Genomic DNA, 72,089 nt, shown 5'->3' with positions numbered 1-72,089 from the left:
TGCTTGCCCCACTATGCACCCTGGTGCGGGACTACATTCTCCTGAAGGAAGAGGGTGGCTTTAACATTTGCATTCACCACTCCAGGCACCATGGGGATGTATCAGCTCAGAGCAATGTTTTGATTTTTTTTTTTAAATTCATACGGGGGCAGCACAGGCCATCGGCATCCGGCATGACATTCCTGTGACTTTCACCAGGCAGAACTTTAAAACTCCATGTGGCAGATGAAGCGATTGAAGCCTGGAGATCTTAACTGACTTGGCCAAGGTCGACCAGTTCGGGATACGGCAGGGATCTGGCCTTGCATCTCTTCCGTCCAGTTCCCTGAACTTGCACCTAAGCTCTTCTCTCTGGGTCGAGCATAGGCAAACATAGCTCCTGCCTTCCTGACTTCTCTTTAAACCCAGGCTCCATCGTAATTCTACTCAGATTTTGCTCTTTGGTGATTCTTAGAGGCGGAGTGAGAGAAAAGTCTGAAATGCTTAACAACGAGCATGCTCATCCTCCGTGGCCCTGGGGATGTAGCAAGAGCCCCTCCTCTCACCTGCAGTGAACCTTTTCTGTTTCGTTTTCCTTCTTCTATGCTGGGGGCCTACACTACCTGCAAAACTGCCTGCTGGGGTTTACCAGGTCCTTGCTGTGGGGTGGGGACCAAAGGGCATCCGGGTAAATTGCCTGTTCCAGGAGTGGTGAGGATCAGCTCCTGGCCGCTCCCATGCCAACCACCCTGTGCTTTCCCCAGCCCAGCTGAGCCACCTCTGAGACCTCATGCTCAGGTCCCTCACTCTGCAGCCCTGGCCTGCAGCCTCTGAGACCAGCAGCCCCTCATTCTCTGTCACAGAACCAGGGCCCCATCCTCTGTGGGGACAGTCTGGTGGACCTCCCAGCCCCAGCATCCAGCAACGTTATCTTCCCACAAAGGCACACATCTGCCAAGGGCAGCCTCTCTTTATCCCTTCACAATCTTCTCTAGCACTGACCCTCTGCATTTTTTTAGTTTGAAGATAATCTGGCTTTGTAAAATTCTTTTAACATTAATTATGAATGGTAGCGGTAGGTGGCCTCCCAGAGGAGACAGGACTCTGGTTGTGTCATTTATCAGTTGTTCCTCTCATCCCATTTGGGTTGCACAGCCAGGAGCTGGGATTTGGAGGGCAAAGGGGCCCCACCATATCCCTGGAGGGGCCTAGAAGGTAGGATCTGAGGGTAGAGGTGCACTGGGCCTCCCAGCCAGGTCAGCAGGGCCAGATGTCGGAGCTCATTAGTGCATGGCTGAGACCTCAGTTCTGTCCTTCTTCCACGCAGGGCAGGGAGGCCAGAGGAATGTGCCGGACTCACGTCTTTCCTGTGCTCTCCAAATCCAGCCACCTCACAGGGAGAACATCATGGTGGCCACTTCTCAAGGCTCTGATGTCCACCGCCAAGACTGGGGGTTGCTGCTCTGGGTGTAGACACCACATTTTACCCTGGGAAGCAGATGGTGATGAAATAGGAGAACAAAGGTCAGGCCCCCAGGAGGTGTCATAGGTACCAGGCACCAGCTGCCAAAATCCTAAGACAGATCTAGTGTAGAGGTGACAGGCAATGGGACAGAGTTGCTGCTCAGCAGTCACTGAGCTGAAATCTGTGTTTGATCTTTTTTTTTTTTTTGCTAGCAATAATCTTGTTTTGAAAGTCCTAACCTCAGCTTCTTGTGAAGGCAAATGTGAGCAGGCACTTTGCCTACAAAAGCCATCCCCACATCAGTGGTCATTTCCTCACCACTGTCCCCATCCTCAGGAGAGCCTTCCTCCACATTTGTCACTTGAGCATCCTGAGATGCAGGAAAAGAGAGGGAGTTAGGGAGGTGGTAATTAAATGTCTTGCCCAATATCCCAGGAACACGGCTGGTCCCTCAGAAGGCCAGTGGCTCTAAGAGGAGATTCATTTCGTTGTCTCCTTCCCTACCTGGGAGCCATGGAAATAATCCTGAGTTAGGAGTGATCGATCTTCTGAGTCCCTCCTCTGCTGCTGTCCTTACCTTCCTGGGCCTCAGTTTCCTCAGCTGTTAAATAAGGGGTTGGATTCATAATCCCCATGCCCTCATCCTCTGGCTTTCTGTGAGATTCACCCAGTGTTTTCTGACCATCTGGCTTCCAGGTCACAGTGGTCTTGGTGGTTCCAACTCCCCTCAGCATGGACCACTCTGAGACCACTGCAAAGAGATGACCTCTGTCCTAACCAGGTTACTACTAGGGAGTAAAGAAAGCTAGGGAAATCTAGGGTCCTCAAGGGGTGGTGGCTCACACCCCCAGCTTCACCCCACAGGGCTGAGCCCTTCCAGTCCAATCATAGTTACATTCCAGCCCTTGTCCACTGGCTCCTCTGAGCTCACACCAGCTCCTCAGCTTCACCAATGCCACGCCGTGACCCTTCTCTCACGCCCCTCCCTTGGCTGGTCCAGTCCCCAGACCCCTCGCTGGTTTTCTCCAATGGCTTTTTAAAACTGCCACCACTCTTTCCCCAAGCTTCACTTCTGTTCACTCTAAGAGATGACTTGCTGTGTACTTCACAGAGAAAATGAGATTAAGATGCTACTTGTCAACTGTCCCCACTCTGATCCAAAACTCCCTCACATTTGCTTCTATTCTTACCTGAGAGAGAACTCACACACCAGTGAGAGCTGTGTATCTTCCCTCTTCAGGGGAATCCTTCCATACCACTTGGGGTCCTATCTTCTCCCACCCCTCTGGGCACCTTAGTTCCATGAACTATCTTTTATCTGTAGCTTCAACCTTTTCAGAGCCTTTTAAACACAAAACAAAATCATCCAACAAAAGAAACAAAAAATCTAGTAACCCTAATTATCCTAGAGCCACCATGTTATTTTGCTCCTTCCTGTAATAGTCCCTCTCTCCTGTGTCTTCTGCAAGTTTTCTCATTACCAATGCACTTACTGAGGTTTTATTTGCCTGCCTTTTGGGTGTTTAGGAATTTAACATGCAGGTCCTTGCTGTTCTCCACACACTCAGAAACTCAGTAGGGTCTTCAAGGATTCTTTCCCAGTCACAGAGGTAACCCTATAACCCTATGGCTATCTTATTGTTTGTTTCTTTTCTTTTCTTTTCTGTCTCAGAAATTGGCCATTTCTGCACTGTTTCTACCATGTGGCTGCCTCCATGGGCTTCATTGCCTGCCCAATCGCCTATTCTATCATTTCAGTCCTACTCCAAGGAAATTTTTTCTAGGTCTCTGTGGAGTGGGGGAGGGGTATCTGTCATGGATTTTCTTTCAGGTTCTGAAAACAAGTTAGTGTCCATAAGTGTCACCTTCTAGATGAGCTTCCAGGACACTGTCATGATCCTTCTCAGGAGAGTTTAAAGTATGCTGCCCCTTGGGCAGCTCACAAAGGAACTGGGCAGGGTCTCACTGCCTGGCATTTTGGGGCCTCAGTGGTCCCTCCCAGGACTCCAGCCAGGCAAAGAAGCTTTTCCCTCTCCTCTCATTGGTGCCTCAAGGCTCACAGAGGGGCAATCTCTGAGGGTAAGGGCAGAGATGCAAAACGGAGGGAGCAAGAGAGAGAAGCAGACTGCCCTGCACGAGGACCCCCGGAATCTACCAGAGGAATAAAATCAAATGCCTAGGAGTCTGGGGAGTTTGTGGGGGAGGGGAGGGAGAGAGGGGGAAGGAGGAAGAGGAGGGGAGAGAGAGAGAGGAAGAGAGAGAGACGATGTAGGTTGTGTGTATGTAAGAAAATACGGTTATGTGGAACTTGAAGGTTGCTGGGGGCCCAGAGAGTGAACAAATTTGTATAAGGAGCTCAGGAGCATTTTGAAAGGAGGACTAAAACCCATATCCCTTCTTGATGGACTTGAAAAATCAGGTTACTAGGGGCAACTTGACCAAGGTCCAGTAAAGCTTCTAGCATATAATGTAGGAGAATAAGCCCATGATTTTCCGGTAGGGAAAGATTTCTCTAACGGGATGCAAGAATACAAGCCATACAGAAGAGATCAATACATTTGACTCCATTAAAATTAAGAGTTTCTTTTTTATCAAAAGACACTATTAAGAGGATTGCAAAGTAAGCCACGGAGTAGGAGAAAACACAACCAATGAACAAAAGAAAATGGGCAAGAGACTCCAAATGACAATGAAACAGGATTTTCTGTCCTGGCCGGTGTGGCTCAGTGGTTGGAGCCTTCGATTCCCTGTCAGCAGCTGTGCCTGGGCCGCAGGCTCCACCCTGGCCCCGCGGGCTGAGTGTGGAAGGCAGCCAATCAGTGTATTTCTCTTCCATCGCTGTTTCTCTCTCTCTGCCCCCGTCTCCCTCCCTCCCTTCCACTCTCTCTAAAAATCAATGGGAAAATATCCTTGGGTGAAGATTAACAACACAGAAAATAAATAAATGAATAAATAAAACAGGATTTCCGAATGGCCCATAAACCTATAAAAAGGTCTCAGCCACATTAGTCATCAGGGAAATTCAAATTTAAAAACACAGTGAGGTACACCAGAAAGTTAGAAAAGGCCTGGCAATATCTCGTGTTGGGGAAGACGTGGAGCGACAGGAGAGCAAAGCAGCGGCTCTGCTTCCAGATACATAAGCGACAGAAATGCTTGTCCTGTTTCACTTCATTTGTAACAGACCTAAACCGAAACAACCCAATGTCCATCAACAGTAGAATGCATAAATAAATGGTCTTTTAGTCATATGGTGGCATACTCTACAGAGGGAAAGGGGGAAAATGAACACGACTGTCCTGAGCATGGAGTGAAGGCAACGGAATATTGGGTGAAATTAGCCAGTCACAAAACAGTACACGTTCCACGATTCCATTATGTGAGGCTGAAAGAAACGATGCCAAATGAAACCAAAGTGTTTACGGATACACTGAGTGGTTAAGGGGTAGAAATATAAAGAGGAGTGAGGCAGTGATTGCTATAGTGGTCAGAATATTGAGGGAGAGGTAGTGGAGAGAGGGGTTCATGGTGTTTGGGGGAGATGAAAGGGCTTTTGGGGTGCTGGCAATGTCTGTTTACTGGCCTGGGAGGGGGTTGTATGGATATTTATCTTTAAGATAACCATTGTGCTTGCTGCACATTTTTGTTTTGGGCTCTTCTTATAAATGTGCTCTACTTCACAATTTAAAAGTTAAAAAATTTCCTTTAGCCCTGGCTGGGTAGTTCAGTTGTTTAGAGCATTGTCCCAATATGCTAAGGTTGCAGGTTAGATCTCCGGCCAGGGCACATACAAGAAGCAACATGAATGCATAAATAGGTGGAACAACAATCGATGTTCCTCTCTCTCTCACACACATATCAATAAATAAATAAAATTTTTTTAAAAATCTACTTTACCTTCATTGTAAAGAAGATACTGGTATCTGGAGTGAACCTGCTTGCAAAACTCTGGTAGTTGTAGTTTGTGTGTGTGTGTGTGTGTGTGTGTGTGTACTGTTGGGACAAAAGGGTGCCACTTTGTTCCCTATTCCCTGGTATTGCAGTTGGAGCCACTTTTCTCTCCACTTTTCTGTTGAGGCTTTTTAGCACCCATTTGGCAGCTGAGCTGGGAAACCTGGCTATGAAAGAGAATTCAAGGACCTGGTTATCCATCTAAGGAAAATCATCAAGTCTGGTCAAGTTTGGAGTACATATCAAGGATTCAGGTTCTCTAGACGTTGCATTATGATCTGTAAATGCTGCTCCAAAGAGTCTGTAAAGAAATCAAAGCCGTCATTCCAGAGCCCAAGAACAGTGGTGTGTGGACATGGAAACGTGTTTGCTACCACATAGCTGCAAATGTTGATGCAGTTGGTACAGATCGGATCTCGGATGCAGTGCTCTGAGACAATAGACGCTGGAATCAAAACTGCTAAAGATGAAGATGCTAAGCCATTCTTAAAAGTTGCATGGTCTAAGATTCTTGAAAGGAAGAGCTATCTTTCATGTTTGCCCTGCATGATGAATTATAAAAACTAGACATAGAAAGAGAATGACTCCATTGGGTTTAATAATACTTAACATACATCATTAGAAAACATTGACCAAAAAGAAATTCCCTTTATTCCAGTCATATCATGTTTACACAGTGTTTAGGAGAAACTCCATAAAAGACGACTGTGATCAATTGTTTATACAGTTTAACTAATGGCCCAAAATACTTCTTGTATTTCAGTTTGGGAGAAAGTGATAAATAATAACTGTGAGTCCAGGAGGGACAGATTAACTCAAGCAAGTTTATAAGCCATCACATTTATGAGCTATTTTACAAAACCCTAAGACATACTTATGGATTATTTTGAAACAAAATATCCCATTTTGTTTATACCTAAGCAGTATATACAATTTTGTATGGTTCAACTTTTAACAGTTCTGTTCTCTTAGGGCTTTTATTATAAATGTTGAAGCAAGAACAGGTTAGAAATAGGTGTGGCATGGGGTGGCTGTCACCAGTGCTGATATTGCTCCCATGGACTTCTGCTCATCTTGTTCCTTTGTCCTTGATCTCCCTAGGGCCATCCTTTCCTATTAGAAGGAGGCATACATATGCCTCAAAAAACCGATGTCTTGTTAAAATAAATATTGTAATTGGTCAGTACACACCTAACTCACCACCTCTATCACTGTCTGTTTTCATATTTACTGAGCTGTATGTTTCAATCCATCAGTCGCATCTGTGTTTCTATTTATGTATCTGTCTAGATAACTAGTAACTTCGTATTGTTCAATAAATATCTATTCCTTCACCCACCCTGCTAGCTGTTCAGGTAAGGACTTCTTCCTCTTACACCCATCTGCTCCAAGCAGTCATCTCCTAGCCTCCTAAACGGGGCTGTGGAAGGTGGATGGTGAAGGCCCATCTGAGTTTGAGCTCCAGGGCCGTTCCTCCTGCCTGGCTTATACCTCATCCTGCCAACATGTGTTTAGCACTCAGGGTGACAAGTGTTCCACCAGAAGTGCCCAGAACAGCAGGGAAAGATTCACAGGCTGGATGGCTCTTGAAAGAAGTGAAGGCATATGTGAAAGGAAAAGCGGTAGGTGGGGTTGTCTCCAAACTTCAATTCCCTTCCTCAGTGGCTTACCCTCTGGTCCCTGGTTCTTATCAGAGGCTCCCTCTGCTTCCTTCTCTTCTGTTGTTGACTATGCCTGGCAGCAAGCAGTCATATCCCCAACAGCAGCCAACTAAACCAACAGGAGCCACCATCTCTCCCTCCCAGAATAGCCCTGGTTATCCTAACCTGACCGGGACTCCCAGCAGATGAGCACTAAACATGTTGTGGTTTGAGGGTGGGGATACATTGGTCTCAAAGCTTCCTCTTTTTCTTCTTGCTAGAAGTGAGGTCAATGTTTGCATTATGACTTTGGGTCAGAGGCAAAAGACTAGCCCAATTTGTGCAAAATTGGCTAAAATGCATAGCTAGTTCAGAAGCTCAAATTTAAGGAAGGCGTTTTTGTCGTCTTTACTAGTACAACTTTAACAATTGCAGCTGAATTTTATATGTAATCAAATGGAGAGAAAGACTTTAAAATTTGTTAGGTGCTGTAACATTTCTAAATTTTTTCATTAGGGATGAATTTTTAAAATGTGTCTTTCAACAATAAAGATAAATTAAGAGAGAGAAAAAGATTTTAGGTCAGGTGCTTGGTTAAACACAAGGCTGCTTATCACCAACTTAACATACCATTCGAGGTTGGACCCGGATATTTAACAACAAATCACATTTTCTTAAACAAAAAAGAAACATATGATTTGAAAAATATGTGCTTATTTGTGGGGAAAATGGAACAAACACCTGAAAGTGGAACTTTTCTGGGAAATTTGGGTCACACAGTTTGTATTTCTTAGAAGATCCATGTGCTGTCAGCAGAACCCAAATTGTTTGAGAATTGAGCTTTTTCACTTTGCTCTGTGCTAGGCAACCCCGGGTGCCTCTGCTGCTCTGGGCTAAGGTACAAATGATGATGGCTTGGCTTCAGAGGCAAAAGAATTGCTCTTTGCTACTGACTAGAAATGTAAATCTGAGTTATGTTATATATTATATATATATTATATATCATTTTTAGTTGGTAGTGTTTTTAAGTCAAATATCCATAAAAAAATTCTTCAACAAATGTAGCTGTTGTTGCACTCATTAGGTTTGGATTCTTATTAATTCACTGATTCATTCACCAGTTTCTGTTGCAAAACACATAAGTGCTAAGTACTGCCAAAGGGTTTGGGGATTTGGAATACAGACTGGCCCCTGACTTCAGGGTGCACCCATTCTAGTAGGTAAACAGACATATTGACATGTCAGAGTGTGAGAAGTGCTAGAACAGGAATGAGCTGTGTCTGTGGCCATATGGTGGATAAGCACACAGGAGGACACTGCCTCGTACTCTAGGTAGGACAAGAAGAGTTCAAGGCTAAAATGCACAGGAGTTAAGCCAAAGAAACAAGAAAGAGAATGGCATTCTTGACAGGGCAACAGCAGTGTGAAATAAGGATGCATTTAGGAAACTTGGTTTGGTATACCTGGGGCTCAGACACAAAGAAGGAGGAGCTGTAGGAAATGAGGATAGAGATATGAGCAGAAGCCAGAGCAAGAAATCCCTCAACATCAAGTCAAGGATGTTGGACCCCGTCTTGAGGACAATGGAAAGCCAATGGAGGGAGTTTTTCTTAACCTTGCTTTATGAATGAGACAACCCTTTGTAGTTCCAAGCTTTATGCAAGCTCAGGCTTGAAGCATGATCTACTCTTCCATATAGTTGTTAAAACACCAGCTTCTACATTTCGAGGCTCTCCATTCATTCATGAATATCTACTCTGTGCTTGTGTTATGCTGGGTAATGTTGATACAAGATTGAATACAAAAAGTGAATTGATTAATGTAGCATTCTGCTGTAACAGATAAACTCCAAAATTGTAGTGGCTTAATACAGGGGTCAGCAAACTACCACCCAGAAGCCAAACCAGCTTGCTGTCTTTTTTTGTAAATAAAGTTTTACTGGAACACAGCCATTGTCACTCATTTGTGGATGGCTGTTTTCACAATGGCAGAGTTGAGTAATTGAGAGAGACCATATAGCCTGCAAAACCTAAATTTTTACTGTGTGACCTTTTACAGAAAGTTTGCTGACCCTTGACTTAATATGATAGAAGTTCATTTCTTTTTTATGTAAAGTCCAGTTGAAGACAGAGAGTAGCTCTATTCCACGAAATATCAGAGACTCAAGCTGATGGATGCTCTGCCATCTTCAAAAACTGACCTCTAAGCTAACCCTGGCACCAACATCTGGAAAGCCAAGAGGGGAGAGGGTGTGGAAGATCATGTGTGAAGGATTTGTGGGTCAGGCCTAAAAGTGTCAATCAACACTTCTGCTTACATCCCATTGGCCAGAACTCAGTCACATGGTTTTATCTAGACACAAAGTAGTCTAAGGAATGTTGGTCTTGGCTAAAAAGCAGCTGTCCAGGTAACTATAGTATGGAAGGGGAATCTGAGTCTTTGGTGGAAAGCCATCATCTGTCACAGTTTACTCCCTGCTTGGGAAGCTTGTGCTTCCACTAAGATGACCACATGTGCACAAACAATCAGAGCACAATTCTTTTAAAAGGCTTAAATCATGATGACTTCATCAGTAGCTCAGTAAATTACTGAACTTGACAGGATACATCATAATAAAATACGTGACTGAAGTACAAATATGAGGCATAGTGTCTGTTCTTATTACTGTCGAACAGAGAGGAAACATCAGATAGACACCTTGTGAAAATAAATACAAATATCTATGGAGCATCTGTCATATGCTGTACTGAACCTTTTGAATATAAGATCTTTATAAACATGTGCCACAGCCAGAGGAAGCCAACATCAGATTCATCTGTGCTGGCTATGTGCTTTCCCCCCTCTGTCTCTCTCTCTCCTGCTCACTGTAATTACGGAGGAGCAGAGGCAGCTTAGACAGGGAGAGGAGAAGCCCTTGTTGTGGAAAGAGAAGAGGACCACTCCTCCTCCCCTGATAAGTGCTTCCCGTGAAGCCAACTTAAACTGGAAAGGGAAGAAGCTTTCACAGATATTTATTATTATATTGGACTGGACCAATTAATTACTAAAATGAGGCTATTCTTGGGACTGAAGAGGACTGGAGGGCTTTTATTGTCTAGGAGGAATTTCATCCAGCATCAGTGCTGTGCCATCCTTGAGACCACCACAGCCTCTGGAAGTCAGTTGTCTCGGCAACTACAGTATCGGCAAAACAAGGAACATATGCAGTGCCTATTTCATTTACTTCTGAATGGAAGTCTTGCATGGGGCCCTCTGGTTGGTGGAGCCAATGCCTGTGTCCTGTGCAGAAGAGGCAGGGAAGGTTGTTTTGTAGCTAGAAAGACTGCAGTGGGGCCTCGTTAGTCAGAAATTCTCCAAACATTAAAATAGTCTTCAAAAGGTGCCAGGTAGCCAGAAGACATTCAATTGTTCAAGTTTTAACATGAATTTAAAAAATAAATGAAAATGTATGTGGGATATGTTAGAGAGAGTTGGGATAGCACAAAGATCAGTGGTTCTAAACTCAAGTAGTGATCTTGGTCTAGGATCTAGATCTAGAGCTCACCCTGAATCCATGAGTGGACATCCAAGTCACAATCAACTCTCCCAGGGAATCTCTTGAAAATGACGAGGATAGTCTTCCCTGATGAACCTCTTCCTCTCCCCAGCAGTGCTGTCATAAGCCATGGCCTGGCTCATATCTTCATTTGCCATGTTTTTTGCACACTTTACTTCACACACACGCACACACAGCTGAATTTCCAGAGTCTTTTTTGGATGGTCTTCTCATGCCAAGAACTTACCCACCATTATCTTCTAATTATATCTGACGTATTTGGCAGGTTACATGAAGAATTCCTCAAAGACTCTAGAGAAGTGAGCTCTGCGACAGATTCCACCTGCTCTACAATTAGCCACACTTGTTCACCACCTTCAACAAAGGGGAACCTGTACATTTTCCATTCAGTTTGGAAAATGGACAAAATGGTCCAGCTGCCCACGCCATTCCTGATTCAGTCAAACAGATCTCACTGGTATTCATTAAAATAAGGCCTCCCTGTTTGACAATGATCATTCTGTGTGGTTTCTATATGTTAAAAAATCTGTTCACCCTGTCTCCTCTTACTCTTAATTACAATAATCAGAATTGAAAGTGAATTTAAAAAGTAAGAAAATAATTAGAGAGAAATTAAATTTGGAGATCTAATTTCCAAATAAAAGGGGGTTCCAAAGGTGAAAAAAACAAACAAAAGGATCAAAATCAACACTCAAAGAAAACAAGAGAAAATATATTCTACTTGAAAAACATTGCAGAGAGTGCATCCAAAGTCCCAGGCAAATCAATAATAAAAGGAACACCATGACATAGTTTCATAAAAATGTAAAACTATAAGGAGACAAAAGAATTCTGCAAGTTTCCAAGCAGAAAAAAAGTAGGTCATTTTCAAAGAGCAAACTAGCTTTGGCTTTTTCCACTGCAATGAGCAATGCCAGATGACAATGTGATGACATCTTCTATGGAAGGGATAGGCTGCAACTTAAGAATAATGGACCACATCAAGCCATTTGTATAGGGTGGCAACAGAGGGACATTCTCAGACATGTCCAATCTCAAAAAAAAATGTGGCAGCCAGGGGCCTCTTTTGAAAAGATTGCCCAGCCCGGCCGGGCGTGGCTCAGCGGTTGAGCGTCGACCTAGGATCCAGGCGATCAGGGTTCGATTCCCGGTCAGGGCACATGCCCGGGATGCGGGCTGCAGCCGATCAATGACTCTCTCATCATTGATGTTTCTCTCTCTCTCTCCCTCTCCTTTCCTCTCTCTGAAATCAATAAAGATATATTTAAAAAAAAAAAAGAATTTAAAAGCAATAAAAATTTAAAAAAAGAAAAAAAAAAGAAAAGATCGCCCAAAGCTACAATATATAGTATGCAAGGCTAAAATTAGAGAAAAGAATCTTAATAGATAATGGCTAAAAAACGGACCTGTGATCATTGTTGAAGAAGTAAGGATAACAGTAAAATGATTGTTTCTGATGCCAGTATAATTATTTGAAGAAAAGCAAGACACAGAAAGCGTAAAAGAAACATAAAAGAGAAAAAAGCGAGAAATATTAAATTTAATTATGAATGGAAATTAGCATAGACAAGAAGAGTAGAATCCTTTGTCTCTCATAAAGGGGAGTAGAGCATACTTTTGATTACAGAAAGAGGGAGCAAGAATGCTTATAGAGTGTTTGAAGCTATTCACCTGTGGCTTTAAAATAGTTATTTTTTTGGTCTTTCAAAACATTTTAAAAGATAAAGCCAAAAAGACAAATAAAGATGTCTACTATGCATTGAAAGGATTAAGAACAAATGTACCAAATACTAGATTTAATATAAATAACCTAAACCCACCATTAAAAGCCTGTTTCTGCCTAAATCAATAAGCAAAATTAATATTCCAAAAGGTTAAAGTTAGAAAGGTTGCTCTAAGATAGGTCATTTAAAAGCAGTAAGAAAAAAAACAAAGAAAAAAGTTTATAAAAATTAATATCAGATAATAGAGTTGGAAACAAAATTGATTAATCATGATATATAGTTTCAATAACAAAAACTACCAATAACTGTTTAAATGAAGCTTTAAAGCAATGAGCATTAGAAATATAAAAAAGTTTTCATTGCTATATTCTCTTTCATCTTACAGAGATGAAAGCACAACAAAATATTATTTTTTATTCCCATTGATCTTTCATAGACCTCTTTTGCGAGTCTGTGGGCAGAACCTGATTATATAACACAATTTGGCTGTTAGTATTTCTACAAACTTCTATGCTGACTTAATAATATTGGTAGGGTTTGGAGCAGATATATATAAGGCCTACAACTAGGTAACATTGACCAGAGATGATTAATCTTCATATAAATTATTAAAACATCATTGGACTATGTTTACCAGGCCTTTGGTGAGCTTGATAAGTATTTCCATTAATTCTAGTTTAGTTTAGTGTAATGATGAATGTGAATATTAAGACTGAAAATAGATCTTTCTTATGCATCATCATTAGGTACTAATTTTCTTATTTGGATCAGTATTGAGGGAACTGGAAAAACAATATCATTCATAGCATTTTTTTTTTACAGGAGAATAATATATCCTCATAGGAACTACCCAATCCAATTTACAGAGCTTACCAGAGAACAGAGATTCTGCAAAAGAATTTGACTCTATTTCTCAAATAAGGCACTAGACTTACCAAGGTGATCACTTTGCAAGTTATATAAATGTCTACTCACTATGTTATACACCTAAAACTACTATAATATTCCATGTCAACTGTAATGAAAAAATGGAAAAATAAATAAATAAATAAAAGCTTTAATTTGAAGGAGTAGATGGCCCTGAAACCCATCATTTATCAAGCCCTGAGGCATGTTCTGTCCAGGGCTCTGCATAACAAAGGACCAGGTCTGACCTAGGAAGGGTTGAGGAGCTGATGTTACAATCAGGAAAATGTTTGTGCTTATAAATATTAATTTAGCCTCTAAAGTCTCTGAGCCTCAATGTTTGTCTTTGGGAGATATGTGTATTTATGGGTGTGTGATCAAAAATTACCCGTTAGATGACTGGGATTAATGAGAAGACTTACAGTTCTCAGAATGGCAGGAGCATTCAGGAGGACAGGACTTGGAGGTGAATGCTCACCCCAACATTTCTACTAGCTTTCCTGCTGAAGTCCTATGATTAGATGGAAGAACCCAGACTCTGGAAAGTGGCTGTGGGGTTATCACTGTATCTTACTGATATAGGAAGAAAAGAAGTTAGAGCCTAGAGCCAGCTTCCTAACTAAGATTCAAACTCCAGAGGTAGTAAAAGAAATCAATAAAACAAACCAGGGGTCCTAGGAGAAATGGTTGATTGCAGGACCCGGGCAGGGAAAATATAAAATGAGCCTGGCATGTTTTGTGAGGATAGTAAGTAAGAAAGTGGTAAAAACAAAAAAAAGAAGGAGTTGGGAGTATATCAGTCTATTGAAAGGACATAGAAGCCCACCTGACGGAGCTCCCAGTGGCTAAAAGTGGAATAATTTGAGCAAAACCATAAATAATGATAGTATTAAAATATAACCCATAGAATAAATCTCCATGAGTCCACAATTATATAAATGATTGAATAAATAAATGATTTAGGAGAAACAAAAGATGCAATTAGTAAATGTAGGAGGAGTGAGGAAAACAGAAAGTTATCATTAGGCAGTAATAATTGTGGCAGGCAAGAGCTATTTATCGATGCTAAAATTAGTGAGCAAAAGTTTGAAGAGGAGCAGGATACCTGAAAAATATTTTTCATCACTGTGGAGAAATCTGGAAAACACCATCTTAACCAAGTGATTAAGGTTAATGTCATCAGTAATAAGACACATTGACATCATGTACTCCCTACTAAGATGCACTGGGAAAGACACATCATTTATGCATCTTGCTAAAATGCATAATCTCAATTTAATCATGAGAAAGCGTCAAACAAACCCAAACCGGTAAGCTTTCTACAAAATCTGAGGTACCCTTCAAAAGTATCAAGGTCATGAAAGACCAAGAAATACTGAGGAATTATTACAGATTGGAGGACACTAAGGAGACAGATCAACAAAATGCAATATGGGATCCTGGATTGGATCTTGGGCCAGAAAAATCTGGTGCAATTTGAATAAGCTATTTAGTTTAGTTAGTACTATTGCATCAGTGTCAATGTCTTGGTCTTAATCATTGTATTATGGCTCTGTAAGATGTTAACATTAGGGAAAGCTAGGTGTAGGACACATTAAACTGTACTATTTTGGCAATTTTTGTGAAAATTTGAAATAATTTCAAAATAAAAAGTTAAAAAGAATATAAAAGAATAAACTCCTCTTCTAGTTGACTTTTAAAGACAATATTAATATAGTAAGCACTTGTAAATGGGAAGAACAAGAAATTCAGAGATTTCTAAAAAAAATTTTCTACTTCTTATACTTTAAATATGTAATTCTTTTAAAAAATGTTTCTTGGCGAAGTTGTATCAAAAAAAGGAACTTAACTGTGAATTTAATTCATAGTGTTGGTTACTATGCTTTAAGAAGTAGATATCATGTGGCCCGGCCGGGCGTGGCTCAGCGGTTGAGCGTCGACCTAGGATCCAGGCAATCGGGGTTCGATTCCCGGTCAGGGCACATGCCCGGGTTGCGGGTTACAGCCGATCAATGACTCCCATCATTAGTGTTTCTGTCTTCTGTCTCTCCCTCTCCTTTCCTCTCTCTGAAATCAATAAAGATATATTAAAAAAAAAAAAAGTAGATATCATGTAAATAATTTTAACGTTTTAATATTGGCTATATAATTTCACAAGAAAAGAGGGCATATAATATTTATAATCAAGATGTCTTTTTTGACAATTTTGATTTAAAAGCAACTCTATATCTTCTCCCTGACTTCCACCATGTAGAAACATTTACATAGCATTCTAGGTTATAAAAGTCTTCAGTTTATTTTCTCATGAAAAGCTCAATTAATTTGAATTTCCTAAATTTCCTCTACCAGTTTTGTTGGTCAAATAAATTAATACCACTTTAAGTTTATAAAATTTCAAAATGATATATTCAATTACATTACTTGATAATATGCAATGTCTTTATAAAAAGATTAATTTTTATGATTCTACAAATGACTTAATGTGTCAACTTAAAATGTAGTTTCCAGATCCTTAGTTAATTTTTAGAACTTAGGCCAATATAAATTTGAGTTAACCGATAAATGATCTTTGGACAACATAATTTTGAGATACCTATGCTTTTATTTAATTCTTTACACAATAACATCAATTACCAGATTTAAAAGAATACACAAGTGTCTTTGGGTTAGAAATAGATATTTATTTTTGTAAAGATCATTTTTTATCCCCCAAGTCAGTACTTGAGAATAGACTTTCCCTATCTGGAATATAAAACAGACTCAGTAATTTGAGACTTTTGATGTGTGGAGGCTGGGCTTCTGAGAGGACACACAGGTATCCTGTAAAATAGTACATGAAGTCAGGAAGCCTGTAGTAATTGGTTGGTGATGTTCGGAAACAAATTTAATTTTGTCTGTATTTTACTTTATTAGAGTACCAAAGAAGAGATCAAGCTCCTAGTATGTGAACATCAAAAGCCTCTCCTCCGGAAAGCAGGTCCCGCACACTGGGTCTTATAGCATGTACAGGGAGCCATTGGCAATATTTATTCTAACTAGTGTACTGAATGAGCTGGTCTTAGTGGGATGCAAGCTGCAGGGAGAAAACATGATATTTATTCATAGCACTGCCTCTCTTCCATGCTAAGTTGAATCTCCATTTTCTGCACTCTAATGAAACCTTGGGTAGATCCAATAGCTTTTCTGGTCACTCTCAGTCACTAGTGAAGTCTAATTTTCCAGGTATTAACAAGTTTGGCTCAGTTTTATATCAAAGCTTTACTCTCACCTAATTTAAAGTTTTTCCCCAACCCCTGGCTCAGTCCTGACTCAGGCTCAGAAACCCGAGGCCCAGAAAGGGGACCCTGTTTGGCTCTTCCCTGTTTCCGTCTGCTCCTTTCCTGTCCCTCCCTTACTCACTCTGTGATCTCTGGCTCCTTGGTGGCTGGCTCAGGGTAAGGAGGACAGGCACAGGGCGGAAAAGGTCTTCGGGGACTGGGATAGTCATAATCTGACTTTGGTGCCCTCTGGATGTGGCTGAGCTGGGAATTCACAACACAATACTTGAGAAGCTGGGAACACCAAGGCCCACACCGTGCCACCGGCCACACTTGGGCTGCGATGGGGTATTTGAGGGTGTCTGTTTCACAGTGTCCACTACCCTTCTTTCCTGCAGTGCACACACTCTGGGAAGGTGATCAGCTTCCGATAAATTCCAGTGTCACCTGCTGCTCTCATCCCAGACCCAGGTCTTCCCTCTGACCTGAGGCACCAATGCTGACCCTGGTTCTCTCTGCCTGACTCCGTCCTGTACAGTGCATTTTCTTCTGGGTTCTTTGATGGCTGCCCCTACAATCTGCCTCCTCTGAGGCTCCTCCAACCATCAGACATTTCTCTATATGTCTGAATCACAGCCCTTCAGCTCTTACGGAAATAAATGGCCACGAGTAGACAGGAGGAGAGGTGTCACTCAGTCTCCCTCACCTGCAACATCTGAGCTCCAGCTGTTGCCGGGACAGCAATCTGTTATGTATGCAATATGGCAATGCATTGGTCTAAGCGGAAACCCTGAGTTCCTAAAATTTAGGAACCTCCAAAAGTATCCTTCAAGACTCTCCACATTCTGGCAAGGGTCTATCTTTACAGCCTTTCATCTATTTCACACTCACCTGCTGTCCATCAACACGAACCACAGCCCCACCCCCAATGTGTCTCATTTTCTGTTGATGCGTCTTTGGTCCTGGACAGCATCTCCCTCCCATGTCTGTTCCTCAGAGTCTGAAATGCTGCAGCAGACAGCCATCTAGAGAATTAAAAGTCTCCCATCCCATAGGCTTATAGCACTTTGCTTGAACTTTAGTATAACCCTCATTTATTCCTGCCACACATATTCATTGAACAAAATTATTAAAAGGCAAGAGTGGTGGCGGAGAACACTGGAGCAGCATTGCCGTGTTCACAGCCTGGATGTGCTGCTTACAAGTTGTATGAGGTCTGGCAAGTTACTTTATCTCTCTGTGCCTCAGTTTCCTGAAATGTGGAAGTGGGGATAACAAAACACCTCTCTCTTAGGGTTATTACGAGAGTTCAATTCATTCATTCATGCAAAGCACTTAGGATGGCGCCACACAAGTAAGTACTCAATAAGTTTCAGTTATCCTTATATATGTTATGTTTAAAATAAAACACAGGACCCACTATGTTAAGTTGCCTCGCGATCACTTTCTCTGGGTCAGCATATGGGACAAACACAAAAGCTTAATATCTCCCTTTGATCACACGGAGCCTGACAGGCTTTCTTGAAGAATGCTCTGACACCTTCATTTTTAACAATTTTTCTCCAGCAGAGAATTGTCCCAGAATTCATGAGCTGAAAACTTTTTTTGTTCTGATTGCATCAACTTTTTCTGGCTCCAGTTCTCATCGAATGGTACTTATTTGGAACCTACTACATACACACCAGGGCTCTGCCAGGACTAGGTATGCCATTGTGCGCAAAACATATGTGATCTTGTCCTCAACACGATTTAAGGGAGATGAGTGTTAAATACACATAAAAATAATTGGACAAATAAATATATAATAATAAAACTATGGTAAGTGCTTGAAGAAACCAGGTAGGAAGGAAGCAAAACAAGAAACACCTAATTTACTTTGGGGGTTTGTGAAGATCCAGTTAAAGAAGTGATGTTTAATCAGAGACCTGAAATTTCAGCAGGAATAGCTAGGTGCGGAGTGAAAGGAATCCAGGTGTGTGCAAAGGACAGAAGGAAGGGAAGAGCTTATTGAGATCAAGAAAAGGGGCCTCAGACCAGGGAGCGAGATGAGACCCGAGAGGGAGGTGGGGCCAGGTCACGTGGGGGCTCACAGGCCCGCAGAGATCCTGACTCTATGCCAAGAGGGCTGGAAAGCCACTGAAGGGTTTCATGTGGTGGAGTGACAAACAGTTGGATGTATATCTTTCAAAGATTACTCTGGCTGCAGTGTGAAGTACGGATTGGAAAGCAGGGAAAACAGATGGATCACAGCAGTGAAAACAGATGATTCCCAAAACGTATTGCTAAGCCAAAAAAGGCAAATCACAGGAGAACACATTCACATTGATTCCATTTATATAAAGGTCAAAAAACAGGCAAAACGAAGCAAAACATTATATATGTTACAAATATAAAGACACGCAAGGAAACGGTTATATCAAAATTCGAGATAGTAGTTACTTCTGGGAGGCATCGCAGAGCTTCTGGTGTGGAAGGGGCAGAGGGGGGACTTCAAGGGCATTTAGAAATATTCTATTTCTTAAGTTGAGTGGCGGGTACAGGAGCATTTGTTCTTTAAAACATTCATTTACATTATATGTGCTCTTCCTTATGCATAATATATTTCATAATAAACATTTAGGCTACACAACTACTTCAAAAAATTTTGAAGTGTTAAAATAGGGAAAAGTTGGGTGATGAATGTGTGAGTGCATGTTTTATTACTCTTTATATTTTTCTGTTTTATTATTCGTCATATTTTTCTGTTTGCCTGAAATATTTCAATAATAATAATAATAAACAAAAGAATAATAATAGATCCCAAGAAGAAGAAAGGAGGGAGAGCCGGGGGTGGTGGTGCACCGCACAACTCCAAGGGCCTCTTGTTATTATCACGTATTGCCCGGTAGAGGTGTGCTCCAGGGATGTACTTACGGAGACGACAGTGTGAATGTTGTATCCTGGAGCTCTGCAGAGCAATGGCCCTGCCACTAGTGAGGAAGCCCCTGCTGAAGTCTGGGTTGTAGGTAACAACTTGGGCAAGAACAGTGTGGCAGTGAGGATAGAGACAAATAGACATATTCAAGTTACATTTAGGAGGTGGAAGAGAGGACTTGATGATGGATCAGATGTCTCAGTGTGTCAAAGGGATGAGAGACACACCTGCTCTGTGTCATTTGGCTTTTCACAAAACGACTTTCCGAAAGCTGGGAGTCTGCTTGGTCACAAATGCTCCACAGAGGCTAATAACGCTCCACTTGAAGATTTTGAAAAGAATACACCTCAGAGTGTGGTTTTTCCAAAATCACCCCAAAGACCTTTGAATTCTGTTTTCATGCCAGAGTCCCCAACAGCAACTGCCAAACAGCTGTAGAGGGAGCATGAAGCAGAGAAGGTACTCCCGGGGCACCCCCAAACTGCCTGACTTGAAAATACGTCTGGAACTCCACTTGCATGTGCGTTCGTGCTACACACCGTGGCTTATACTCACCTGCTTAAGTTCCTAAGTTACAGGTTTCATTCAGGAAAATAGCTGCTGGTAGGCACCACAATTCCTGCCCCCTGGCGTGTGCACCATCGCGGGTCCTGCTTCTGGGCCTGAGTCAGCTAGCTTTCCCGGGCCCCTGAGTTGGCAGCCAATCCAGGACAAGGCAGGCAGGTTAGAGAAGACGGAGCCTTGGTGCCAGCACAGCCTTCCCTCGTGGTACGGACGTTAGCGTGGTGGCGGCAAAGAGTTTGATTTGGCATCGTATGTCAGGTGGAACCATGGGGTTCTCCAAGTCGCTCTGGTGTGGCTTATGGGCACTCAGGACACCCGTGTGATAGTGGACAGACCAACAGAACAATCATTTCTCCTTCGTTCATTCAAAAAGAGCTTATTAAGGACTTCTCCGGTGGGAGGCACAGGGTCAGACTTGATATAAAAATGAACAGGACAAAATACCATTTCTACTTTGTGAAATGTATATTGAGTGTTCTGAGAGCTAATTTGAGTAGTAACTGTCTTTCCTGCCCACGCACTAAAATTTCCCACCTTTCTTAAAAGTTTTGTTTGTGTAGCAATCTTTTACCCATTTTACTGGGAGGGTTGATTTTCAATTTGCCTTTATTTTTAGCAAGGGCATATTACTAAGATGATTTTCAAAATCAAAATCAGTTGAATATTTTCTGTCCAGCAGGTATTTCTACCAAAAGTATTTTAAAGCCTATGTCTTAAGCTGATGTCCATGATCTAATGGTATTTCTCCTGTCTTACCCAGGGGCAAAGGGATATTAATGATGTATGTTCTTGGGGTTCTGTATGCAAATGATGAACAGGGAACTGAGTCTGAAACACCACAGAAGCCAGATTCAATTCAATTCACCAATGTCTATTGAGCAGGCCACAGTGGGAATGGCATGATTTATATTAAGACTTCGATACCAAAACCTGACAAAGCAAACAAAAAAAGGATATCATAGACCAATTTTACTTATGAATACAAATGGAAAAAAAATGTTAGTACAAGGAGATTCAACAGTATGTTAAAAGAATAATACATATGACCAAGGAGTTTTATTTCTGAAATGAAAATCTAGTTTTTAATAAGGAAATTGATTATATTCATAAGTTACAAGAGGAAAAAACCCACAATGAAATCATTTCCAAAGATGAAAATAGAGACTTAATATAATTTAACAGACATTTCTAACTAAATAAAAGCCATTAGAATATTACAATAAAAAGAATGTAAGAGAAATCAAAGGCAACATTGAATTAACAGTGAAACACTAGCACCCATTCCATTAGAGTCAGGAAGAAGACTGTAATACTCACTATCACTGCTTTTTAATAATGTGTAGGAAATCCATTTGATAGCCCAAGTTAAAAAAAAACTCTAAAAATATTAGAAAGGAAACAAGCTTTTTATTATTTTCAGATGTTATCCTTGTTTTCCTAAAAAATTCAAGAGTGAACAAAAAATTATTAGAGAAATGAGATGGTAATACAGTAACAAATTACAAAATAAATATTCTAAAATAAATAGCTTTTTATATATTGGCAACAGCCAGTTAGAAATATCTGAGAAGAATCCATTCACATTTGCCACAATAAAACAGTAAAGTATATGGGAGTAAGTGTAAACTGAAAATAAATGTATAAAATCTATATGAAGAAAACTGTTCAATGTTACTGAAGGAAAGAGAAGAAAACCTACATGTGTGGAGTGACGCACCGTGTTCATAGATGAGAAAATTTGATATTGTTAAGATGGCAATTTTCCCTCAGGGAAATTTTTAAACTCAAGGCAATTCCATTAAAAATAGTCTACATCGGAACTTGTAAAAATTTAAATCTGTAATAAACATTTGTTCATGGCTCCCCTCGATTTGCCAAAAGTTTTCATGCTGTCACCTTTGTTTTCTCATACACCTTTATTTTCTGAACTATTTGAAGGTACGTTGCATACCCCAATGTCACTTTGCCTCTAAATACTTGAACATGCATCTCCTAAGAATTAAAGCATTTTGACACAGCCATGGTATCAGTTTCATACTTGAGATAATATAATACCATCAAAAAAGGTGTTTATCAAACTTTACTCTGCATGCTAGGCACCTGGGGGTCTTGTCAAAATGCAGATTCTGATTCAGCAGATCTGGGATGGGGGCCAAGGTTCTGCATTTCTAACAAGTTCCCAGCTGCTGCTGGTGGTAGTGGTCTGCAGATCACACTTCGAGATGCAATGATCAACAAAAAAGTTTAGTTTCAATTTTCTCTAATGAGGCTCCAAAAGTCTTCTTGTAGCTGTTTTTTTTTTTCCTTTCTTTCAATTCAGGATCCAGTCAAATTTTACACATTGCAATTGATTGCCACATATTATTGGTCTTCTAAAATCTAGAACAGTCCTCCAGTTTTTCGTTGTTTGAAAAGTATAGGACAGTTGGTTGGTAGAATGTCCGGTGTTTTAGATTTCTTTGATGGTTTACTGATAATTACAAGTTGTTTGACAAGAACACAACATAGTTGATGTTATGTATTTTCTATTGCATAACAGCAGGATGCACTCGTGTCAGATGTTGCTCTGTTGTTTCGTATTTTTACTTAAAAACATTTTTATTTTAGAATAGACTTAGATTTACAGAAAAGTTGCAAAGATAGTGCAGAGAGTTTTCATGTACCCCACCCCCTATTTTTAACATCTTACATTCATGTAGTTCCTTTGCCACAATTAATCAACCAATAATAATTTATTATTAACTAAAGTCCATACTTGGGTTAATCAGATTTTCTTATTTTTTTTATCAGTATCTTTTTTTCTGTTCCAAGATTCCATCCAGGATACATTACATTCATCATGTCTCCTTAGGCTCTTCTTGGCTGTGAAAGTTTCTCAGACTTTCTTCATCTTTGATAACCTCAGTATTTTTCAGGAGTACTTGTCAAGTATTTTGTAGAATGTCTTCAGCTGGGAATTTTCTGATTTGTTTTTAATGATGGGCTGAGATAATGGGGTCTGAGGAGAAAGACTTCAAAGAGGTAGCATGCCATTCTCATTACATCAAATCAAGGATGTATACTATCAACCTTCTCCACGATGAAGTCACTCGTTTTCCTCCTTTCCCATGCTGTATTCTTTGTAGGAAGTTACTATGCACAGCCCACACTAAAGAAGTCAAGAGTTATGTTCTATTTACTTGAGAGTGTAGTATTTACATAAATTACTTGAAATTCTTCTACATGGGAGATTTGCCTATTTCCCCCCGTGCTCCCTTATTTATTTATTTATTCAATCACTTGTGTATATCAATATGGACTTGTGGATATTTATTTCATATTTTGTGTTATAATATAATACTACTGTATTTATTTTGTTGCTCAAGTTGTTCCAACTCTGACCAGTGGGTTTATTTTTTGTAGAAATTGACATTCTAAATATTGCATAGAATTGCAAATGGCAAGAACAACAGCAATGATTTACAGAAATGAAGACATATTACAAAGCTACAATATTTAAACCAGTGTGGTGTGGTACAAATATAGAAAAATATACCAGTGGAATAGAAGAGTCTCAGAAGAGATCCATACATATATTGTTGCTCGATTTATGCGAAGGGTCACAGTAGTGCAGTGGAGGAAAAATGGTCCTTCCAATAAGTAGTGCTGGATTAACTGCATATTCAAGTGGGTCCAAATGAACCTATTCCAAACTACATACAAAATTCAATTGCAGATTAATCATACATTAAATGTGAAAGGTAAACATATAAAGCTTATTGAAGATAATATAGGTTCATAGCTGGCTCCTTCTCTCTGTGTCCTCACATTGTGGAAAGGGTGAGGGATCTTGCCAATATCTCTTTCCTAAAGACACTAATCCCATTCATGAGGGCTCTGCCACCATGATTTAGGCAGCTGCCAAACGGCCCACCTCCTCACATCATCACATTGGCATTAGGATTTCAACATATGAATTTTGGAGGACACAAACACTCAGACCATAGCATGCATTAATGCATTTCCTTGTGTTATGATTGGGTTTAATGTTGAGTCTTTTATTCACTGAGTATTTCTTGCGGGCCCACTATCAGCCAGATACTGTATGAGGCATTAGAGATACAATGATGAGCAAAATGGACCAAGTCCCTGATCTCAAGGAGCATACAGTCTGGTTGTGAAGTAAGGGTCAGATGTTAATCAAATTATAACATTTGTTTATTAATTACAAACTATGATTATTATGGTTTATCTGAGCTGAGGAGATGAAACTAAGAGTTTGGGAAGACCAAAGCAGCTAGTTTGCAGGACAGAGGATTGGAGATGGGAGAGCTGCAGAGAGAGAACTTCACAGATTTATAGAAGGTGCTTCTTGAGTATTTAGAGGAGTAGCAGTTAGCACATGCATGTGAGGAAACTAACCAAGGCCAGGGAAAGAACCGCTAGAAAGGTGCCTAGGTGCTCTCAGAAGGCAAGGACAGTGCCTGTTCCCAACAGCCAGACTGCAAATCTTATAATTTATAAAGCATTGGACAGAGTGCTCACAGGTGTCTTCTACAATAGTGGAGAATAATTATTCCTAAGCTGGGCACTGCTCTGATCTCATTTAACAAACCTTAAAAACAAGATCCAAGGGGATCACACAATGCCCAACTAACTTCACTGCACCCAGAATAAAATTCAGGAGTATTAATGATAATACAAAAATATCCAGCACCCAAGAGGATAAAATTCATAATGTATAACTTCTAATAAATAATTACAAGGCATGCAAAGAAGCAGGACAATTTAATCATAATAAGAAAAAAAAATCAGTCAATCCCAACTGATATAGAAGTGACACAGATGTTAGAATTAGCAGACAAGAACATGAAAACAGGTATTATAGCTATATCCCATATGTTCACATGGCTATGGAGAGAAATGGAAGATTATTTTTTAAAGATCCAAATTGAACTTCTAAGAATGAACACTATAATGTATGAGATAAAAAAATATACTGGATGCAAATAACAGCAGACTAAAGGTTGCAGAAGAAAAAAAAATAGTGAATTTTAAAACACAGCAACAGAACTATCCAAAGGAAACACAGAAAAAAATATTTTTTTTAAAAAAAGAACAAATCATCAGTGAACTATGGGACAACTTCAGGTGACATATCTACACATTATTGGAGTCCCCAAAGAAGAGGAGAGAGGGGAGAAACAGAAAAGAAAAATACAAGAGTGGGCAAAAGTAGGTTTACAGTTGTTAGTATGGAAAACAATACAATAATTAATGAATAATAATACAAGAATAAACTCTATGTTTTGCATACATATAACTGCAAACCTACTTTGGCCCACCCCTGTCTTCAAAGAAATAAAGACTGAAAGATTTCTAAATTTGATGAAAACTATAAACCCATATATCTAAGAAGCTTAATGAACCCCAAATACACAAAAAAAGTGAAAAAAATATTCCAGGGCACATTATAGTCAAATTTTTCTAAACTAGTGATAAAGAGACTATCCAAAACCTTCACAAATGCAGCAATCATCCCATTAGATCTGACCCTTTGGCTACAGACCCTAATGTAACCTAATAACTCCCAGAATAAGTGTGGGTGGGGGTGGGGGGCCTTCGTGCCTCCACTATTCAGAAACCTGCCCCAGGCTTCTCAGCCTGATGGGGAGCCCTGGGGGAAGAAAGGTCGTTTAGGAGAGGGAAGGAACTGGCCTCTCTGCAGTCTCCTCTTTCTCACAGATCTCCCTGGAGATCCCATTGCAGGCAGTAGCCCTCCTACAGTCCCCCAGTGATTAAGTCATGAATTCCAAATCTGCCTGCATGAGAGACCTTGTTTGTCAAAGGGGCGTGGAAGACAAACACTGTAGATCTTTATTTATGCCTAAGCAGGATCATAAACATTCCAACTTCTACCCTTGAGTTAGTGTTCTGACGATCTGGGCAGAAACCCATTTTGACCTAAATCAAATCAATGACATACTTTCGAGCACCTTCACCATCACATTTTACAAAAGGAACCTGACATTTCTATGCACTTCACTATTTTGATGCAGTATGGAGAAATCTGTGGCTTAGACTAGAAAGGATCATCATAAAACATCAGAAATATTTGCCTTTGCCCCATGTCTGACCCGCAATGAGGCTTGGGGAGCTGAGCTGTGGTTTGGTGATGTCTACTACATACGTTACTTGGAAAACAAAGCCCTTTGAGGAAGGAATTGGATGGGAGGTTTGGAAAGCTAGGGCTTTCAGGGGGAGTAGTACTTGTTTACATGAAAGAAAATTGAGATGAAGCACCTCCTTCCTCCTCCAAGGTTCAGAGTGAGGCAGGCGTTAGTAACAAAGGACCATCTCTTTCCAAAGAAGTCTCTTCAGCAATCTCTTTAGAAACAGAGTAGGTCCCTCTCCATACTCTGATTCCTTCTTTATGTTCTTAAACTGAGAGGTTTTAAAAGTCATGAAATGACTTTTTAAACACTTTCTTTGAATATTTACGTATGGTGACATGGCTTTGGAATTTCTCATCTATAATATCTGGGTGTTGTTAAATATAAACAGCCACTAACCTTGAAAATTCTCTGAGCAGACAAAACCAGTTTAGTCATTGAAAATAAAGCATAATTCAGCTTATTTTGCAATACTAATTTGACCTTGGTTATTTCTTGCTTATGCCTCTGAAAATCATAAGCAAAACAAACTGATTCCCAAAGTTGGTATGAGGTAGCCACTGAGAAATTCCCTATCACTTAAGAAAATTCTATTATAACGGATCACTATGATGAACAGTCTCTGCTTTCTCACTGTACAAACTGCTTTATAACAACATACCCCTGAGCCTCATTCCATATTTTGGTTTTATTGCTGCCAGTTTGCAAACTGTCTTTTTGGTACGTGCCCAATAAATTTTTACTAATTACTCTTTCAAGGATTCATTGGTTTTACTTCAGCTATTTATGAATCTTTGACAATGCCCTGATCAAAATTTCAATTTTTACATTCTGTTATATATAAATATTTTTAAAATTGACAGAATTATAAGGAAATAAAGGCAAATCCATAAACATAAGAGGAGATCTTAACACATTTTTTCTGGAAACTGACATCAAGTGGACAACATCAATAAATATATATAAAATATTTAGAAGTAAACCTAACAAAATATGCACAAAATCTTTCCAGAAAAAACTTTATTGAAAGATATAGAATAAAAGGTGGATATAAATAGATGTTTATGTTTCTAGATGAGAAAACTTAACATTGTAAAGATGTCAATTATCCCCGAAGTTAGTCTATAAATTCAAAGCAGTCCTAATTGAAACCTTAGCAAGATTTTTAGGGGACTTGTTTAGACTGTTCTAAAACAGCAGTGGAAAAATAAAGACACACTAATAGTTCAGACAATTTTAAAAGAGAAGAACACAGATATGCATATGTACCCTTTTGTCTGCATGACTCCATAGTCTGATAGCCTGGGGACTTGCTCCTGATATTTGCTGTTCAGAAGTATGGCCTGGTTTCTCTCTGTTCTCAGACTCTAAACACTAAGGAGAATTTTATTGGGGGTTAGTTGCCTTCACTCTAGACTGGGACTTACATCACCCCCACTCTGCATCTCCACTCCAGATTCTTCTCTTGCACCAGCTCATAGGGATTGTCTAGTTTGTTTTACTGGCTTGCATCTTTTCCTGATCTTGTTTGGTCTAAGAGCTGGACCATAGCTCTTGAACTTAGAAGCTAGAAAACGTGGTGAGAGGGTGTCGAAGGGCGGGAAAAGGGGGGACATCTGTAATACTTTCAACAATAAATATAAATTTAAAAATAAATAATAAATAAATAAAGTAGATAAACATGGTGCTTTATTTACTGAATTTTCCCAACCTTCTACTTCCTCACTAGGTGTGGTGGGTTTAAAATATGTTCACAATTTCACGGACACTCTTTCATTCAAGTGGTGGAGCCAATGCCTATTCATTTAAACGTAGGCTCGGCTTAGTAACTTGCTCCTAATGGACAGAATGGCCAGCCGCACATGGCTCAGCCATTGAGCATCGACCTAGGATCCAGGCGATCGGGGTTCGATTCCAGGTCAGGGCACGTGCCCGGGTTGCGGGCTGCAGCCGATCAATGACTCTCTCATCATTGATGTTTCTAACTCTCTCTCTTCCTCTCCTTTCCTCTCTCTGAAATCAATAAAGATATATTAAAAAACAACAACAACAGAATGAAGCGGAAGCAATGGCGTGCAGGTCGGGAGAGAGGCCATAAAAGGTGCTGCAACTTCCAGCTTCCTCTCCAGGGGATCATTCTCTGCGGGACAGGCCGCTGCCACACTGCCCGGCCCTTCCAGCAGCCTCCTGCCAACAGCCTTGTGGGCGAGCCGTCTAGGAAGCGGGTGCCTCCTCTCAGCCTGGCCTACATATTGATTACAGAGGCTGTGAGCCAGACCTCCCAGATAGACCGGCCCACAGAAACTGGGAGCTAATAAATATATATTGTTTTAAGCCATTAAGTTTTAGAACAGTTTGTTCCACAGCAACGATAACACACTGAGGGAACTGGAAACATTTTGTCTCGTGGCCAGAATGCAGGTGATCAAAGACAGAAGAAAAAGACATCCAGATTAATCTAGTTATGGGCTGAATTGTGTCCCCCCAGATTCATATGTTAGAGTCCTACTCCCCAGTACCTGAAAATGTGACTGTCTTTGGAGACAGGGTTTTTAAAGAGATCATTAAGATTGCCTGGCTGGGCGTGTCTCAGTGGTTGAGTGTGGACTTAGGATTCCAGCGATCGCAGTTCGATTCCCGGGCAGGGCACATGCCCGGTTGCGGGCTCGATCCCCAATGACTCTCTCATCATTGATGCTTCTGTCTGTCTCTCTCCCTCCTTTCCTCTCTCTGAAATCAATAAAGATATATTAAATAAAAAGATAAAAATAATAAAAATTTTAAAAAAGATTAAATGAGGTCCTGGAGGTGGGCCCTAATCCAGTATGGCTGTGTCCTTCTAAGAAGAGATTAGGACACAGACACACCTGGAGGAAAGATCACATGAAGACAAAGGGAAGAGTTGGCCACCTCTAACCCAAGGAGAGTGGCCTCAGAATGAAACCAAACCTGCTGGCACCAGAACTGTGAGGAAATAGATTCCTATTGTTTAAGTCACCCAGCCTGTGGTACTTTGTTATGGTGGCCCTAGAAAACGAATACCATGTTTCAAATTGCTAGCGCATCGCATTCTTCTATTGATAACGATTTGCCTCCTAAAGCAAAGAACACTTATTCTCAGATAGAAGTTTCAAAGTCCCTTTCAAACAGATAGAAATTAAGTCTCTGTCTAAAACTGCACTGTTCAATGCATTACCCTCTAACCATATGTAACTGAGAACTTGAAATGAGGCCAATATGACTGAGAGACTAAATTTTTAATTTTAACTGATTTTAATTTTAACTTAAAACTGATGCTCAGTTCAGTTACTGGAAAATTTTAGGTGTGTTTGGAACAGCTTGGGTAAGTGAATCTACTTTTTTCAACCATAAATTTTATTAAACCTAAATACATACAGGGGATTGTTGGTGAAAACTTGCAACTGAATTGAGATGTGCTATAAGTATAAAATATATACTGGCTTTCAAAAAATTAAGATAAAAAAAATAAATGTAAAATATCTCTTTAAGAATATTGTCTGGCCAGTGTGGCTCAGTGGTCGATCATTGACCCACAAACCAGAAAATCACAGTTCAATTCCCAGTCAGGGCATATGCTTGGGTTTCTGGCTCAATCCCCAGTAGGGGGCATGCAGGAGGCAGCAGACCAATGACTCTTTTTCATCATTGATGTTTCTATCTCTCTCCCTCCCCCTTCCACTCTCTGAAATCAATAAAAGCATGTGTTTTTTTAAAAAAATAATTTTAATATTGATTACATGTTGAAATAATATTTTGAATAAATTGAGTTAAATAAAATGTTTTCTTTAAATTAATTTTATCTTTTTCTTTTAAATTTTTTCTATTTCTCTCATTATAAAAACCCTCTTTGGATGGACTCAATAGCAGAATGGTAATAACAGAGGAAAAAAGCAGGAAATTTGAAGATAGTACCAGAAGGAGATAAAAAACCTTGCAGTGCTGAAAATAATGTTTAAAGAAATAATGGCTAAAACTTTCCTAAATTTGACCAAAGACATACACCTACAGATTCAAGAAGGTAAAAGAATCCTCAAGTAGCAAAACTAGCAAACAACAAAGAAACAAGTAAATCTACATCCAGTCACCTCATAATCCAACTGCTGTAAACTAAAAACAAAGAAGAAAAAAATCCTGAAAGCAGCAGGAGGAAAAACAATGTGCTACCTAGAGGGGACAATAAATGCAAATAACTGTAGATTTCTCATGAGAAACTGTCCAGCCAGAAGGAAGTGACACAGCATTTTTAAAGTGCTGAAAGAACATAACTGTCAACCCAGAATTCTATTTTCAGTGAAAATATCCTTCAGGAGTGAAGGTAAAATAAAGACATTCTCATATGAAGGAAAACTAAGAAATTCACAGCCAGCAGATCTGCTCTAGGAGAACTGCTAAAGGAAGTTCTTCAGACAGAAGAACGAAGAAACAAGAAGAAAACTTGAAACAACAGGGATGAAGCAAGGGCAACAGAAATGATAAATACTTAGTATAGATAACAGACTATTCTTCTCTTAAGTTCTTGAAAATATGTTTGGTAGTTGAAAGTGTTACCAGGAAACCCCGGTGGGGTTCGGCCTGCCTATTGCTGGATCCAATTCAACGGAGGCAGGGCTGAATCACACAAGGTGTTCATTGAGGAGGCCCGAGGCAGGGCTGAATCGCATAAGGTGTTCATTGAGAAGGCCGGAGGCAGGGCTGAATCATATAAGGTGTTCATTGAGAAGGCCGCCGACCAACACCGGGAGCATACAAGCATCCGAAACCTGTCTTAAGGAGTGGCCTGAGGGTAGGGTTACACATGGAAAGGAGGTAAACTGGCTGACAACGGAATGCAGCTATCGCAGGCCCAGAGGTCCTCGGGCATCAGCTATTATTCTTGGTCATCTGGTGATGTCGCAATAAGGTGATATCTCGACTCCCGATTGGGTGGACCTGACCATGCCTGTTCAATAACACATTGTCCACAGCTGTGTAGCCTCCTTAATTGCTTCGTCCAGGATTGAGGGGAGTGTACAGGCACAGAGGCCTAGGAAAAAGAAACGGAAGAGAATAGAAACTTGAACCCCTGTTCACGTGAGTATATGTGTTCTATAATTTATAAGTAGTATAATTATATTTCAGATTAATTCAGGTGCTCAATCTTTGGATATTATAAGTGCCCCATCAAAAGCATAAATTATAACATTGTCTGATGGGATTTTTAATGTGTGTACAAGTAATATATAAGACTATAGTATAAAGTAGAGAGGGGGCAAAGAATCCTATAAAGTGGTAAGTTTTGTACATTTCAATTAATGTGATAAAATAATGATTCTAAGTAGACAGTAAAAAGTTACATATTTTGTAATCAGTGAAAACAAAAAACAAAACTATACAAAGAGATAAAAGATGTCCTCCCAAAATGCATGCATACTTTTTTCTGATAGCTCAATTGATGTTTCTTTCTTTTCAGATTTAACTCATTGGAATTAATAATTATTCAAAGTGTGTATACATTTTTGGGGACACCCTATAGGATCAAAAACAATAAACTAAAAGGGAATATTTAAAAGATATTCAAATAACTCAAAAGAAAGCAGATGTAAGAAAACTAGTGCCCTACACATGCAGAACACTCTGACACCAAATATGTAGGTTTTCAACACTCAGCAATTCTCCAGTTCCCTGTGGGCACCAACTAGGTGTCCTACAATTTTATTCAATTCTGACACTAACTACCCAGAGTTAATGCAGACCCAACAGGTTAGAGGCTCAGTCCCACAAATTGCCCCGCACTTCAGATGCTAATTGCAAGTCTGGGCCTCCTATGACTGACTGGCTATAAATCAGATGCTACTACAAAACTCCTCAATTTCAATAATTTGTTATAACAGTTCATAGAACTTAGGGAAACACTTTACTTACTATTATCAATTTATTATAAAGAATACTACTCAGGAACAGCTAAATGGAAGAGATGCACAGAGCAAGGTATGTGGAAGGAGTGAGGACCTTCCATGCCTTTTTAGGGCATGCCACTCTCCCAGCACCTCCGTATGCTCACCAACCCAGAAGCTCTCTGAAGCCCTTCTTTTAGGGTTTTTACGGAAGTTTCATTATGTAGGCATAACTGATTAAATCATTGGCCGTTGATGATAAAGTCATTCTTTACCCCCTCCCCTCTCCCCAGAGGCAGATCAATTCCAAACCTCTAATAGCAGTTTCTCCTCCGCCAACCAGCACCAGCCAGTAGGAGTCACCCCATTAGCATACAAAAGGGCACTCTCACTCTGGAGATTCTGAGTTTTAGGAGCTCTGTGCCAAGAACTGGGAAAGATGGCTAAATATATATTTCTTATTATATCACCACATCGCAGGAAGAAAGGGGAAATGAGCAAAACACAGAGGGAACAAGCAAAAACAAATGTACAAAATGCTGTACGTTGATCTGAACATATTCGTTGCTTTGGAAAAGGCTTGGAAGTACATTCAAATTGAAAGGAGTTCTCGAAAAGTCACTGGAACTAGAGAAGAAAAACAGTGTCGAGAGGAAGTTTTTATCTGTATAATTTTAATATTTGACAAAAATGTATTTATGTGTTACTTTGTCATTAAAAATAAATGAAATTGCATTAATTTTAAAAGAACATATTGTTTCACGGTGTGCAGATGATACCATCTGGGAATTAGACATTTTTAGGTCTCCTGACTCAGGAGTGTACCCAAGTGTTTTCAGCAGAATTTGTCAAATGAAGTTATTAGTATTTCAATCCATTTCCTATCAGTGCCATTTATCTTCTAGTCTAATTTTCCTTCCCCTTTCCAATATTAAATATTTGGGTCTGGAGCCCTATAACCCTAAGGATTATGTTTCTGATCTCCCTTTCCTTTACCCACCCCAACATCATACCACTTTTCTAGAATTTAATATTTTCAAAATTTTAAATATCCCCAGGTCTGGCTTTTATATTAAATATATTCAGCAGTTTTTCCATTTGTCATTTTTGATGTAGCTTTAGAGCACTGTTTTTCAAATTTTAGGTTTCAATCAGTAGTGGGTCATAAGACTAATGTAGTGGGTCTTGAAAGGTTAAGGTCAGTGGCGTGCGGACAGGCTAAATAGCCATCTCAGATGGTGAATAAAGAAAAATTGAATCTATTTAAGAAAAAGGGGATGGGGGTGGGGATATCCAAAGGGAAGGGCTACACAGCACTGAGTCAAAGGGTACTGGGTCCATGATGGCAGCAAAAATATACTTAGGACAGTGAAACAAGAAAGGTGCATGGAAAAAATAACAGAAGAGCCTAGACTGGGCTGCTTTGGCTCACTGAGCAGTCAGAGAGAGAAGGGGGCCTTGGAGACAGGTTCAGCGGGTAAGCCCCAGACGAGCTGCCACTGCCCATTGCTCCCCTGGTTGGAAGTCTCCTGGAGTCCCCTCGGAGAGAAGAAGGGGGATGGAGATGGCACTGGCATGCTTCCTGAGTGGGGAGCATGCTCTGGGTCCTTTGTACTGACCATATTTATCTCTTTCTTGCAGGCGGAAATCTTAGGGGAGTTCTCAGGGGAGGATCTGAGTAGAATATTCATCAGCTTTCCAGTTGTGCTCTTTCAGGGTCGTGGTCTCCACTGATTGGTCAGCACCAGGGCAGGGGGTCATTAGTCAATGTAGCTGGTCCTGAGGCAGCCATGGTGTCACTTGTCTGGTTTTGCTGCTTTTCTGGGTGGGGAGCTGAAATACAACTGAGGCCTAGATGTTATCTTTAGTGAGGAAATGCTTAGGGGGTCTAAAACCACATGACCAGTGATGTGTTAGAGGAGGATTGGTTACCCTGGGGACAAGGTTCTTGTTTTCCTAATTCTGCCCCTTGCTAGGCATCAGGGGCTTTCTGTCCTGGTGAGTTTCTGTACCTGGCTCATTGTCCTTGCTCTGCTCATGTCTGTTTAACAGGTCTCAATTCACATTTATTTTTTAAGCAATAAAATAGAATAGAAAATATCAGAGTATACTGAAACGATAGTGAGGGTAAAAATTGTTTTGTGAAGAGTGTGTGTGTGTGTGTAGTGAGTTGCCATGGAAAATGTACTTCTTCTATGACTTAAGGTAAAGAAAGGGAGGGAGGAGGAGGGGAAAGGTTAAAAAACACTTTGAGTGAAAGCATTTAAAAGAAATTTGATGCAATTTACCGTCTTTCCTTCTGATACTTACATAATGCTTGTTTAGTTAGTAGCCAACAGATTCTTAGCTATAAAGACCTAGACTTCTTAAGTAATTGGAATTTTTACAACTGATATTATCCATTCAAACAATACTTATTTAGCATCTATTATGTGCTAGGTAGGCCTCAGTGAAAGACTTTTCAAAAATTTCAGGGGAAACCACCCCCACCCAAATCCTTGAGTGGAATAATGAACAAAAATAAACGAGATATTTGCACAGGGATTTAAGCTGGTTTTGTAATACAGTGAGCACAGGAAGGTCCCTATGAGAGAAGGGGACACACACACACACACACACACACACACACACACACAGGATGGGATGGAACAGTCAAGCATGCATACCGATTCCTGTCTCTGCCTAGGGCAGGTGAGTGGCTGGAAATGACTGCAGGAGCAGAACAGGCCACCGTGGTGGTAATACAGTTTCATCTCATTGTCGGAAAACCTGGGTGGGGATCCAAACCTTTCAGGGTCAGAAAATATTTTCTTCACTTAGGCTTGGTGCTATACCCTATCGCAGTAGCCTTGAATAAAGTCTTTTTTGTTTAACTTTGTCCAGGGAAATTTTTGCTTTGACACAGCCATGATCTAGCCAGGAGAAAAAAATACTTGCACTAGGAGTTAGGTAGCTGGACCAAGGTCCCCCCTCTGTTCATAAGTTACAGGGACTTTGGGAAAAGCACTTCACCTCACTGAGCCCTGAAACCTTCAAACTTTAGATGTTGAAAAAGATTTTCTTCAAGGTCTCTTCCAGCACCGAGGTTTTTTGATAGCCAGGTGTGCTTGATGGACACTAGAGAAAAGCACAAGTGCCCAGAGAAACACAGAACAATTTAAATCTGGGTGGGTTGTCATGAGAGCTGAACAATGAAAAACATTAAGGGCTGACTGGAGCATACACTGCCGCACTGCTCTTCCCTGGGCTTAGAAGACGGAGAGGCTCTTCAGGAAGCATGAATGTGGTCCAAGGTGGAAAACCCTTGTGCGCCTAGAGCAGTGACAGGCCCCAAGATGCTACCCCTCTCAGACTCCCCAGAGACACTTGTTTCCAGGAGGCCACCTTTGAGGCCATTTTAAAACATTCTTTCTTTACAGATTCTTTTTTTTATGGTTTTTTTTTCTCCTTCCTCCACTCCCCCAGGCACAGATTCTTTTTCATTGTCATAAACATTGCTCTGTCCTATTATGGGTCAGACACCAAGACAGCTGGAGGAACCAGAAGGGTCAGAGCAGAGATAAGGACCCAGATAACCAGTTAAGGGATTGTGACTGCCACTTCATGCTACTTAACTTACTGTGCACTTTTACTATAAAAAAGCCAGCACCATCGACTCATTCTCCTAAAACAGAAACGTCATTCATTCATCAGGAAGAAACATTTGAGAACCTACAATGCGCCAGGCACTGAGCTGGTTACTGGGGACAAACCTGATATAATCAAGATATCATGGTCTCTGTCCTCAAAGATCTTACAGTTCAGTGGGAAGCCAAACATTAAACAAATAATTACACAAATAAATATTTAAATTTCAATATGATAAAGTCAGTGACGACATGGTGGGGGCTAGCTTAGTCAAAAGGGTCAGAGGAGGCTTCCTTAAATCAAGGCAGTTAAAAATAAGCTGTGGTGGTGAAGATGTGGAGAAACTGGAACCTTTGTGCATTACTGATTAAAATGCGAATGATGCAGCTGCTGTGGAAAACAGTATGGAGGGTCCTCAAAAATTAAACAGAATTACCATATGATCTGACAACTCCACTTCTGAGTATACTCCCAACAGAACTGAAAGTAGAATCTTAAAGAGATATTTGTACATTCATGTTCATAGCAGCATTATTCACAATAGCCAGAGGGTGAAAGCACCCCAAATGTGCACTGATGGATAAATGGATAAACGGAGTGTGGTGTATACGTGCAATGGAATATTATTCAGCCTTTAAAAGGAAGGAAATTTTGACACATGCTACAGCATGGATGAACCTTAAAGACATTAAACTCAGTGAAATAAACCAGTCACAAAGGGACAAACTCATAGAGACAGAAAGTAGAATGATGGATGCCAGGGGCTGGGAAGAAGGGAGAATGGGAATTCTTATTTAATGGGAACAAAGTTTCTGTTTGGGAAGATGAAACAACTCCCTGGAGATGGATGGAGGTGATAGTTGCACAACATGGTGAATATACTTAATGCCACTGACCTATACACTTAAAAAGTACTTACAATGGTAAATGTATGTTATGTATATCTTGCTACAATTCTTTAAAAAAATAAGCTGAAGCTTAAAAGATGAGTATGAGACAGATAAGAAAGAGGGACATGAAGAGACCTCTAGGAAGGGGGGCCGAATATTCACAGTCTTGGGTGTAGAAACATTTCTATTATGAGAACTAGAAAGAGCCCTAGCTGGTGTTTCCCAGTGGTTAGAGCATTGGCCTGCCCACCAAAGGGTAGCAGGTTCCATTCCAGGTCAGGGCATGTATCTGGGTTGCAGGTTCGATTCCTGGCCCCAGTTGGGGCATGTGCAGGAGGCAACCAATCAATATGTCTCACATCAATGTCTCTTTCTCTCTCCCTCCCTCCCTCTCTCCCTCCCTTCCACTCTAAAAGTCAATGGAAAAAATATCCTCTGGTGAGGATTAACAACAACAACAACAACAAAGGCCAGTGCTCCTGGAAGGTGGGGTGTTGGCAGAAGGCAGGGGATATGGCAAAAGATGAAGCTGGGAAGGTAGTTACTCTCACAACCAGTCAGCAAACCACATAGATCCAACCAGAGAAACCTCCCCTGGATCTAGGCTGCCCCTGCTTTAGCCAAGACCCTAAACATCTTTTGGTAGTAGAACTAAAACCATCTCTTAACTGGGGCCCTCCCATCTGCTAGTCTTTCCCTACTTGCCTACCAATTTACCACATGGAGAGATAGACCCCAGGTTCTGGGGACAGATGGCCTGGGTGTTAATAACAAGGGCTTTTCCTCTTGTTAACTATAACCTTGGCAAATCACTTGGCACCCTTAAATGCCCTTGGTTAGATGTGGCAAATAATAGTCCCTGCACCAAAGAGTCTTTGTGAAGATTCAAAGAGGCAGTTACACAGGCAGCATGTGCAAAGCTCAACCAACACATTTAGGTCTACAAGAAATGTGACTTTATTCTCCTATAGTCAAACAACTCATATTTTGAGCACCATTCTGATAGCTGGCAGAAAGTTAATCTCTGCCAACACAAGGCATCCCTGAGGCCTCATTTCAGAGACTTCCCAGAACCACAGTGTGGGTCAGAACCATCTGATCAGACTCTTGAGAGTAAGATTGAGAGCATGAGGTTTATTTCAGAGGTGGTCCCAGGAAGCACCAGAGGGTGATGTGGGTCACAGAAGTTCTTTAGATTCCACTTATAAGTGAGAATATGTGATGTTTGTCTTTCGCTGCCTGGCTCATTTCATTTAGCATAATATTCTCTAAGTCCATCCATACTGTCCCAAATGGTATGAGATCCTTCTTCTTTATAGCTGTGTAGTATTCCACGGTGTAAATGTCCCACAGCTTTTTTAATCCACTCATCTACTGGTGGGCACTTGGGCTGTTGCTAGATCTTAGCTATTGTAAACAAAACTTCTATGAACATAGGGGTGCATATATTTTTTCTGATTGGTATTTTGGAATTTTTAGGATATAGTTTCAGAAGTAAGGTTGCTGGGTCAAATGGCAGTTCCACTTTTAATTTTTTTAGGAATCTCCCTACTGTTTTCCACAGTGGTTGCACCAGTCTGCATTCCCACCAGCAGCGTACTAGGGTTCCCTTTTCCCCACATCCTAGCCAGCACTTGTTTGTTGATTAATTGATGGTAGCCACTCTGGCAGGTGTGAGGTGATACCTCATCATAGTTTAAATTTGCATTTCTCTGATGATTAGTGATGTTGAGCATTTTTTCATGTTTCTTGGCCATCTGTATGTCCTCTTTGGAGAAGTGTCCATTCGGGTCCTTTGCCCATTTTTTAATTGGATTGTTTGTCTTCCTTTTGTTGAACTGTATGAGTTCTTTATATATTTTGGAAATTAACCCCTTATCAGATGTATCACTGGCAGATATGTTCTCCATACAGTGGGTCCTATTTTCATTTTGAGGCTGTTTTCTTTTGCTGTGCAGAGCTTTTTAATTTGATGTAGTCCCATTTGTTTACTTTTGCCTTTGTTTCTCTTGCCCTAGGAGATGTATCAGCAAAAATTCTCCTATGTGAGATGTCTGAGACTTTACTGCCTATGTTTTCTTCTAGGATTTTTATGGTTTTGTGACTTACATTTAAGTCTTTTATCCATTTTGAGTTTATTCTTGTGTATGATGTAAGTTGGTGGTCTAGTTTCATTTTTTTGCATGTACCTATCCAATTTTCCCAACACCATTTATTTAAGAGACTGTCTTTACTCTGTTGTATGCTCTTGCCTCCTTTGTCAAAAATTAATTGACCATATTGGCAGGGGCTGATTTCTGGAGTTTCTGTTCTCTTCCATTGGTCTATATGCCTCTTCTTGTGCCAGTACCAGGCTGTTTTATACAATGGCTTGTAGTATAGTTTGATATCCAGTATTGTGATCCCTCCAACTTTGTTATTCTTTCTCAAGATTACTGTGGCTATTCAGGGTCTTTTTTTGTTCCATATACATTTTTGGAATATTTGTTCAAAATCTGTGAAATATGCTGATGATATTTTAATAGGGATTGTGTTGAATTTATAGATTGCTTTGGGCAGTATGGACATTTTAATGATGCTAATTCTTCCAATCTATGAACATGGTATATGCTTCCACCTGTTTGTATCTTCCTCTATTTCTTTTTTCAATGTCCTATAGTTTTCTGAGTACAGGTCTTTTACTTCCTTGGTTAAGTTTATTCCTAAGCATCTTATTTTTTTTGGTTGCAGTGATAACTGGGATTGCTTTTCATTTGTTTGTTTGTTTGTTTTAGTTTCTTTTTCTGAGAGCTGGGCCAGCACCTCTCACAACCCTTCTTACCAGTCTCGAGATAGTTTCTGCCCTTTCTTCTTTAAAAGTCTCTTCTTCAGCCAGTCTTCAGTTGGTATTTCAGGGTGAATATTCCCCAATTTAGTTCAGTTCCAGTTAGATTCCGGGAGGAGGTGGGAGAAAGATCCACATACCCTGCCATCTTCCAATCCTCTTCCACTCCAGTCAGGGCTCTCTTGGTAAAGGAGAAGCACTTCTGTATTCCAAGGAGAAAGGAAGTTAGCAGCTAACATGATGATTGGAAGGGTTGGGGAAGCAATATGGAAACTGCTGCTAGTTCATGAAATCAGATCTCCCTACAGTGGAAACAGAGGACAGTGGAAGATGAATTGACAAAGACCATCTGATACAAGCAAATTAAGCCAAATACCCATATCAAGGGTGAAAGGCACAAGGATGCCATCGAAACCCATGACTCCTCCTGTGTTAGTAAAGAACCTCAGGGATGCCATGAGCAGAATCCCTAAGGCAAAACAATTTTAGGCAGATGTGGTGGCTTAATAATTCAACCAGCTCCTATTTCCCTCTCAAATGTCAAATTTCCTGTAAGTCTTAGGTATGGATCTGACACACACATACTTCCAAAATTCTGGTGTGTGTGGCACAAGCTATCTTTCCTTCAGCCTGCTCATGCCCTCAAGCATAACTGACTCTTAAAAAGCCCAGGGCCAAAAGAGCAAAGTCCAGAAAGAAAAAGGAGTTTCCTCTCCCTTGCTTAAGTCCTCCTTGGGCTACCCGTTTGCAGGACCCAGAGCCTCTCTGATAATTGACATGAATATCCAATGCCATCTGCCTTCAGTGTCACTAGAGGCATATGGCTTGAACTTATGGTCCATAGGACAGCCACATGATTGTGCAAAAAAAAAATGACAATTTATCATTTAAGTCCTAAGCATACACACTAGCAGGAGGGTCATTTTGTTACACTCCCAGATGTCTAACAGAAGAGATGGTGATATAAGTATAGGAGAAAAAGAAGATTTAGAGGAGGAAGGTGAATTCAGTTGGACACGCTGAGTTTAAGCTGTCTGCAGGATAGCCACGTAGAGGTAGCCAATAGGGCCTGGGAGCCAGGATTCTGTTTGTTGCTCTCACTGAGAATACAAAAAGTCAGCAGCTGCAAGCTCCTTGGCCCTTCCCAGATTCCTTCTTGTTTCACACACTGAGGGTCATACTGCTACAGTCATCTCTCTAGGAGCCCTGCAGATGTGTCTCCCTCATTTCCCCTGCCACATTAATCGCAACTGTTTATCAATAGGCTGACGTACTGGGTGTGATGACTTGGTCATCACAGAGCAGTCACTTGATAAATATTTGTTAAATTTAATTGATAGGGAAAGCTAAAGTTATTTAAGTTTTTACACCTTACAGCTGTTTCCAAATCAGATTTGAGGACAGCTGGTCAGGGTCAGGCTGACCCAAAAGCAAAGAGACCATTTATGCCTCTTTGTGCCGCCACATCCAAATCCACCAGCTAATGAATACTAATTCACTGACTAACTGCTGTGATGCAGAGGGAAGAATCCAGGCGAGAGGAGGACACTCTGGTCAATTCTAGAGGCATGGAATTCTAGCTTAGAAGGAAGCAACTCACTCCTCCCCTCCCCAACGTTTCACACTGGCCTGGTTGTGCTTATCTAAGACAAAACGTGATTAGTTATGTTCACCTCCTGCTTCCCTTTTAATATGGTTAGAGGGCTATACCAGTGCTGCTGGCCTGGGTGCAAAAGCATTGACCACCTATAGTAGTACCTGCCTCTCCTGGAGGTCTGGAAATCATACGACAGAACTGAGCAGGGTAGACCCTGAGGGCTGTAACTTTACTTTGTTATTATGTAGAGAATCCAACCCCAATCCAACACCAGTTAAAGTGGTGTGTCTTGATGGGTTCCTTAGGAATCAGAACTCCAGGCAAAGCTTACATGTGAACACTTTATTGAAGGGCAAGGCAGCAAAGTGAAGAGCAGAGAGGGAGGGAGGGAGAGAAGGAAGGAGGGAGGGAAAGCAAATTCAAAGGGGCCTGTTACAGAGCTGTCACAGCCTCATGAGGAACACAGCTAGGTGAGAAGGAATGGGATCCAGGGCGAAAGGTGGAAGTGCTGGCTTTACATAGGAGCCCTGACGGTTTATCCACTGTGACAGGAGAAAACGGAGAGCTGGGACCATATGTAGGGGTCGGTAATATTTTTTCCTGTAGTTTCTATATTCTCTGCATAATCGGAAGCAAGATCATTGGTGAACATGAGAACATGGGAGATGTTGGAAGTCTGAGGAAAGAGGAGATGTTGTGAAGTAATGGTCTATAATAATATGAGAAAGTGATGAAGTAGGAAGGGAAGTGGGATTGGAGGACAGCACTAAAAGCCTCCTAAGGTTAGTGGCCATGAATATAAAGGGAGACCCTTTACCATCGTTGTTCCACAAGGGACTACTACTCCCTTGTTTCACCATTGCTGACCATCATTCCTACTTCAGCTTTTTCTTTGGTAAACATTATTTGCTAATGTGCTATACTGGGGAGTGAATGGAGAGCTATAGTTATGCAGTGTTAGGGTTTTTCCAGAAAAGTTCAAGAAAGGACGAGAAGAGCAAGGGAACAACACATACAGAGAAGCAACTGTAAGGTGGAATATGGATTCCAAGCCAGATAAGGTAGGAGGTGAGGACATGGAGGGGTAGGGGACGTGAAAAATTGGCGGGTCAATGGACAGCGGGTTACATTATGGTTGAAAGGTGATTGAATCGGGCTATGGGAGGGAGTGTGCTGCAAGATAAGCAGTAAAGAGTGGGGTGCTTGTCATCAGTATATGCAGGGGATGCTATTATTGGTACTGCAGGGTCTCAGGCATGGATCTGGGAGCGGGTGGGTTGGTGAGGGAGAAGAAGGGTAACTGGGATTGAGGGAATCAGGAACTAAGAAGATAATCACTGTGGATATTAAAATTCCTCATAATTAAGACAGGCCTAGTATTGAGAAGAGAGGAAATGAACCAGTGTTAAAATCTTCAGGAAATAAGGAGTGATAAGCTGGAGGTCAGATGACTACAGAAAGTAGGGGTAAAGCCAGTAGACTACCAAAAAAATCTAGTGTTCAGAATATGCAAATAATCCTTAATAAGAAATAAGAAATAGACAAACAATTAAATAAATAGTGGACATAGAAAACACAGGCAATTTATAAAAGAGGGCCCCTCAATGGCCATTAGACATGTAAAGAGACCCAACCTTACTGGTAAGCAGGAAAATGCAAAGTAAAATGAGACACTATTTTACAGGTATCAGAATGACGAAAAGAGAAATGTCTGAGAGCACAAACATTAAGAATAATGTGGAGGAACAGGAGGTCTCATATGAGTGTAAATTGGTACAATGGCTTTGGAAAACTAATTTGGCAATGTATAGTAGCCCCTTTCAATATAAACTCTAGGGAGAAGCTCGCAAATGTGTATGAGGATGTTTGTGATAGCATTACATGTAATAGGTCAAAAAACAACCTAAATGTCCAGCAGGACATGGGAAAGTAAACCACATATTCATACAATGAGGATGTTCTGTCTTATGCAGTGAAAGTGAATGGACCAGCAATGCATGTGTGTGGTTCAATTCCAAAAACATAAAGTTGATGAACACCAGTGAGTTGTAGAATTACAGGTATAATGTGGTAATACCACTTTTGGTAAAGCTTAAAAACAAACAAAACAATATGTGTTATTTATGAATGCATGTATAGTAAAAATGCAAAAACATGGACAAGAAGGATACACACAACTTTTGAACAGTGGCCACCTGCAGAGAGGGCAGCAGGGTCTTGGAGAAGCACAAATGGAGGCTTCTATTTGATTTGTAATGTTTTCATTTTTTTAAAAAGATGAAGTGAATAGGGAAAATATTGTTTGTTAAATGTGGGAGTTGGGTATATTACACTGCTCTTTCCCATTCATTTGAAATATTTAACAAGTGAAGAAGTCCATGGCATATATAGGACAGAACTTTCAGGGATCAGGTAAGTACATTTTAATCTCACGTAATTCCACTGTTTAGTGTCAGTCTGTCAATTCGCAAGCATTTCTGGAGGGCTTAAAAATTGCATAACAGTGCCCAGACACCTGCAGAGTAAGTAGAATTTCCAAACAGATGTCATAAAAAATAAACATGCCACTCACAGAAACACAATTCATCATGACAAACATCAACAGGATCCAGTTGGACTCAGTGGTTATAGCATCAGCCTGCAGGCTGAAGGGTCCCGGGTTCAATTCCAGCCAAGGGCACGAACCTTGGTTGCAGGCTCCATCCCTGGCCCTGGTCTGCAAGTGAGCAGGAGGCAACCAATCGATGTGTCTCTCTCACATCGATGTTTCTATCTCTCTCTCACTCCCTTCCACTCTCTTTGAAAAGCAATGGAAAAAATATCCTCAAGTAAAGATTGAAAAAAAAAAAGAGTCATCAGAAATGCTTTTGAAGTTCAGGCAACACACACACACACACACACACACGCATGCACACACACACACGCGAGTGCACAGCTCAAGTCCACTTCCTCACCCAGGTCCCATTCCTCTTACTGCAGTCATCACCCCATGCCCCCTGTCTGTACTGTCCCTGGAAATATGAACCCCTGTCTTTCTCCAGGAACTTTTGCTACCAGGACCCTAACTGGGGCAGCTTTGGAGGCAGGATATTGAGGGAATATTCAGGGGCATTACAGGTGACTTTAAGGAAATCACATTAATCTCAGATGTTTTCATGATTCAACAAAGGGCTTGGGAGTGTGGTAGGCAGGGAATAAGGTGAATTTTGGGGCATGCCCAGAAAGACAGGAAGGATAGGGTGAAGCCCTTATATAGCAGAATATGCAGGGCAATCAGCAGAATTCCACCATCGCTGCCGCCCCAGGCTTCTGTTCAAGGATCAGAGAAAAGCATTGCATCCATCTGTCCCAGGTAGGTGTGTCTATTTCCTTCAGGGGTCCCCCTGGGGACATTGAAAGGGCCTGGATATTTGGTTCCTTATATTTTTCTTTCATTGACATACAGGATGCCCCCCCAAAATGTATACACACTTTGAATAATTATTAATTCCTATGGGTTAAATCTGAAAAGAAAGAAGCATCAATTGAGCTATCAGCTGTTAAATGTGTATACATTTTGGGGGGACACTACATATATATATGTGTGTGTGTGTGTGTCCCTTAGGTATTCACAATTAAAGCCGAACACCCATACTGTGTGTTCAATAGCCAACAGTGAGTAAATACTTAAAAATAAACATGAGCGTTCAGGGCAGGTTTTCCAGATTTGGAATCCAGAAGCCTTTTCTGGTGACTCCTGCATTGAATGTTCAAATGCATCAGGAACATGGGGGAGCATAGGCCTGACTTGTGTCCTCAGGGCCCTGGAGATCTGGGAGCTCAGTGGGTGAAAGGGAAAGCGTGTTCCCACAGTTATTCATGTATTTAATCCAGCAGCTTTATTTATTGAATGCTGCCCATCGCCCAGACATCGTGCAAGGGACCTGCCCCCAGAATCTAGTGGGGTTCATACAGGTATAGGGGGCCTTCAGAGAGCTGAAGAGCAGGAGGCAGCTGGCTTGGGCAGGGTGGGCTCACTCTTCACCACTTTTCTTTGTTTTCAATTTCATAATTTGTGCTTTTTATAAATTCTTTCCACTTTGGGTTTATTGGTGTTTTTCTTTTATTAACTTCTTGAATTGAAAGCTATGTCATTAACTTCTATTATTTTCTCTCTGAAAAATGTATTTAAGACCGTGTTTTGTTCTCTATGTATCACTTTGACCACATTCTATAGTGTTTATTTTTCTGAAAGTGCTCAGATTGTTCATTTCTAAACAGCGATTCCTGCTTTGATTTTTGTCTTTCAAAAGTTACATTATATGGGAACTTAAAATTTCCAGGCATATGATTTTGGGGGAGGGACCCTATACTTTTATGTTAATCTCTATGTTGCACATAGGTCAGTGAATGTGGATGACCCCATATACATTCCGCTCTTCAGAATTTATTGCGATCTCCTTGTTAGTGTTTATGTAAAATTCTCTATAATCTTACTTACACCTTGCCCACTAAAGTGTTGATTTCATATGTTAAAGTTACCTAGTAACTTTGTGGATTTGTCAATTTTAAACTTATGTGTTAAGTACATAACAATGGCCACTATAATTTTTGTTTTATATAGTTTATCAATATAAATTACTAATCTGTTTTCATTTTAATACCTTTTCCTTAAATTATATTTTGTCGAATTATAATATTGTCTTACTTGCTTGTCTTTTAATATCTGCCTGCTATGTCAGCATCTGTTCCTTTATTGTCAGTCTTCCTAAGCCATTTTGTCCTAGCTGTGTCTCTCATGAGCTATATTTAGTTGGGTTTTTAAAAGATTTGAGAAACTCCATCTTTTAATATATTAATTTAACCTGTTTGCATTTGTTATAAACATTTGGACTTATTCCTGAAATCTTACTTTTTGTTTTTCATTATGCTATTTTTTCTTCTTTTCTTCCTTTTCTTGTATTAATCCAACTTTCTTCTTGCCTTCTTGAGGCCACCTTCCCAGGGGCTGATGCTTTTTCTCAGAGGGTGCTTCACAAAACGGTAGTGATCGCCCTGCTGGGCGCGGCTCAGAGGTTGAGCGTCGACCTGGGATCCAGGCTATCAGGGTTCGATTCCCGGGCAGGGCACATGCCCATGTTGCGGGCTCACAGCCGATCAATGACTCTCTCATCATTGATGTTTCTCTCTCTCTCTCTCCTTCTCCTTTCCTCTCTCTGAAATCAATAAAGATATATAAAAAAACAACAACAAACCAAAATGGTAGTGATCTGGAGAAGGGTTCTAATGGCCTAGCTCCTCCTAATGCAGGTACCCTGTTCTCACAATTGCCCAGGCCCCTCCTACTCTTTCTACCTGTTGCCTCTGAGCTTGGAGCTCCTACAGTTTCTCCAACCTTTTACTACTGTCCTCCTCGTAGGCATTTTGGATTGTGATTTTCTCTTGAAAGGTAGCCCTACCTATCTTTCAAGAATTTCTCATAATTTTTATAGCTTTTGCTATTTTGGTTTTTTACTGTATTGTTTTGGATTTGTTTTCTTACTTTTTTAAAAAAATATATCTTTTTGTGGTGAAGGGGAAAGCTGAAGAACATATTTAATCTATGGCTTTTATTCCATCACAGCTTATTTACTTTCAAGCATTTTTCTATGTAGATATTCATGCTAACATAACTTTTGTCATTCTGTATATAGGGTTGTGTCATGATTTTTCGGTTAGCATTTTAACAGAAACATTTCCATATTGTTACAAACAACTTATAAACAACATTTTTAATGGCTGCATATATCCCATCAAGTAACATACATACCATATTCAGCATTTAAGTTTATCTATTTTTTTCACCTATTACAAATAAGATGATAAAGGTCCTTATTCATAAATCTGCTTTTTTATGTAAAATGTTTTGGATGAATTTATTCACGTCTTTAAAGGTGCCATCTCAAACACTGTGACACTCAGGTTGTAGAGGTTAGGGCTTCAACATATGAATCTGGGGGTGGTAGGGCACAATTCAGTCCATGACACTCCTCGAGATCAACAGCATTGAACTTGCTTGGAAACCCAGAGATTGAGGTAGTAAGTGCATGGTTGTTTAGAGCTTTTATGTTGAGTACAGATGCAAACTTGTCTATTTTCAGAGCCCTATGATTTTGTTCCCTTGGAAGGGTTAGATTAGCTTTCTATATTCTTTCCCTACCTGTGCAAGGACTTAATAGTGGTAGAAAGACTGGGATAGACCACTCAGAAAATGGAGTAAGAATTAAGACAAAAAATGAACATGAGAGAAACAATGATTGGCTATTTTAGTCATTAGGGCCTTGAATAAAGTTTATGGCTCCTTGAGTGTGATCATCATTTATTTACCTCAAAATACCATTTTGTAAAAACCTCCACAAGCTGTGTGTGTGTGTGTGTGTGTGTGTTTGTGTCCATAAGAGAAAGTCCAAAATCCCATGGTGTTACCACACCATCCCATCTTATCTAGATCTTCTGCTCTAACTCTGATGGTCACTCATCTGTTCCACCCCCGGAGTAGTCCTCAACCAATGACTGACAAGAGTTGGATATTCCCCTGTGTGGGTAACCAACTGTCTGGTTTGCCTAGGATTGAGCAGTTTTTTGGAATGTGGATCTTGCAGTGCTAAAATTTGCAGTCCTGGAAACAGCTATTTTTGGTCACCCTAAGTCCAGTGCCCTTGCCCTTTGAGTGGGATAACTCTGTAACTCAAAACTATTGTCATCCCGTACACCAAAAGGTTGCAGGTTCGATCCCAGCCAGGCCTAGATGCCTATGGGAGGCAACTGATCAATGTTTCTTTCTTTCTCTCTCTCTCTCTGTCTCTCACTCTCTCTCTCTTTCTCTCCCTTTATTCTCTCTCTAAAATCAATAAACATATCCTTGAGTGCGGGTTAAAAAAAACCAAAACGATTGCTCAGAGTTCCTCAATAGGATTGACCTTCAGTTACCAATAGACATAATTCACTTGATAATGTACCGTTTATGAGCTCTCTTCCCTTCTGTCTCACTCCCTCCACCCCCCTAACATTGCTTCCCAAGGTCATCTCTAGAAAGAAAACTACTTGATTTTTTGTTTGTTTATTTCTGTTTAAAATATTACAGATGTCCCTTTTTCTCTCCAATGACCTGTTCCACCCCGTCCAATCCCCCTCCCCAGCCCCTCTCCACACCATTGTCCGTTTCCTTGGGTTGTGCATATATGCATATAAATTCTTTGGTTACTCTCTCCCCCTCCACCCATCCGCCCTCCTCCATCCCTCTGACATTCATCAGTCTGCTTCCATGTCATTGAATCTATTCTGTTCATCAGTTTATTAAGTTCTTTAGATTCCACGTATAAGGGAGATCATGTGATGTTTGTCTTTCTCTGCCTGGCTTATTTCTCTCAGCATAATATTCTCCATGTCCACCCATACTGTCTCAAAGGGTATGAGATCCTTCTTTTTTATAGCTGCATAGTATTCCATGGTGTGTATGTCCCACAGCTTTTTTATCCACTCATCTACTGATGGGCACTTGGGCTGTTTCCAGATCTTAGCTATTGTAAATTGTGCTGCTAAGAACATAGGGGTGCATATATTCTTTCTGATTAGTGTTTCAGGATTCTTAGGATATATTCTTAGACGTGGGATCACTGGGTCAAAAGGCAGCTCCATTTTTAATTTTCTGAGGAACTTCCATACTGTTTTCCACAGTGGCTGCCCCAGTCTGCATTCCCACCATAGTGTACTAGGGTTCCCCTTTCTCCACACCCTCGCCAGCATATGTTGTTTGTTGATTTGTTAATGGCAGCCATTCTAACAGGTGTGAAGTGATACCTCATTGTGGTTTTAATTTGCATCTCTCTGATGATTAGCGACATTGAGCATTTTCTCATATGTCTCTTGGCCATCTGTGTGTCCTCTTTGGAGAAGTGTCTATTCAGGTCCTTTGCCCATTTTTTAATTGGGTTGTTTGTCTTCCTCTTGCTGAGTAGTATGAATTCTTTTTACACTTTGGAAATTAGCCCCTTATCAGATATATCCTTGGCAAATATGTTTTCCCAGACCGTGGGGTTCCTTTGTATTTTGAGATGTTTTCTTTTGCTGTGCAGAAGCTTTTTAGTTTGATGTCGTCCCATATGTTTATTTTTTCTTTTGTTTCTCTTGCCCTAGGAGATGTATCAGTGAAAAGTCCACTACGTGAGGTGTCTGTGACTTTACTGCCTATGTTTTCTTCCAGGATTTTTTTAGTTCACTTTTGTGTATGGTGAAAGTTGGTGGTCTAGTTTCATTTTTTTTGCATGTAGCTGTCCAATTTTCCCAGCACCACTTATTGAAGAAACTGTCTTTACTCCATTGGATGCTCTTGCCTCCTTTGTCAAATCTTAACTGACCATAATGGTGCGGGTCGATTTCTGGGGTCTCTGTTCTGTTCCATTAATCTATATGCCTCTTGTTGTACCAATACCTGGCTGTTTCGATTACAATGACTTTGTAGTACAGTTTGATGTCTGGTAATGTGATCCCTCCCACTCTGTTCTTTTTTCTCAAGATGGCTGCAGCTATTCAGGGTCTTTTTTGGTTCCATATAAATTTTAGAAATGTTTGTTCTAGATCTGTGAAATATGCTGTTGGTATTTTAATAGGAATTGCATTGAATTTATAAATTGCTTTGGGTAGTATGGACATTTTAATGATATTACTTCTTCCAATCCATGAGCATGGTATATTCTTCCACTTGTTTATATCTTCCTCTATTTCTTTTTTCAGTGTCCCATAGTTTTCCGAGTACAGGTCTTTTACAACCTTGGTTAAGTTTATTCCTAGGTATCTTATTTTTTTAGTTGCAATGGTAAATGGTATTGTTTTTTTAGTTTCTCTCTCTGAGAGTTCATTGTTGGTGCCATTGATTTCCGGATGTTGATTTTGTATACAGTTACCTTGCTAAATTCGTTTATCAAATCTAGTAGTACTTTGATGGAGTCTTTAGGGTTTTCTATGTTCAATATCATGTCATCTGCAAATAATGACAGTTTTACTTCCTCCTTTCTAATTTGGATACCTTTTATGTTTTCTTCCTGTCTGATGGCTGTGGTGAGGACTTCCAGTACTATGTTGAATAAGAGTGGTGAAAGTGGACATCCCTGTCTTGTTCCTGTTTTTAAGGGAAATGGTTTTAGTTTTTGACCATTGAGTATGATGTTGGCTGTAGGTTTGTCATATATGGCCTTTATTATGTTGAGGTATGATCCCTCTATCCCCACTTTGCTGAGGGTTTTTATCAGTAATGGGTGCTGGATTTTGTCGAATGCTTTTTCTGCATCTATTGATATGATCATATGATTTTTGTCCTTCATTTTGTTTATGTGATGTATCACATTTATTGATTTGCACATGTTATACCAGCCTTGTATCCCCAGAATAAATCCCACTTGATCATGGTGTATGATCTTTTTAATGTATTGCTGGATCTGGTTTGCTAGTATTTTAATGAGGATTTTAGCATCTATGTTCATCAGGGATATTGGCCTGTAATTTTCTTTCTTTGTAGTGTCTTTATCTGGTTTTGGGATTAGGGTGATGCTGGCCTCATAAAAAGAGTTTGGGAGTTTTCCCTCCTCTTGAATTTTCTGGAATAGTTTGAATAGAATAAGTGTTAATTCTTCTTTGAATGTTTCGTAAAACTCTCCTGTAAATCCATCTGGTCCAGGACTTGTGTTTGCTGAGAGTTTTTTGATTACCGCTTCAATTTCATTAGTTGTTATCAGCCTATTCAGGTTTTCTGCCTATTCTTGATTCAGCTTTGGAAGGTTGTAAGCTTCTAGTAATTTGTCCATTTCATCCATGTTGTCCAGTTTGTTAGCATACAGTTGCTCATAGTATTTTCTTACAATCCTTTGTATTTCTGTTGGGTAGGTTGTTATATCTCCTTTTTCATTTCTGATTTTATTTATTTGGGTCCTCTCTCTTTGTTTCTTAGTGAGTCTGGCTAAGGGTGCATCAATCTTATTTATCTTTTCAAAGAACCAGCTCTTGGTTTCATTGATTTTTTTTGGTATTTTTTTTAGTCTCTATGTCATTAATTTCTGCTCTGATCTTTATTATTTCCTACCTCCTACTTCTTTGGGGCTTTTCTTGCTGTTCTCATTCTAGTTCTTTCAGTTGTGTTAGATGGTTCATTAGAGCTTTTTCTTGTTTCTTGAGATAGGCCTGTAATGCTATAAATTTTCCTCTCAGGACTGCTTTTGCTGTGTCCCATAGATTTTGGGTTGTTGTATGTTCATTTTCATTTTTTTCATGAAGTGTTTGATTTCTTCCTTGACCTCATTGGTAACCCATTCATTGTTTAATAGCATGCTATTCAGCCTCCATGTGTTTGAACATTTTTGAGTTTTTTTATAGTGGTTGATTTCTAATTTCATGGCATTGTGATCTGAGAAGATACTTGATATGATTTCAATCTTCTTGAATTTGTAGAGACTTGCCCTGTGCCCTAACATGTGGTCTATTTTTGAGAATGTTCCATGTGCATTTGAGAAGAATGTGTATTCTGCTGCTTTGGGGTGAAATGTTCTGTAAATGTCAATTAAATCCATTAGGTCTAGTGATTCATTTAAGGTCTGTGTTTCCCTGTTGATTTCTTGTCTTGATCTGTCCAGTGCTGACAGTGAGGTGTTAAAGTCCCCCACTATGATTGTATTGCTGTCAATCTCCCTGTTAAAGTCCCCCAAGAAATTTTTTACATATTTAGGTGCTCCTATATTGGGTTCATAAATGTTTATAAGGGTTATTTCTTCCAGTTGGATTGATCCCTTTAGTATTATGTAGTGACCATTTTTGTCTCTTGTTGTGGTCTTTATTTTGAAGTCTCTTTTGTCAGAAATAAGTATTGCTACTCCAGCTTTCTTTTCCTTTCCATTTGCATGGAATATTTTACTCCATCCCTTCACTTTTATTTTATTTATTTATTTTTTAAAAATATCTTTATTGATTTCAGAGAGAGGAAAGGAGAGGGAGAGAGAGAGACAGAAACATCAATAATGAGAGAGTCATTGATCGCCTGCAGCCCGCAACCTGGGCATGTGCCCTGACTGGGAATCGAACCCCGATCGCCTGGATCCTAGGTCGATGCTCAACCGCTGAGCCACGCCGGGCCGGGCCCCTTCACTTTTAGCCTGTGTGAATCTTTTGCTCTCAGGTGGGTCTCTTGTAGATAGCATACATTTAGGTCCTGTTTTCCTATCCATTCAGTTACTCTATGTCTCTTGATTGGACCATTTATTCCATTTACATTTAAGGTTACTATTGATATATATTTATTTAATGCCATTTTCCCCTTTATGCTGATGTACCTTTCTCTCACTATTCCTTCTTTTTCTTAGAGCAGTCTTTTTAGCATTTCTTGCAATGCTGGTTTGGTGATACTGAACTCCTTTAGACTTTTTTTGTCTGAGAAGCTCTTTTTTTCACCTTCAATTTTAAATGATAGCCTTGCTGGATAAAGCAGTCTTGGTTGCATGTTCTTGCTTCTCATTACTTGGAGAACTTCATGCCACTCCCGTCTGGCCTGAAGAGTTTGAGAGATCTGATGTCAGCCTTATGGGGGTTCCCTTCTAGGTCACTACTTATCTCTCTCTTGCAGCCCTTAATATTCTCTCTTTGTCCTTGACATTTGCCATTTTAATTATGATGTCTTTTGGAGTGAGTCTCTTTGGGTCCCACTTGTTTGGAACCTTCTGTGCTTCCTGAACTTGTGTTGCTTTCTCCCTCACCAGAGTAGGGAAGTTTTCTGTCATTATTTCCTCCACCAACTTCTCTATCCATTGCTCTCTTTCTTCCCCCTCTGGCACTCCTATAATGTGAATGTGTTTCGCTTCCTGTTGTCCCAAAGTTCCCTTAGACTGTCCTCGTGCTTTTTAAGTATTTTTTCTTTTTGCTGCTCTGATTGAGTGATTTTTTTCTACCTTGTCCTCTAAGTCACTTATTCTATCCTCTACTTCATTGAGCCTACTTTTGATACCTTCCAGTGTATTCTTGATATCAGATACAGCATTCTTTATTTCTGTCTGATTTTTGTTTATGTTGTGTATCTCTTTTTTCATGTTTTCACTAAGTTCCTCGATCTTACCATCTAGTGCCTTGTTTTTCTCATTTTCTTGAACATTTTTATAATCAATACTCTGAACTCTGTTTCTGATAGTTTGTTTAACTCCATCTCATCAAAGTCTTTTTCTGGCGATTTTTCCTTTTCTTTAATTTGGGAGTTCTTTGTCTCCCCATTTTGGTAGGTCTTAGAGTTTGTATCTATATATTAGATATATTTGCTGTCTCTCAGTCCTGTGGAGTGGGATTTTGTCTTGTGAGTCCAGCGGAAGCCAGAGGTGTGTTTTCCTTATACTTCTGAGCTCTCTGCTCTAGGCATGCCCTTTTTCTGGGGTTTTTTTTGAGTTCTCCTGTTGTGGTTGGGTCTAGATTGTTGTTGACGAGTCCTTTGGAGGACTCTCCTCTCAGGTTGTCTAACTGTGTCTCAGCCCCAACCTCGTTGTGTAAGCTGTTGTATGGGTGCCAGCAAGGCAGGACAATACACAACTAAACTTCCAGGAAACAAGGGGTATCTTACAAAATGTCTTCACAGTCACAATGAAAACAACCCAAGTGAAAATAGAACTGGGAGAGTGAAGGGAGAACACAAATTCTAGAAGAGAAAAAAAAAGAAAAGGTTAAAAAAAAGAAAGAGAGAAAGAACAGTAAGGCTTAGAGAGAGAAAAGTATATGTTGTTAATAGTGATGAAAATTTAGAAAATAATAATAAAATAAAATGTAAAAAATAGAGAAGCTACTGGGAAATAATAGAGGCAGAGAAAAGATTCTGAAAGAAGGACCAGCAAAAAGTTAAGGGAGAGAATAGGAATAGGATAATAGTTGAAAATGAAAAAATAAAAATACAATAAAGAAAATAAGAGAAACTAACAATCAAACAAAAAGACAGGAAGACAGAAGGGAGGAAAACAAAAGAAAGAAAGAAAAGAAGAAGGGGAAAAAAAGTTATGCCGATAGATGGAGAGGAGAGAGAGAGATAAAGCCTGGGCAGGGAGGGAGTCCAATAAGAGATCTGGGGGAAACTATAGAGGAAAGCAGTAAACCTGTTGGTTATAATGATAAAGTGCCAGCAATTAAGCAGGAATATCAATAAAGTCTTGGTAGTGGAAGCAAGGATAAAACAAAACAAAGAAAATAAACAAAACAAAACAGAAACAAAACAAAAAACAAGCTAAGTCAGACAAAGTTCTTTAAAAAAAAGGAAAAGAATTCATTTAAAAAATTTTTTAATTAAAAAAAATTATTTTAAAATTTAAAAAGAAAAAACAAATAACTTTTTTCCCTTTTCTCTTCTTCCTAAGGGAAAAAGATAAAAACAAACAAACAAAAAACAAAAACAGAAAAACAAACCAAAAAAAAGACCATCAGGTGAGTTTATTCTGAGCAGCTTATGTTGTCTACAGCTCTTTGTTTTGTATGCTGTTTTCTGTTCTCCTGGGAGGTACTTGTGTATCAGCCAATGTGAGGAGCCGTCTAGGTTTGGCTCTGGTGTCCTTAGGTAAATGGTTGATCTGAGGCTCTCTGTGGGCCACCTCCTCTTGTCAGCTATTTTGCAACCTTGTAGTTGCCTGGTCTTACTCCAGAGTCTTCTGTAGAGTCTTTAGGGTGCAGGGTGGCTAGTGTAGCTCTGGGTCATCACTCCCTTTAATTAGAGGTTTCACTGTCAGGCACTCACTCTGATAGAGTTAGTCTTTGCTCCACAGCCAGATCCTCTGTCTCTATCCTGTCCTCTGATTCTAGTTCACCATGCTCTGGCCTGCTGCAGCTTCAGATTGATTTCCACCTGTTGCTTTTTCTGTATGGGCCGTTTCAGCAGCCTGGGCTCAGTGGGTTTGATTAAAAACATTTCAGTGAGCCCTTTGCTTGTGAAGCCCCCAGCAGGGGTTGCAGGATTTCCTCCAGCTCTCAACCAACAGTCTCTTAGTGTCTTATTCTTGTAATGTCCTCCTGTGAGCTGCTCTCCCTTCCCCCTCAGGACTGTGCCCTGTGGGTGTGTCTGGGGCTTCAGTGAGCTGGATCCCCCCCTTTCCTGTTGGGGGTGGTGCTCCTGGCTGCAGGAGAGGCAGGCGGGCTCCGCCCCTCCCTTCCCAGATCTGGTTGGCTGGTCGGGCAAGACCCACCCCTCAGACGGTCTATTTTGCAGACCCCAATCCCAGCCTCCACTGGTCTGTCAGCCCAGTACATGCCGGGAAGGTGGGAGCCAGTTCCTAGATCAGACTCACAAATGCACAAAGCAACACACAGGCAGATAGTCCACCCTGCAAGATCCTGCCACCCCCGCACCAAGGCACCCAGCGGGAGGGGACCCAAAGTCAGTTCCACGCTGCTCCCTGCACCGCTGGTCTCAGTAATGCTTAGGCAGCTCCACGCGCCACCATGGTGCCCTTCAGGGCTGGTCACAGATCCCAGACTCTCCACACCAGGAGCTCAGAATGGGAGGGCTCTCCTCCCCTTCCCTGCACCGCACAGATCAAATGCTTTCTGGGGCCCAACACACTGCCTTACAGGGAGGCAGAGGGTCCCTGTGAGTGGTTGCTCAGTCCCGACCTCTGGTCCCTTACTACTTGGGTGCCACACACTTTGGGACAGCCTTTCCTATGGTCGGCACCCTGAGCATCAGACCCCGGTTGCGACTGCCATTAGAAGCTTTGTTTCCTAGGAAGGCGCAGTCCCCTCGTCGCGGACTCACCGCTCCCCTGGGTCCCTCAGCCTCCGCGTGGGGTGCTTCTTCCCTCTCATGGCTCCGAGTGTGCGATCCCTGCTTTTAGAGGCCGGTCAGCATTCCAAAAGGACAGAGAGCTTTACAGCCTCCAAGCCTCAGGGCTCGGAGCCTGGCACAGGCTTCAGGGGGAACTCCCCTTTTCTAAGCCCCCCTCTTACCAACTCTATGATGTTTCTTCAGTGCTCCCCACTCGCACTCTGTCCACTCAGGTATGTTTCTCTGTTTTTTTCCACCTGGCTACGTAGGATATTAGGAGTAAATTGAGTCAACGGCTGGGAGCAGGGGGCCCTCTGCTGCTTCTCACAGTGCCGCCGTCTTCCCTCTCCAAAACTACTTGATTTTTTAGTGATTCTGAGGTAGCCAACCTAAGATAATTATTGTTCTTTGATCTCTGCATAAGAAGGTGAGGAGGTTTGAAATGAAAGGTGTGGGTTGAGAGAAAGTTGTTGCAGATATGAGGTGTCGCTAATACAGTTATAATGACACAGGTGCCATGGGATCTTTGGGCAGGTGGGCCTGGGCAATATGGCCTGGGGCTCAGGAGATGTGCGGGTACAAGCCCTACACAAGTTTTTAAAACAAAGGGGGAGTGGCTGGACTTTTATCTACAGTTGGATGAGTCGTTTGTGATGAGAGGAAGCAACTTGCCTATCAGAAATGCTGACGAGTTTAGTATATCTCATGAGAGAGCAATTGCTGTTGCTTCAGATGGGGAGCTGAAGGAAGAGGAGTTTGCAGCAGATTGAGGAGGTGATAAGACCTTGGACTAGGGTAGTTGCAACAGGCTGGGGAAAGCTGAGAAGAAAGTTCAGTGCAATTTCTTTGTGGAAGAACAGATATATGGAGGGAAGTACAAAGGTGACTCTCAGAAGAGTACAGTGATATTCCTTGTTTGGGGGAGGGGGGTGAGTATCACTCAGGCACATACAGGGGCCCAGCATCTCGGGGAAGCCCATCAAGGGAATAGGTCGTGGAAAGGACAGAAGCAGCTCTGTACTTTCCTGGTAAGTTTAAAGGATGATAGAACATCTATCAGAGACTTCAGTGGAACCCTCCCACAAAGGATGTGTGGAGACAGGTTCCAGCATGGTTCATGATATGATTGTTTTCCCAGGTTCTTCCCCAGCTTTGGGTCCAGAAGGAGAGAAGCCAGACAATGACTACCATGTTCAGGGCTGCATCATGGACTTTTAAGAATCTTCATTGCTCCTCAGTCTTTCTTTCAGCAAGAATGAGCAGCAAAACAGCAGATAGAAGCTATACCCTGGCTGGGAAGGTGGCTGTGATTACTGGGTCCACAAATGGGTGAGTGAATGGGAGTCCACGTGGCCAGATGTTTGAGTCTCCATCCCAGAGTAGGGGATGTCCTTCTCTCACACCCTTCCTGACACCCCCACCTAATTACAGAGCTCTGGCATTTACAGTTTACTCCAAATCTCAACATGTCTCCCTAAAACATCTCGTTTCTAAGTTCCAAGAATGATAGATTTGGAAAATGAGCTGCTTCTGATTCAATCAAAGCAGTGTTTAAATCTAGTTTCTGCTACTTACTGGCTGGGTAACCCTAAGATATTTAACTTATCATCATCAAGACAGCCTTCATGGGCAGTGGCCATGGTCTTTTAGGGTCCTGGTCTAATAGGGAGAAGCCCAAGACCTATTGGTCTCTTAGACTTATGGACTTCATTGACTATGGAGTGCCCACTGGCAGTAAGGAACTGGGCAGGGAGACATCTCAAGACCAGCTCAGAGAGCTTACATAGATGAACCTCTCCTGATCACATCTCTTCCTATGTCCCTCCAATTCCACTCATCCTCTAACTGCCGCAATGAGCCTCAGTCTTTAATGAGTCATTACCGCAGGTGGTATGAGGGAAGAATTCTGGTGTTGAGTGCTTCAGGGGCTTCATCTTCCTTTTAACCTTCCATGGTCAAATTTAGATCCCTTTATTTTAGAATTGTTAATAGTCCAGACTTCCAAATCCCTGGGATGTTTTAAATCTGTGTGTCCCCAATGCCCAGCCCTCATCACAAATAATTTAAAATCCCACCCTGCCCTGACAGTTTATATAAGGGGAAATATGCCTTCTGTCCTTGATCACAGGTGCTCAACCAGCCCCAGTCAAGGGTGCCTCAGACTCCTTAAAGTAAGAGATAGAGAGGGGGGCAGAACATGTTCTCAGCATCAAAGTTTTTCAATTGCAGAACAGAGGAAAGCTTTAAGGCTTATAGAAAGTGCAATTTATACCAGAGGCCTCTGGCTGGAACAAAGGGAGAAAACACTGGGCAGTTAAAGATTCTCTACTATTTACGCTGGGTGCCCAGCATGTTTACCTATGTTCTGATGGAACATTACTTTTCTAAAATTCCCTTTAATTAAATTGATACGAAAAATTTCTCATCCATATGATTATTATACATATAGTTGTGAGAATTAACTAGGTTAGTCTTGGTGAAGGTCTGATATATAGTAAGCATTCAATAGTTCCTCTTTCCCACTGGAATGATTTGGAGGCAGCTCTTGAATCACACTGTGGAACTCAATTTGTGTTTCATGATGAGCCTCCCAGGAGGAGGGTGGGGAGGGCTAAAACTGTCACACCCATCTCTGCCTGCAGGATCGGCTTTGCCATCGCCAGACGTCTGGCCCAGGACGGAGCCCACGTGGTGGTCAGCAGCCGGAAGCAGCAGAATGTGGACCGGGCAGTGGCAGAGCTGCAGGGGGAGGGGCTGAGCGTGTCAGGCACAGTGTGCCACGTGGGGAAGGCTGAGGACCGGGAGCGGCTGGTGGCCTTGGTGAGGAGATGGGCAGGGGACAAGGGCAGTGGGGGGGAGTGGCGGTAGAAAGAGGAAGAATGGTTATTTTAAATATATAACCTGATCAGGTAGACAAGCAAACAAGTACTGGAATTAAGGCTAACCATATGCTCAATATTGGTCACTCCAGAGCCCACCATACACCTGAACAGGTTCAGAGATCTGGGCAGAGAGAGATGTTTTGAGTCTGATGAGGAAAGACAGCTCTCCACCCTCACTTCATATGGTCCCCTCCTGGGTTTAAAGAAGCATAGCCCCGGGGAAAGCAAACAGGAAACACCTCCCACTGCAGCAGAAAACTTCTTTTGCTCCCTGAATCTGGTTCTCATTGTTCCCTTCTCACTGCAGGCCCTGAGACACTGCGGGGTTGTTGACTTCCTGGTGTGTGTGGCAGGGGTCAATCCCTACGTGGGAAGTACCATGGGCAGCAGTGAGCAGGTCTGGGACAAGGTGAGGTCTGGTGACATCAGGTAGGGCTAGGTGGATGTCATCTTCTGTGTGACCCTCTTTCCATCTCAGCTCCCACACACCTCCTCCTCACAGACTCACTGGCATAGAACAAGTCCAGGTGCCTGGATCCTGACCCTCGATTCCCCATCTCTGAGATGGAGGTAAGAGTGTCTGCACTCCAGTTCTGGTCCCCACAGTCCATGAGCTCCTACTTTGCTGGGAGAGTCCAACAGAGGACCAAATAATCACAATAAATGTGGGGCACAGAGAAGGGAATGACTCCTTTCCTTCCCTAAAAATGCTTCAGGCTCAAGGCTCAAACCCTGAAATCCAGCTGTATAGTTTCCTAGGGCTGCTGTAACAAAGTACCACAAGCCGGGTGGCTTAACCCACAGAAATGCATTGTTTCACAGTCTTGGAGGTCAGAAAGCATCAGCAGGGTTAGTTCCTCCTGACGGCTGTCAGAGAATCTGTTCTGTGCCACTCCCCTAGCTACTGGTGGTTTGCTGGCAATCTGATGTTACTTGGCTTATAGAAGGAAGCATCACCCTAATCTCTGCTTTCATCTTCACATGATGTTCTGTGTGTGTGTGTGTGTGTGTGTGTGTGTGTGTGTGTGTCCAAACTCCAAACTTGCCCCTTTTAAGACACCATTCATTTTTAATTAGGGCTCATCCTATAACCTCATCTTAACTCTGTCTGCAATGACCCTATTTCCAAATAAAGTCATATTCTGAGATATGGGGGGTTATGACTTTAACATAGAAATTTGGGTAGTACACAGTTCAGTTCATAACACCAGTATTCTCCAGATCAACCAGCCAGTGCCTCCTCAGACCCAGATGGAACATTTTTTTCCAACTGGTGACCTTACAAACACAGGGAGACATCCTGTAGACTCCGAATCTTCTGCCTGCAAAGACAAGCCTGATCCCCATATTCCTGCTTTTTCAGAATGCCTCTCCCATGTATGTCAAAGAAATCCAGCACTCTCCCCACTTCCCGTTGTCAGAAGCCATCACACCCATGTTCTAATGCAGTATGATTGTTAATACAGTGAGAACATGCACTGGACTGAATGTCTTTCCTGCCCCACCTGCATTTGCTCTGATTTCAGATCCTGAATGTCAATGTGAAGGCCCCAGCCCTGCTGCTGAGCCAGCTGCTGCCCTACATGGAAAACAGGGAGTGAGTGTTGGGAAGGGGGGTGGGAAGGAGACATTTAGAGTCAAATATGGAACAGAGGAGGTAGAATAAGAGGAGCCAGATGTTGAGTTAGACCTTCCTTCCAGGCAGCAGGCTTAGCTGAACCAGTAATACAAGAGAAGTGAGAGTTTGACTTTCAGACTCTGGGTCAGCTAAACAAATAAAAGAATTCTACCCATTTAGTGTCATTCTCTCATATCTAGAATGCCCAGGGACTCTGGCAAGGACTCTACTAGAAGCACAAGGGATCTACAGACAGAAAGGTCCAGAGTCCCAACAGTTGTCCTGGAATCAGTGAAATGCAAGTGGTTTCTAGAATAGTGAAAGTTTGACTTCATATTTCTAGGTCACTAAAGAGAAAAAAATTCTGTCTTCTTGCATTAATCCCCAATTTCTAGAGTGCCCAGAAATCAGGCAGGGACTCTAATGGAAGAGAGAAATGGAATTTTAATGACAGGAAGGCCCAGAGTTGCCATGACTGTCCTGGAACTGGGGAACTGAAAGTGGCCTCTCTCAGGCTGCATGCAGCAGGTCAGGGCACAAAAGTCCAGGTTGATGACTTTGAGGCACCTCGCAGCCTGTCCATAACAAGAGTAGTGGAGTTTCCAAGTCCCACTCAACTCTCACTTCTCCAATTTCTTTACTCTTGGCCAACCATGTCCTCCATTATCTTCCCCATAGTCCCTGCTTTGTGTGTGTTGCACAGGAAAACCTGTAGAACCATGAGTGAGTGAAAAGAAGAGGTCAGAGACAAAGCTGGACAAGCAGGCTGTTGCTAAATTATGGACAGCCTTGAATATTGTGATAAGGAATCTTGTCATTCAGGAGACAAAGGTGAAAATAATATGATTGTTTGTTATAATTATTTTAGGCATATTTTATCTTCTTTCTAAATGAAAAGAGAGCATGAAGAGAAAACACTTGAGGGACAAAGAAAGCATCTTCATTTAAGAGCCTATATAGAATGGACACTAAGGGAAAGGCAATGAGTAGGTAGAGGGAAAAAGAGAGGCAGGAGTGCAGATTTCTCAAGAGTACCAAACAGGTTCCAGAAAGGAAATTTTAGTCTACAGTATCTGATGTGAAAGGAAGGTCAAAAGTAGAGAGGTGAGGTCTGAACAAGGATCATTAGACTTGGTGAGTGAAACATTGAGGATCCTTAAGGAAAACTTTTCTAGAGGATTTGGGGGCAAGGTTCTGGGGGAACAAGGAGCTTCCAGTATTAAGATTTCAAAGGACCTTCTGGGAAGTACTTTTATTATTACTCTTAAGCATGCCTGGTATAGAGCACCCTCAAAGTCAGTAAAGAGAACAATAGTCTCTTTAGAACAATAGAATAAAGGCAAATGTTGGCTGTGTTTCATAAAAGTGTTCATATGTTCATACTGGTACTCCTTAATGGATATTGAACATCCAAATGTGACATGAAAACACAAACTTGGTCCTGGCCCCCAGGGTGGTCTAGGACAGAGGAGACAGGCTGAAGGAAGGCACGAGAGGGCTCTAATCTGAACCTAAACTGTTCACTCACTTTCATGGTCCACAGTCTCCACTTCTTTTCTTGCCCCAGATGTGTGTATTTGCCTCATTTGTATGTGGCTCCATGATATTTACCCCATCTTTCTCTTCCCAGGGGAAGCTCTGTGGTTCTGGTCTCCTCAGTTGGGGTATACATGCCACAGGCTGTAAGTATGAACTTCTATGACTCTAGATAAAAAGGAAAGACATAGCCCCATTTGCCAAGAAAAATGGAGAGGTCCAGGAAGATCCCAGGACAGGCCATTGCTGGTGGGGCACACCTACATGCACATTTGATCAACGGGTATCTAAGATCTTCCTTCTCCAGAAAGGACGTGCTTGGCCGCCTTTTACCCTTTCTTTTTGAGGTTCTCTGTGATCTCTGCACTTGCTGCTGAAGAGATATATTTCTAGACACGGGGCTAGAAATTCAATTGAAACTGTCCTCCTCAGTTACTGCATATGCCATCTACTTCCCCTTTTGTTCACAGAAACTAGGGGCCTACAATGTCAGTAAAGCAGCCATTCTAGGACTCACCAAGACCCTGGCAGTGGAGCTGGCACCAAAGAATATCCGGGTGAACTGCCTGGTGCCAGGACTCATTGACACAGCCTTCAGCCAAGTGGTGAGGACCAAAGACAACTTCTGTTTCTGCCCTACTGAGTGCCAGGGTGCCTTCCCCTACCAGGCCATGTCCCACAGAGACCTGGCTCTGTGGACTCTTGTTCTGATGCTCTGGTCCACTGCCTTTGGGATCAGTGGCAGAATCAGGACTTTAGTCCTTTGTGAGGGACAAGCCTAGGGCCCCCCCAAAGCCCTTCCACAAAGGTGTGTGTGATGTGGAGCCCATGTGATTCCATCTGGATGAGCAGCACTAATCGTTTGACTTTTCCTTTAGCTATTCAAGGGTAAAGGCATTTGGGAGCATATTCAGGGACTCTATGGAGCACAGAGGTAAGTTGTGGGTGAGGCAGTGTTCTTTGTAGACCTGGGTTAATGTAGCTTTAGACCTTCATGATGAACAAAGATCATTACTACCTTTCTGCAGGCAATTACCCATTCCTCTTTCTGAGATTTGAACCCTGGGATGAGTAAAAGTCCCTGCAGAGCCCAAATATCTCCACTTGCAGCCTTTCTCATGACCATGTGGGTCTTGACTTCCCAGCATCCCACAGGAGCCCAGGGTTCATGGGAGGCATCATCACTCACAGCCCCGCCTCCTCTTTCCATGCAGACTGGGTCAGCCTAAGGACTGTTCGGGACTGGTGTCCTTCCTGTGTTCTCCAGATGCCAGCTATATCACTGGTGAGAACATTGTGGTGGCCGGCTTCTCACCCCGCCTCTGAGGAACATGAGCTCAGAGCTCAGGCTGGCCTCTCATTGTAGAAGGCCCCTGAGACTCTGGGGCCATCTGTTGGGACAACTCTATAAATGATGATCCTGTGCTTCAAATACACACTTTAAGTTCAATGTAATCAGAGTGTGAAACAATAAAGAACATCAGAAAAGATGTCAATGTAATCAGAGTGTGAAACAATAAAGAACATCAGAAAAGATGTCATTAATGTTTTCACTTTTCTTCACCCCTTTCCCACCCTGGGAATTAGGAAACATGCCTAACAGAGCATGGTTACCAGATCAGAATGCTCAGGGATGAAAGTCTGGGCCACCTCATTAAGGATGAGCAACCTAGACCAGAGGACACGCTGACCAGGGTTGAAGGGAACTTAGAAAGGGTGTAGACTGAGCTCATTTGTAGCTGTATGCAGTTCTTGGCACACTGACAGTTTCTCAAGCACCTGCACCTCCCAGCACCATGAGAGACTGCTTGGTTGTACACAGAAACAACCCAGGAGTACAAGGGAGTCAATATGAAGAGAGGTGACCCTAACCAACAGAGGATGGGAATAGATGGATCAATGCCCAGCCTCCCCACTTGGTTTTTCAGAGTGTCAGGCAAGAATGAGTCCTTACTCACAGTGATCATTTGCACAATTATTTCACCCTTGTCTCACTTTTCCTACTTGTTTCTTGACCTGGGTCAGTTATATAGGCATTGGTTTTACAATAATTAAACACTTCATTTATATTTTATATACTTTTTGTATATATATTTCTCAATTAAATATTAAAATATAATAGGTGTGAGGATGACTTTGGCTTTAATTCACTGTGATATAAATGAAAGATTTCAAAATTTGAAAAATAATAAATAAGATGACATATAAGTTGGAGGGGAATAAATAGAGTTAGAGTATGCTAGGTTCTTATATTGTCTATGTATCAGTCAGGATCCTAGCAAGAAACCGACAAACTTTTAAACTGAGTAATTTGAGAAGGGTTTCATAAAAGTACTATTTACAAAGCTGTGGACAGGGTTTAAGGAAACCAACAGTGGGGAGCCAGCACCACCTCTAGGCCCTAAGGAGAAGAGGAAGGAACAGATGCAGGAGCTAAAGAAGGTAGCTCTAAGGAAGAGGCCAACTGACAGGAGCCCCAGACTTAGGTGGAGTCCCAGCCCACACATTGTGACCTAGCAGAGAGGAAGTTGGGGAAATAAATACCCAACCAGAGGAGAGGGGGCCAGATGGTCAATCTATACCGTTCAGTCTCCTGAGGCACAGAGCAGAGAAAGGAAGGGAGGAAATTGGCTATGGACGGGTAAACAGAAGATATCCAGCTACAGTAGGAGGATGGTAAAGTTATTAATTTTAGATTTTGACAGTGAAGCTAATGCATTGTAATTTCTAGAGAAACCACTAAATAAAACCAGAGATATATACCAAATTAGCATACAGAGAAAACGAATGACTTTAAAAAATCAATCCAGCCCGGCCGGGCGTGGCTCAGCGGTTGAGCATCGACCTATGATACAGGAGATCAGGGTTCGATTCCGGGCCAGGGCACATGCCTGGGTTGTGGGCTCGATCCTCAGTCGGGGCGTGCAAGAGGCAGCCAGCTGATCAATGACTCTCTCATCATTGATGTTTCTATTTCTTTCTCTCCCTCTCCCTTCCTCTCTCTGAAATCAATAAAGATATATATATATTTTTAAATCTTCCTACATAGAAAACCCCAAGTCTAGATAGTTTCACTGATGAGCTCTACAAAAAAGGTGCAAAAAATGATAATTCTGATGTTACTAAATATACTAGAAACAGAAAATGTCGCACATTAAGACTATTTTTAAATATACATATTCTCTTATATTTTCCTCCAGTAGTTTTATTGTTTCATTTTTATGTCAAACAATTTGATGTATGTTCAACTTATTTAGCTATAAACAATGAAATAGTGATCCAACTTGTTTTTCCTCATCTCTAGCCTCCGGAAGAACTGAAAATAGAAGGGGACTAGAGATTTTTACCTTTAATTTGATATTTCTCTGGACTATTACTTTCTTTTTTAAAAAAATAGGTATATATGTCTTTTATAATTTTTAAAACTAATTTTTTTTAATGATTCCCATGTTCTTCATAGTCTTTGCCTGAATATGGCTGATCTTGGATTTTACACTCTCCTGGTATAGTTTTGTTGTTTTTTTTTTAAGTTTTCCATACCTCCTCTCACATTATGAACCTATTAGTCCTTTGAGTACTCTCATTACTCCTCCTCCTAAAGTCAAAACTGATGAGACTTAGAGGAGAGACACCCATAACTTGGGGACTCAAGTAGAGGAGAATGGGCACCAGAGTGCGGACAATGTCCTAAATCAGGAGTGAGAGGTACATGCTATTTCCATGGACATGAAACAAAGATAGAGGTAAGACCCTTGATCAGATCTTTTAAGGGGTGAGCCCAGAAGGTCAACTTTAGCATGGCTGACTTGCTCAGAGGTTGTATTTACTGCAGAAGAAAGATGAGTCCAGGACAACTGAGAAGGTGCACCGTATGACATAAATTTACCTCTTTTTGATGAAGGAAGCAGCCTCATAAGACTGAGAGTCATGGGAATGGGCACTTGGACTGATCTCAGTAACATTCTCTCTAGTTAAACACCATAAAATACCTGATCCAAGTTAGCTAAGTAGTTTAAAATATGTGAAGTGCTCCAATCAGCCTGAGCTTCAGCACAAAAAATAGGACTGTTGCAATGGAAGAAAGCATTTAGCCCTATTGTCTTGTTCTTGTCAGAAACTGTTGTTGGTGCAACCTAGTCTCGGGTCACAGAGGTGAAGAAATGAGTCAAGAAACTATGCAGGTCATGGTGTCACCAGGTGTGGCCTCCACATGCAGAATGACACTGGCAAGATTGTGGACCTGTACATGCAAATACTCTGCCAGCAACTGCATCACTGGTGCCAAGGACCACATATCCATGCAGATGAACATGGCTGAAGTTGACAAGGTGACAAGCAGGTTCAATGACCAGTTTAAAACCTATGCTATCTACGGGGCCATTTGCAGGATGGTTGAGTCAGATGACTCCATTCTCCGACTGGCCAAGGCCAACAACATCATCTCAAAGAGCTTCTGTCTGGAGAGGATCACAGATGTGGAATATTTGTCATAAGTAAAGAGTAAAAAAACAAAAAACAAAAAGAAAAGAGAAAAGAAAAGAAAAGAAACTGCTCAATCCACCACACTTTCAAATATGCCAGGAAGAATACCCTACCCTAGACTATAGCCCTCAGCAGCAGAGGGGATGGGGTGGGCACAACAGTACACAGAACCAAACCCCCACCAGGGAGTGGTAAACACAACACCATGAAGTCCCAAGGCTTTACATTTATTGGTAAAGCTCTTTATTGCTGGTAATAATAATATTCTAGCACAGATGAGAAGCAGGTAGGTCAGATTTGTTGACAATTCAGGCAACCACTGAAAGGTTTATGACTCAACCACTATCAAAGCTCAGCCCTGCCAGGCTCAGGCTAGTTCAGGCCTCAGGGACCTGTCCTCCTGCCACAGTGACATGGATCAGCAAAGATCTTCTGTAGTGGTCAATCCAGGCGAGCAAGCCCAGGCCAACACACACAGCAACAAACCAAATCAAAAAGGATGCTGAGTGCCCAGCCAGCGTGGCTTAGTGATTAAGCATCGACCTATGATCCAGGAGGTCACAATTCAATTCCCAGTCAGGGCACATGCCGGAGCTGCAGGCTCGATCCCTAGTAGGGGGCACGCAGGAGGCAGCTGATCAATGACTCTCATCATTGATGTTTCTATCTCTCTCTTCCTCTCTCTGAAGTCAATAAAAACATTTTTTTAAAAAAGGATGCTGGAGACTGAGAAAATTAAGTCCAAGTTTGCTCAAACACAGGGAGTCATAACCAGGTCCATGGGGGGCGGGGGGGGGGGGGGGCTGGGAAGGGAAAGAATCACTCCCTTTAAGCCAGAACTCCATGCTCCTGCAGTTGACCACAGTTCCTCATGTGTTCTGGGCTCTCTGTGCCACAGCAGAATTCCAGAAATTCTAAAGAAATTTCTGGGTAAGGCAGAACTGATGGTCTCTTCTTGCCACTGGCTCAGCCTGACCCCTAAGTCTGGCTTTTCTTCAAATCTGATTTGGAGACAGCTAATCCAAATATCCTTAGCCTTCATTAATTCAACTCAACAAACATTATGGAACAAGTATCAAATGGTCATGTTATTGTATCACACAGTGCCTTAGGTCTCAAATGTTTATGTGCCATTGGCAAACAGGTGCCATTAAGGTTTAAGAAAATCAAGAAAGCTGGTATGCTGTGATGGGGAGGGAGACAGATCTGCAAGGGCACCTGAAAACTCTAAGTATCATCAATAACCATGGGCATTGACGCCTCAGTGTGAGTATGACAGAGACTGGCTTCGTGCTCCAGTCCCATTCCCTGCCTACAGACATAAGAAGCCTCCCTGACAATGAAATTGAAACTATGTAATAATTTCTGCCTGTGTCTGGCCCCTAACATTTTCCACAAGAACCTTGACTATATGCATGGTTGGAAGTGAAGGATTCTGAAATGATGGAGTTTAAAAGATGGAAGCGGCCAGAGTCCCTGACTTTCTACTTGAAGAAACGCTGCCCACAAGTGTCACAAAGCATGCACCGGTCTGTGGCACAAACAATAAATTCTTATTGGGTTAATTCACTGAGATTTGGGGATTGTTTATTGGCCAGCATAGCTTAGCTTGCGCTACCACTGAGCAAGTGTGGACTGGGGAGGGTCAGGTAGCCACTTTCCCCACCACTGGTAGTGACCTCAAGCATAAATAAACTCCTCGAAACCCAAAATAAAAGGAAAGAATTGGATTCCCTAGGCAGGTCTTAGTCAGAGGGCAGGAGCCTCTTCATGGCCTACAGCTCCCTTGTGATTATCACTGGGATGGCTTCTTCAGGCAAAATCCCTCCTATTCACAGGGCTACGAACCTCCCCAGTTGACCTCACAGGTAGGTGATGGCACCACCTGCACCAACTTGAGGAGGAAGAACAGCTTCAGGGAAAAAGCAAATGCATACTCAGATGCCATAATAATGCAATGGAGAGCTATCCCCCAGGGCACTGTAACTAGGGAGCCTATTTCCAGACGTCATCCAAGATTGAATGAAGTAAATTTCTTTACTCCTGTTTAGAACTTTCCCTTCCCCACCCCTAGACACCTGCCTGATTGTTTCAGTGTGGTGGTGTTGTTTACCAATGACATGTATACTCTCTAAGCCTAAGGCAGTGTGGGATCATTTGGCCATAATATAGTGGCCACTTGAAAAACCTGTTGAATTAGAAGGAACAACTGTGAGAGCTTGGGTTAGATGCACACCCTTAACATCTCCAAATCAGATTTCAAAAGAAGCCAGTGGCCATACTAATCCCAAAGCAGTCCCACAGTAGGACCAAGGGTACCACAGTCAACTGCAGAGTCATGAAGTTCTGGCTCAGAAGGAAAAACTCTTCCCTGCTCCCACCCCATACACTGTCCAGTTGTGTTTCCTGTTTTTGAACTAAAATGCTGGGGATTCAGAACCATTAACCTTCCCCCAGTGTCCCTGATGAATTAGCCCTTCCTTGTGAAGACATGCTATTCCCAGAGACAAAGAGAGACAGAACCTGAGGGCACTGACCAAACCTGGTAATTTTGTGGCAAACCCAATCCTGGTTACCAGGGGTGTAACTAGATTTAACCACAGGGCAATTCATCCCTTTGTGAATTACTTGTACAGCAGTAAAAGGGTGTTAAACTGAATGCGAGCCTGGATTTAAACTCTGTAGGCAAATGGAGTCACTCAGCCCTTCCCTTGATGTACCCACTGGAATATGATATATGGTTCTCGAGTATTACCCGGCATCCAAACAAAATCAAACATATCTCTCTTTGGTCCCATACATTGACATGGAAGCAGAACTCTTGAGAGGAAAGAACCTGAGTCCCTTTGACAGCCAGTTACTATGATGTGCCTGAGGACTTGGAGTGTCCCCAGCTGAGACCAGCTGGCAGGACTGCTGATGTGGCCTGAGAGAGAGAGAGAAATAGGAAATCACGGTGGAATGAGATCTTAGCTGATCCCAGAACTTTCCCTGACCCTGCCTGCCCAAAATCTGGTTTATGCCCTCCAAAAGGGGTCAGGGAGGCTCTGAATGGCAATATTGGAGACTGTGTCAATTGTTACGCCATACCCCCTTGACCAGATGTAACCCAGGGGGAAGGACATTATCCCTCTATACCATTCAAAACACACACACACACACACACACACACACACACACACACACACACCCCTTTTAAAACTAGACATAACCCAGTAAGAGATGACTCCCTTTACTGGGAAGGCTGACAGGGTAAGGAGTTGCCAGGTGACAGGTGATGACACACACTGGATTCTTCACCTGGCTGCTTTGTCTGAAGTCTGAAAATTTAATTCACAAATGATTTGAAGCCCAAAATGGGAGAGCAAAATACTAACCTGCTTCCCACTTCTCTTTCTGATTTCTGGATATTCTTAAATAGCATTCAATCCTTTTTAAGACAAAAATTGTAAAGAACAACATTTATATGGCTTATTATACCACTTCTCAAATATTTGCTATTAACCATTTATAAGTGGAAGCAATATGATACCTGGATATGGTAAGATAAGTCAAATATTACAGAAAGGTATAAATTTTTTTAAAAATCTGCCAATTTCACTTCCTAAAGGAAACCACTACTTTAAAAAATTCTCTCTCTCTCTCAGAAAAAATACTGTGTGCATATGTCAGCATGCATATTTGTATTTTTTACTTATATCAAAGGATTTATGTAGGCTATTCTGCACATTAACTTATGCACTTACTGATACATCTTGGAGATGAGCACATATAGCTCTACTTCATTCTGTTAATAGAAGCATAGTATCCCATAAAAAGGGTAGGTATACCATAATCTAATTAACCAACTCCCTATCAATAAATATTAGGTAGTTTCCAAACAGATTATTTTGTTGTGTTTTGAGTTTTGCAATATAAATAATTCCAATATAAACATTCTTGTACATACATGTTGGCACATTTTTGCAAGTACATCTATGAAGTAGATTTCTATATCAGACAGGAAGAGCTTTGTACTTGAATGGATTTCCCATATTGCCTTTTCCATGTGATCCTCCCTTCCTCCACTGTGGAACAGCAATTCTATCTTACTTAATGATCAGGGTCAGTTAGTCCTATCAGGATGGTGAATCCTCTCTGTTTCCTTGCTGTTCTTTGTCACAAGGATCCCAAAATGTCCAGATGGCAGCCAAAGCTTATAGTTCAATAAAATTCTTGCTTTTTCCCAAATGAAAGTGTTTTCTCTTTGAGAATGCTTTAAATTCACAGATCCTTAAGATATAGGGGTGGGAAAATTTTTCCTCCAACTTGGTCACTGGGAGTGACAGTAAATAGGGCCACTCCTGCTTCTACCCTTTTAAAGTGCTTTTTCTCTGCTCAAAACTCTCCAGGGGACTCCACTGTTGGGAACATCAACTACCAAGTGCCTGCAGGCCCCTCCCCTGCCCAGCAACGCAGGCGCTGTGGGGGTGGGGTGCCCACCTGTCCAGGAAGTCAAAGGGCCCGTAGTCAATGTGTTGAGCACATCCTGAGAGAAATGGACACACTGCCACTCAGCCACCATCCGGACAATGTGACGTGTCACCTGGGGCAGGACAGGTTTGGTTGCTCCCTCTGGCCACTCCCTTCCCTCCTGTCTTCCCCTCCCTGGAGTGAGCTGTGCTCCTTTGAGGAGGCCTGTCCCAGATCTGCCATCTCGGCCAGTTCTCAGCCCTGCAGAACACTTGAGAATACTCAAGGAGAAAGTATCTGGATGAGTTCACATGGGAGAGTTCTGATCCCCACATACACCATCCACCTCTTTCATATACTCACTGATTTGGACTTTTACCAGGAAAATTATGAAACCTGACATCCCCATGACTCAGGCCCAATGAGAGGACCATGCGGAAACAAGGAAGTTGCCACATCCTCAGGTAAAACCTGCACTAGGTCCAGGCCCCTGCTCTGGGCTCCGCCTTGCCCCACAGACTGCTCAGGAAGGAAGTTCAAATGGCCTCCGGCCCCGGCCAGGGTGCAGCTGCCAGCCCTGCTGCTCATCCCCCAGGCCCACTGCACATGCAGCCTCGAGGACGCGCCAGCACAGGGAAAGCAGGGGCCCCACGAGACAATCCCCACTGCCAGCATCCAGACACTGGCCTGCAGGTGTCACGCCTCACATGAGGCACTGGGCAGCACCATCCTCTCGGCTTCACCAACAGAGGGACAGACACTCAGGGAGGCAGAGTGACCCACCCAGACTGCGCATGGCACGTGTGGACTGAGCTCACCCCTGGCAAAGGTGGGAAGGGACAGAGCACAGCAGCAGGTGGGCTCAGGAGAGACCAGTGCAGTGCCGGCCCCCAAACCTGCTTGGCCGGTGCCCACTTCTGGTAGAAAGAGCGCTGTGCTGTCCCAGCGCCCCAGCCCCTAGGCAGGCAGACCTGGCACACTCTGTAACCCACCTCTCGGAAGAAGGTGGCGTTCCTCTGCACAGTGCCGCTGGCGTGAGTGGCCTGGATTTCAGGGTAAAAAGTGCTGATCACATAGTCCAGCATCTGTACTCGGATGTCGTTTCTTCTCATGCTGGAGCCCACACGACCTGTGTGCTGTCCTCAGACTTAAAGATCTCAAAGGACCTGAACCTGCAGGGAGACCCAGGTTAACCGTGACCCTGCTGGGGGGGGGGGAGCGGGAGAAGTCTGGCCACTGGACCTACAGCCGACAGTGGGAGCAACACCTTGATCCAAACAAAACCAAACACCAGAGAACCTGTGTTTCAGGGACTCAGATACAACGTGGGTCACTTCTGGTCAGGTTCCAACTGTGCGTGGGGGAGGCCCAGGAATGCCATGGCCGACTCTGCTCCCCAC

General features: G+C 41.7%; 1 protein-coding gene and 1 pseudogene across 3 annotated transcripts; both read left to right on the top strand.

The window, feature by feature from the left end:
• Positions 1–31,068: 31,068 nt before the first annotated feature.
• On the top strand, positions 31,069–63,285 carry LOC308548772 (dehydrogenase/reductase SDR family member 2, mitochondrial-like). Of its 2 annotated transcripts, XM_081120831.1 has the most exons (10): positions 31,069–31,199; positions 41,913–42,001; positions 56,858–57,048; positions 58,362–58,539; positions 58,909–59,010; positions 60,128–60,198; positions 61,850–61,901; positions 62,226–62,360; positions 62,634–62,689; positions 62,970–63,285. In XM_081120831.1, the coding sequence occupies exons 2-10, from the start codon at positions 41,981–41,983 to the stop codon at positions 63,079–63,081; spliced, it is 918 nt and encodes a 305-aa protein (XP_080976957.1). In that variant the 5' UTR covers positions 31,069–31,199; positions 41,913–41,980; the 3' UTR covers positions 63,082–63,285. The 2 variants fall into 2 exon arrangements, with proteins under 2 accessions (XP_080976957.1, XP_080976958.1); XM_081120832.1 differs by lacking the exons at positions 31,069–31,199; positions 41,913–42,001 and adding an exon at positions 56,445–56,493.
• A 2,680-nt stretch (positions 63,286–65,965) lies between these two features.
• LOC308548696 (small ribosomal subunit protein eS21 pseudogene) lies at positions 65,966–66,248 on the top strand (annotated as a pseudogene). The gene has a single exon. The product of its transcript is annotated as a small ribosomal subunit protein eS21 pseudogene (transcript).
• Positions 66,249–72,089: the final 5,841 nt, after the last annotated feature.

Source organism: Miniopterus schreibersii (genome assembly GCF_964146895.1).
Source record: "Miniopterus schreibersii genome assembly, chromosome: 1".
NCBI classification, from domain to species: domain Eukaryota; kingdom Metazoa; phylum Chordata; class Mammalia; order Chiroptera; family Miniopteridae; genus Miniopterus; species Miniopterus schreibersii.
Note: the sequence above shows the minus strand (reverse complement) of the source record. Positions and strands in the feature narration are given on the sequence as shown.

What these genes read in the sequence shown, in the direction of transcription:
- LOC308548772 (XM_081120831.1), top strand. Translation starts at nt 41,981, where the DNA reads ATGGATTCCAAGCCAGATAAG. An exon ending in TGGATTCCAAGCCAGATAAG is followed by an intron (nt 42,002 to 56,857) that starts GTAGGAGGTGAG and finishes TTGTTTTCCCAG; the next exon opens with GTTCTTCCCCAGCTTTGGGT. An exon ending in GTGAGCAGGTCTGGGACAAG is followed by an intron (nt 59,011 to 60,127) that starts GTGAGGTCTGGT and finishes CTCTGATTTCAG; the next exon opens with ATCCTGAATGTCAATGTGAA.